Source organism: Ptychodera flava (genome assembly GCF_041260155.1).
Source record: "Ptychodera flava strain L36383 chromosome 23 unlocalized genomic scaffold, AS_Pfla_20210202 Scaffold_24__1_contigs__length_23054250_pilon, whole genome shotgun sequence".
Lineage (NCBI taxonomy): Eukaryota > Metazoa > Hemichordata > Enteropneusta > Ptychoderidae > Ptychodera > Ptychodera flava.
This window is the reverse complement of record NW_027248278.1, coordinates 18,052,288-18,124,376: the sequence shown is the minus strand read 5'-3', so window position 1 is coordinate 18,124,376 and position 72,089 is coordinate 18,052,288. Positions and strand designations below refer to the sequence as shown.

Here is a 72,089-nt window from a genome sequence, read left to right as displayed (position 1 = left end):
ATAGAAACTGGCATCGCAAATGCGCTCGACACCCAGCAACAACACCACCGTTCAACACCTATCTTGACGCCAGTCCGTCATGCATAGCCCACTACTACACCTGCTGGAGCTCTCTCACCCGCCTCAGTCATCGTAACGGGGTCAGCGACGCTCACCACATCGTCAAGCTAGCTACTCGACCAGGCCAACCCAAGCCATCATCTCATTAATTGCCAACAGCAACCCGGCATTACAGGTACCCCAACCGACCATACCACCACTGGTGACGCACAGTACTACCAGAAGCAACAACACAGACAATGTGCCCTGCCTTCCATTCACCCTGCCATCCGGTCACAATGCAACATCATGGTACCCACCGCCTAGGACCGGACCAACAGGCAACACTCCTGCGGTACCACCCCAGCTGACATACTGTTACCATAAGTTGATCAATCAACGCTCAATGCCCTGACTAATCTTGGTAAGTTCATCGACTTTGGTGACTTGCACTCTGATGCCTATCTCCTAACACATCCAAGGCTTCCAAGACACAAATAGCCTTCGATCCAGACAGCGTAGCCACATTCACCAACGAATTAAAACGCAAAACCGTCGACAAATTCGAGACCTTGTCACATTGCTTCTCCGTCTTTTTCGCATACCAGGCATTCTATTATCGACATCTGGCGATCCCCATAGCCAACTGCCTTTGCTTCATCGCCTCCAAAGCTGCCACTTACAAGCCAGAGGCCTGGCTCGGCTATGACAAATCCTTTTGTCTCAACGCTGCCAGTTACCTCAACATCGCCAACTGGGGCAAGCCAAACCCGGAGCTTAACTTCGATCACTTCCAGCAAAACCCACACCTCCGTCGTCCACCATGCTTCACCTGCAGTAAAAGTGGCAACATAAAGACTGTTGCCCAAAACGCCTGACAAGTGCAACAACCCTTTCTACTGGGAATACATTGCAAGCAAGAAGGCAGTTGAACCACCTAAGGTATGTCGATCTTTTAACCATGGTGATATTGTGCTCACGGACGTGATCGAAAATCAGGATAAAATCATCCAAGACTGACCCATACGCCCGAGGGCATACCATCAGTATTGCGCCGACTGGGACCTCTTTATGTGCGGTCTGTGCCTACAGGAAGTACACTGAGACCCACGTCTGCGTGCACCCAGGAGAACCAGCATTCAGGTACGCTGATGGGATGTGGCTCACACGCCAATGACTGAATCTCTGCCAGTGGGAACTGCTAACCTTGGGGGGGAACGCCGATGCTAGTCTATATGCTACACAGTTTCCGCGATGGTGCGGCCACAACTGCTGCCCGACTGGCTCATCAAGATGCTTGGAAGATCGAAGAGCGATGCACACCAGATCTAGATCAAAACCGTCGCCGCGCTCGACGCAGTGCCGAAGGCACTAGCAATGGAAAAAGTGATACCCTCGCAAACTGGTGCACGACCTGATTCATGATAAACATTGTCCAAGGTGTAACCTTGCAAAACAAACTGTAGAGACATAGGACACTAGAAACGATGTATGATGCCGGACTGTTATCATAGAGCAGTGCGTATTCACCTTGCTGGCAAGCTGGGGGGGACTGGGCCACTATACTGCAGCCACCTGTGCCTGCAGCCTGGCCATAATTTGGGGGTTACTTTCATGGGCCTGCAGCGGGTGCCCCTTAACACGTTGCCCGTACCTCTGTCTAGGCCACTGAGATGCCTCGAGATGGCTCGACACCCCTGCCGTGGCAGTATGTGCATCCTGGTAACAGGTTGCTCTCCCCAAGGTCACTTAAATCTGCGAGTGGCCTGGAGGGAAAGGGAGTGGAGACGCCTCGATGTAGGCCTACCATCCCCCCCTGGATTTTGGCCAAAACATGTCATCTTGTCATTTGCTTGCATTAATGGGTAATTATGGTAAAGCTATAATCATGGTTACTGTCGGGGATTGGCATGGATACAAGGAGCACTGGCCTGATAGGTCACCACACATTGTTTTGTCTTATGACTCACTTTGTGTACTCTAGACGTAACCTAATCCGCCACCTCCTTCCCCCAATCACTATCTTAACTACTTGCGTCATCTCAGCAGAGTCATTACCCACATATCAATCCGATTAACCCTGCACTTCGGTCATTTTAACGTTTGCCACACTCAAGTCCAACTCGCAAAACTCCCAACAACCCTCCACCGAAGGAAAACAAAAAAACATGCAGACGATCTTCACTTCAAAATAGCAGATCACAAGCAAAGCGAACTGTACTTATTTCTGCATTTCATCAGCTTTTAACGTAATAAAGTTCCATGGGGTTACAGTCATTGGCCTGCAGTGGGTGCCCGGCAACACATTGCCCGACGTGCAGTGGGATCCCGTGAGGGACTCCGTACCGCTGTCCTCACCAACGTCCCTGAATTGGCATTACGTGTATCCTGGTAACAGGCTGCCCTCCCCTGAGGTCACTGAAATCTGCGAATGGCCTATTGGGAAAGGTAGTGGCGACGCCTGGATGTACCATCGCCCCTGGATTTCGGCCAAAACATGTCTCCATGTAATTTTCCTGAGTTAACACGTTATGTTAAGGTAGAACGCACCTCGGGGACAGACATTAGGACTCTCAAATTTTTACAATTCTCTTTTGATATACTTCATGGGGGGTTCATTTTAAAGCTCTTGGTGAACAAAAACCTTTTCATCGGCTTATTTTTTGAAATTCGAAAATTTGTATTTCTCTCCATAGAGTTTACAACAGGGATGGCGGCCATTTTGAATTTCTAATATCGGTAAATCTTGTTTCTCTAGTACCAAAAATTGCACGGTGACCCCTATTTTCATTCTTGATTTTGAAAGAGAATGATTGAAAGATTCCTTGAGGAAAGTTAGAGCAAAAATCTAAGTCTTTCATTATCGAGGTCCATACTACCTTAAGTGAGCCTGAAAATTGACATGTTCCTGTTTGTTTTTATTGATATAAATACAACAGTAAGGATAATAATTAAACAAAAATAAAACTAATCACGTTTTGTTTCACTGTAATCTCCTAGCCTATGCAAAGACTAGGACGAATGTACATATGTTCCTGAATGCAGAACATCCTCTAAATACCATTATAACACGTCACATGCTCATTCTGTGTTGCGATTCTCCAGAATACGTCACATGACAAGAAAATAGATACGTCTAGTCTCCACAAAAGTGACGTCAGAGGGTATTTTTTGAAAAATTTGGAACAGTGCCCGGTCATGTGACCGTAGTCTTGTCTGCAGCTTTGAAACAATGACGAGTGACTAGAACGTGATGTGCGCCTGGGATGACAGACCAGCCTCTCTCTAAAAAAGATAGATTTTCCATTTCAACAGCTTAGGAACTTGAATCAATCAATCAATCAATCAATCAAATTTATTTCACCAGAAAGAAAAAATAATTACAACACAAAAACAAATGTCAAAGTATACCTCGTTACAATGTTTCTGGTGAGGACCATGGAAATAGTCCATAGAGACTAATCTAGTCCATGGCCCCAATCTCAAAGGAAAAAGTATAACAAAGCAATCATACGTACGTATATGAGACAAGACGGGTGTCAGCAAATGAGTGGTAATTGTAATAAAAAAAATAAAGTGTCAATCAGCAACAACAAATATATAAATATAACACTAAAATAAATATGACACTAGAGTTTGTAAAATTAATTTAATAAATGAGAATGCAATTCCGTTTTGAATAAACTTCTGGATTCTAGTTTCTTTAATGAAAGTGGTAAAGAGTTCCAATGTTTGGTAACTGCATACGTCATGTTATGTTGAATAATTCTAAGTCTTGTATGTGGGGCTCGAATATTATTGTCGGTAATTGAACGTGTTAGATAATCATGAGAGACAAGGTCAAAAAAACGATCAATTCTATGGGGTAAATTGTTATGCTTTAAGTCAAAAATAAACATACATGAGTAATATTTACTTAACTTGTAAATATTCAAAATACGTAAATTTCGGAACAAAGGCTCAGAATGAGCATGGAAATCAGAGAAGGTGATTAAGCGAACTAGCTTTTTCTGAAGAAGGAAAATTGGCTCAAGGTAAGTCTGATAGGTGTTTTCCCCAAATTTCAATACAGTAGGATAAGTGAGGTAAAATAAAAGCGTTGTAAATATGAAAAGAACAGATATGAAGAAGAACTTGAATAGCTCATCGACGTAAAAGATTCAAGTGCAACCAAGGATGTTGCTAGGTATGCTTTGAATATTTTTTGGAAGAGAGTGATACAATGTACTACTGTAACAACTGGTAAGATATCACCAAGTAAACTTGTCACAAAGGATTGTTGCGGTGCAAAACATTGAAACCCATTAAAACTATAACATAATCACAATATACAACATGAGCGTAAGGAGTTCACTACCGTAAATTTCAACCATTCTACAGAGTTCGTAAGAGTTCGATGTCAATTGGTTTATTAATCCAATATTGTCAATAATCTCAAAAGGTGCATAATGATTCATATATAATATCACAGAGTCGGGTTGTGTTGTTCAATTACAGAGTCATTGATGATGGTGTCAGTTTCATTATATTTCAAAACTTGGTTATATTCTCTTCCATCAGTTCACTTGCAAGCAGGTACTAACATAATACGGGCGATGCGATGGGTTGTTAAGTCGGCAAATTCTTGTATTGTCAATGCGATATCACATGTGTCGATTTTCTTCAATCTATTTCATTGTCAGTAAACACATCGTATTCCACACAGAGCTCATTATCATCCAGGTGTCTTGTCTGCTCGGTACAGAATTACAGGACTCCTCGAATTACCTCTCAGGCAACACCTCATCCTTGCCGGTTGCCGATAATTTGCATGGGTCGCTACCTCAGTCCTTGTCAAGGTACCTCTCCCTAGAACAAATCAGTATCAAACACATCACCTCGGCATTACAAATTACCTTCCGGCAAGTCCTCCTCTGGCTGGTTGCCAGTAATAAATTTCTACCGGAACATCAGTATGTCTTTTTCCACCGAAGAAAAGAATGTTGACTGATGATCGTCTCCGCGCTTGAGTCATCACCTTACTACTGCTACTGTTATTTACTGCTACACACGCCATAGTGGGCGTCGTCGGTGACAGTGTGAATTATATCGACAGTTCGTTTATAGGTTTACATTCACAAACCCCTTTGCAATATGCTCAAACTCATGTCCTTCAATGTCCGTATTTCGGCTGCCATGAAATCATATCTGTCATAAATTCCACCTCATCAACATATTTCATCAGAATATTCCATGATTCATGATAAAAATTCGATCTGATTTCTTACTTCATAATAGCACACACGAAACGACAATAACGGCAAAGACTTGTGGCTTGAGCCAATCCCACCACTGCCACCAATATTTAATGTGGCATGGTCGAGTGGTAGTTTGGTTCGTAATCGTCCCGGTACTATACGTATATTGTTTGTGGTAGTCGGTGATATTTCTGTTACTTGTATAAGGTTGCGGTAATACTGAACGTACAGGGGAGTTTTACACCATGATTAGGTTAGTTTAATAATGATACTGCTCCATGAATAAAACATCTAGAAAGGTCGGTTGTCAAGAAAAATGTGGTCCACAACAGTCAAGCACACTGGAAGTCTTACTAAAGTCAGTATGTCAAAGTTCCGGAGTGTCTACATCTATGTGTACTGGCAAACGTAAAGTTAAATGCATAGTTGAGTGACAGAGTGCTTACAAAGTGTACAACTTACAGCGTTTTCAAATCTAAATATTGTCATGACTTTTGTTTACATCAATTAATAACAAAAATTGAGTCAGCAGCATTTGACATAAGGTCATCGCTAAAGACCTAAGCAGTTGTTAAAATTTAACATTCACCACAGGAAGATAGCTTACATTGAGGTGCGGAACATAAACAAAGAGAGATGATTTTCACGATGGGCCACGTGGAAAGTTACTGTCGTCGGTCAAAGTTTTGTCAGTCATTAAAACTGAATTCAGAGCCTGAAAATCTAAACATTCGTCGGGCTATACCACATTACTTATACTAGATATCTCTTACCATTTATCAAAATTATGACGTTCATATGTACAACTGAAAAAGTTATAACAGAACTTTCATCAGTAAAAATTAGAACGAACTATTGGCAATTTTATTATTATTTGGTTTCACTGTTTTTCGATGCAGCACCTTATTTTTCTATTTGTAAATTAAACCATACTACAATTGGTGCGTAGGTGTAGTGAATGTACGTTAAAAATCTGCTGACAATCTATCCATCTATCTGTCTCCTTCCAAAAAAAACACTCTATACAAATTTTTGTAATTACAAACATTATTAGATGATACTTCAATTTTTACGTCTTGCAGTTGGTTATTTTTCGTCTTTTGTTTCATAGTGCTCAAGATGATACACCTACGACCATTGTATAATGATACGTTTCAATCATATTAAATAAATAAGAGGAATGTTTAGAAGTAATAACCAGCAGTTGGGCGATACCGCGTCCGTATCTGAGTGATATGTCCGTATTTTAACGTGTTGCCCAGCAACGAGTCAAAGTGCGGACACATCCGAGACTGACACGAGGCCGTCTTTTGGGCCATTCAACTTCAAAGGAGGGTTTATGCCACACTTTTTAAGCAAACAACTTAAACAATAAGATGTCCACACAAGTATTTTCATAATCTGAAGAAGATTTATTTTAAGGTAATAATGGCGTCGGACGCAAAACATAGGCTGGAGTGGGTAAAATTAGTGTGTTTTTGTGTTTTGAAACATAACTTCATCCCTTCGCAAAAGATATGAGGCCCGCCAAAATAGGGTCAAAATACTCATGCCGCGCCAGCGTTCGATTTCAAACTCGATCGAGTATGAACAGCTGAAAGCATAGAGTTAGAGCAAGCATTAAGCATCTCTGCGGCATCTACGAACGAACAGTGGATTTAATATCCATACCAGTCAGTTTATGTCCGCGAATTATACCCGTACATACCTTCACACGTCAAATATGCCGAATTTACCATGTTACAAATGAATTTGTGAGCGGATTAGGAAAAACCGTTTAGTGAGTACACTGTAAGCTGTAACGTCGTAACTCGTTTGTGATTGTGATACTACATGAATAAAACATTTGAAAGGTATTTCGATCGTCTGCTCGTATATTTTCGTTTCTAGCTTGCCTGAATGGAACTAAACTTCATTTAACAACTTATTCATTTAACAACTTATCTGTTCTCATACGAGGCAGAATTTATCCAGAACCTTATCAAGCAGAAAAAGGTCTCTGTAGCTCGTACTTTCAACCTAACATTTAGATACATAGACGATGTTATTTCATTGAATAACTCTGAATTCAGTAAATATCTCGCTATGATTTATCCTCCAGAATTGGAGATTAAAGAAACTACAGAAACGGCCTCTTCTGCTTCATATCTGGACATTTTGCTTGAATTTGACTCTCATGGTCACCTTTCTATTAGGCTATATACAAGAGAGATGATTTCAACTTTAGTATAATCAATTTTCCACACCTCATCAGTAATATTCCACTCTCACCTGCTTATTTCCCAGCTTATTCGATATGCAAGAGCATACAGTTCATATGGTGATTTTGTAGAGAGACATGATGCCATCTCTCTTACAAACTGTTAAATCAAGGTTACACCAGAGCAAGACTTGTCTCTACATTCAAACGCTTTTTTGGCAGGTATCGCAAGCTGGTAGATAAATACAATATCTCTCTTCGACAAATGATCACTGATGGCATCAGTGACATTGGGCCTTAGTTAGTGACCACTACCTATCTGACTTACAGATTGATATATGGCGGGTGCCACATGTGGGGCAGGATGCGCTTACTATTTTCGAAACACCTGACATCACTTCTTGGTCTTTTGGCCAGAGGTCCATATATCTTTCTTTCATGAATTTGACTTTGTTTGTACCGTCTATTTACTGTCTGTTCTGTGCTGTTTTGTGTCTATGTTTACAACTATTGTCTTACAATTTTGACCTAGTGTTATTGGATTATGGATTGGTATGATTGCGATTATTTTTATATGAATGTTTGACTCTCCCTAGTAATATGCCCTGAATCTCACTAACAGGTATAGATCGAAATATAATGTATGCACCTTGTCTGCTGCGAGTTTTTTTCAGAGCGGTTGGATTTCTTTTGCTCATGTATGGCTGTAAACGATGTAATTCACCATCGTTAACACGAAACTTGTCGTATAGCAGTTCTATCATGATGCACTTTCAACTGGGACCGTAATCTTCAGCAGTGTACACGACATGAAAACACTGCACCGTCACCACGCGTACGCGCAACTGTAAGTAGTCCTGTCACAGTGAAAACATAATTCGTATTTTAACAAGTTAAAATACGGGTTTCATATCAATACCGTCTGAACAATAGGAGAATGGCAATACAGGCATAGCATGTATAATAATAGATATTTATCTCACCGCTTCAAGAAGAATGAATGACAATAGGACTACATGGGCGTGTTTGGAATTCTTATTTTTATAGCTAACACGATTGGAAATATTTTGGGATAAATTGATATTGTAGTAATATTGGTTTATTCAGTAAATTTAAGCTGATCTACTCTTCTGTTTTTGCAATTCACATGTTTTTAAGGGTAATCTGTAATATTGTAACTTTCAGCTATAGGGTACCCGACACCTTTGATAAATTTGCACAATAAATAGATTTCTACCATTTCAAAATGACAGATTCTATTGTTTTCTTTGAAATTGTCATTATTGTTTGTCCATTCCCCAAATTTTGGTAATTTGAGAAAATAGAGGGTCATGTCCAAGGTGGACCTGAAAAATAGAGGGTCAAGTTCAAGGGGGCCTTGAAAAATAGAGGGTTATGTTTAAGGTGGCCTTGAAAAATAGAGGTCATGTCCAAGGTGGCCCTGAAAATAGAGGGTCATGTCCAAGGTGGCCTTGAAAAATAGAGGGTCATGTTCAAGGTGGCCTTGAAAAATAGAGGGTCATGTCCAAGGTGGCCCTAAAAAATAGAGGGTCATGTCCAATGTGGCCTTGAAAATAGAGGGTCATGTTCAAGGTGGCCTTGAAAATATAAGGTAGTGTTGTCATGTGCAATCTTTAGACATTTTCAACTTTTCAATTTCAAAATATCTTTTTAATACAAATATTTCACCAGCTACTTGAACTCCTTGTATTTTTTAAGTAGATAGAATAAAAAAATACAATTTTAACTATTTTACTTTGCCTAATTAAGGTACTAACTTCAAAAGTATGAAATACCTTAGTTTCCTGAACATCTACCACACAATGAAAATGACAGTTTAGCAAAATCGGAGAGTTTACAATGTACTATCAGCAGTCAAACAAAGTAGTGTTATAACTGTTCGAAAAATCGCAATTTGACAACCGTGATATATCAAAAACAGGTAAAGGATCAAAATTTGTAAGATTCAAAACATTCTGCAGAATTATATGATAAGTACAGTTTGCAAAATTTTTGTTTATTTCACTGTATTTACATTTGCAAAAAAAAGCAAATTTGACTAGATTTAGTAAAAAGCAGTTAACTTAACTTTGTTCCAAGTAGATTGAACAAAATTAAGAAATTAACCTTAGTCTGTAGCAACAAATTATGGTCTGGTGCCATATTTTTCAATAATTTTTGACAAACTTTTCAAAATCCTATAACCCAAAATATTTCCAATCGTGTTAGCTGTGCATTAATAGTTCATTGCATACGAATGAAATGCTCATTCACGATGATCCAGTATAGCAAAACTGGTAAGTATAGTGACTAGAGATAATACTGCATGGAAAATACCAACTTTTGACATTTATTTCTTCTTCAGCACATTAAAATAAGTAAATAACATTCGTAAATCTATTTGATTTGCTTCATTGGGAGGAAACTATAGTTATCGTATTTTCTTCCGGTTAAAAATACTGAATTACCAGAAAAAATCGATTTAAAGTTATCCAATTCTATGACGTCATATGTTTTACTAAATCCTTATGCATTTTAGAAAGATCAGTATCTAAGCATTCTAAAATTATAAGGTATAAGGCGTTTCAAGCCAGTTTACTTTTTCAGGGAGGAATGCTCTACCCCTACCCCAGCTTTTGCGCGCCCAATATTGATACCCGCAATTCAAAATTTACTCCAGAGAAGTAGTGTTTTGTTAAATATCTAATGTTAACACTTTTTTTCTTGTTTAATATGTGGAATAAATAATTTAAACACAAAAAGCTGTCAAAATTTTGCTTCATAAAAAGTAAATCACAATTATTACATGGTATTTTGGGTAAAAAATTTCAAAATTGTCAAAAAAATCATTTTAAAGTCGTCCTATTCTATGTACACAAATGTATTTTGCTAAAGTTGGTATTTCTCATAAAGAGCAGTATCTGAGCTTTCCAAAAATGTAAGGTTTGTGTTATATCATGCTAGTTTACTTAATGTAGGGGAGGATATAGTACCCCCTACCCCTACCCATTTTTCGCCATTTTTTGCGGTACATACAAATCAAAAACCAGTGCAGACAGGTAGTGCATCCAAAAATATGCAATGTTAACATATTTTTTCTTGTTCAGCACGTCCTAGAAAGCGAAAAATACCCATGTAGTAGAAATTTTTGGGGTGCACAGTGGGCCCTCCAGCCTACGGACTATAACGTACATAATAAAATATATGTTCTCTTATTCTCATGCACAGCTCATTGAGTAATCTGATGGTTTAAGTACTTTGTAACCAACAGCTTGGAACAAAATTAGATTATAGGTCAACCACAGTGAATTTTTCTAATATTTGCATATTTCCTGACGGCGATTGTGCATAATTTTATGGTCTGGAGAACCATCTTAGTCTCGCATTATGCATCTTGTTCAGTATAATACACTGGGCAAAATACTTGATATACAACATTATTATACATCTACCATCGAGAACAATAGAATTTTGCGTGCGCTAAAAAAGCCGTACGGAACGCCCGTTCCGTAACACGTACGATTTCAAGGCGCCCCATCCCCTGCGGCTGTATCTGCGCGTTCACTATTGAACGGTTTCAAGGGACTCATTGGATAAGTGCCAGAACATGTCTCTCGCGCGCTCACACAAACTATCCAGAACTTGCAGGAGCGCGTCATTCATTTATCAACAATAACAATGGTCATTTATGTTCACACTGGTATATTGCTAAATACAAAATTGGGTGTTCTATGTAGTGATAGAATAACAAACAAATGCTGATACACAGAGATGAATATTGAACAAATGCTAAAAATTACAGCAAATGTCTTTTTAAGGTTGGGTTTACCTTGTAGCTTGTAAAACAGTTGAAAGTTGCATGATAAAGAAGTGTCAATTTATGCACATGTATGCAAATCACCCGATTTCTTGGCTTCTTTTGCCTCCCAGTTTCAAAATTTCCAAAGAATATAACTTCACTTTGACTGGGTCAAATTTTCTGAAATTTCACATTATGTTTTTTAAATGCTATAGAACAAAACGACTATCAATTGGTTTTGTTTGGCAATAAAGCTCTTAGATTTTTAATGAGAGACATTTTGAATAAGAGGCATTTTAATTTTTCTGATCATGATTTTAATCAATTACTAGAGTGTCAGTCTTTAAACCCCTACAATTTCAAAATGAGGATGGATGATGCCAAATAAAATAGTCGTTTTTTTCTACATATACTCTCCTTTCAAGTAAATATTACATTTCAGAAAATACTGTCTAGTTTTTGACTTAAATTAATTTTTATCATTAATACCAAAATTGAGGTTTTTTACCCCAAATATACACCACTTCATCCTTTGAGTAAACTACTGCTACCATAGTAAACTTTAGAATCTCTGCTTTTTGAAAATATATAGTATGAGGGGGTTTCCTTGTCATCTTTGATGAGAAATATTGCTTTGAAAAAAACTGTGTTGGCAACATGCAGCTCCACCTTAATTAAAAACCAGATATGAACTGAATATGCTCACGTGTTTTACAACAGGTTCATCAATAGTAGTACACTTCACAGAACAATGAGATATATGTTATCACTATATGTAGCAGGTTTTTTCAACTTCGCACAGTACTCTCAGAGTTTAATCACTAATTACAAAACTTTATTTAATATGCAAATGAGCTGTTAATTAACTTGACACTGCTCAATGCTTATGGGACAATTAGATATCCACCAGATCAACATTTGTAGCACGTTTTGTTTAATTTAATGCTGTAATTTTAGAGTAATGTCACTAATTACAAAGTTCATTAAATATGCAAATAAACCCTAAATTAACTTGACACTGTTCAATGATTCATAGCACAATTAAATATTTATCAAATCAATATCTGTAGCACATTTCACAAAATTTTGGTGCCGAAATTTCAGAGTTATATACCTAATTACAAAGTTTATTAAATATGCAAATGAACCCTTAATTAACTTTACACTACTAAATGCTTTACAACACAGATATCTGTCGTATCAGTATGTGCAGCAGTTTTCATCACATTTGATGCAGTTATTTCGGAGTTATATGACTAATTATAAGACTTCATGAAATATGCAAATGAGCTAATTATTAACTTGACACTGCTCAATGCTTCTCAGTACAATTGGATATTTATCAGATCAACATCTGTAGCAAGTTTCATAAAATTTAACTCTGTAATTTTGGAGTAATATCACTAATTACAAAGTTCATTAAATATGCAAATGAACCCTTAATTAACTTCACAAAACTAAATGCTCTACACCACAATTAGATATCTGTCGGATCAGTCTCTGCAGCAGATTTCATCACATTTGGTGCAGTTATTTTGGAGTTATATCACTAATTACAAAACTTCATAAAATATGCAAATTACTGATTTGTTAACTTGACACTGCCAAATGCTTCTCAGTACAATTAGACATTTATCAAATCAATATATGTACCTAATTTCACTGACTTGGGTGCCGTAATTTCAAAGTTATATACATAATTACAAAGTTCATTAAATATGCAAATGAACCCTTAATTAATTTCACACTACTAAATGCTTTACACTACAGTTAGATATCAGTCGGATCAGTATCTGCAGCAGATTTCATCACATTTGGTGAAGTTATAACGGAGTTATATGACAAATTACAGACCTTCATAAAATATGCAAATGAGCTTTTTATCAACTTGACACTTCCTAATGCTCCTAAGTATAATTAGATATATATCAGATCGATATTTGTTGCAAGTATCATCAAGTTTGTGCAGGAAATTCAGAGTTATCTCACTAATAACAAAAGTTCATTAAATATGCAAATGAGAAGATAATTGACATGGCACTCACAGTATCATCATAATGTTCTTAGATTGTCATCTGTGAAAAGTTTCATAAATTTGTGCAGTATTTCTTGATATATGTCTACACTGTCATTACCGTCTCCATAGGGAAACCATTGTACGGAAAAAAAACGATATTGCATAACTTCATTAATATGCAAGCCACACTAACCAAAATCTAATCAGTTCTTGCAAGTAGCATATGGTACCTGTGTACCAAATCTGACTTGAATCCGTTCAGGCGTTTTTTGAGTTATCGTGTAAACAGACAGACAGACACACACACACACACACACGGACAGACAGACAGACATCGCTATGACATTAGCCCACGTGTTTACACACGTGAGCTAACAAAACGACTTGCTACTCTGCCTCTTCATATAATAAAGTAACATGGTCACGTTGGTTCTCTGGGATTTCGTCAGTTCAGTGTCTGTGTCACTATCATATTCAGAACCAACACCATCATCATCACTCTCAATGACTCAATTGACAGAGGTTTCCACTTCAGAGTCACTGCTATCTGGCTCTGACTCATCTGTGACATAATTTGTTACATCTTTCCCTGACAGTTTTCTTAGTTGTGCATGTATATGTGCGGTTATAATTTGAAATTTTTCAGCTTTAATTTTTTTTGTTTTGGTAATTTATGTTTATCAAGGTATTTATCTAATTCTTTTACGTTTAAATTTTGAAGGTTCCCACTCAAGAGTAACTTTAACCAGTCATAGTCATCGTATTTTTTATCCTCTCTTCTTTTCTGCTCCTTTTTTCTGCTTCATTCTCATCAATTTTACCCTTTCTAAATTTTTTAAATGTTCTACATAACTTTTTACAGTGCTTACATCTACTATAAACGTTTTTGAAAATAAAATTTATGGCCGTCTCATCTTCAAGCTGCTTTTCAGCGAATAGTTTTTTAATGTTGAAAATAAAAATATTATGTATTATTGTCAAAATATATGGTGAAAAATTTACAAAAGGGTTGATAAAAAACAATACGATTATCATAATCACGGGCTACAGGTAGTGATGTATGTCCTTTTAAGAACAAGTATATAACAAGTCATCGTTGATGATACAGTCCCAACTTGTTAATGGGGACTTTAATTACAAGTCCTCGGAGAGGATAGAGTCCTCTTTATTAATTATTTATGTGATTAAACTTACTGGAATGCAGATGGGACTTAATGGCCGAGAACGAGTTCCATAATCGTGAAAACATAAAACCAATGTAGGCCACCAGCCTAATTACAAAAGGTCATTAAATGAGTCACTTAGTAATTAATTGACAGAATGTTGCCAAACACTTTGCATCCTATCATAACACTGACAGATTATCACTTGTACCGTATTTTATAAAGTTTGATGCAGTGCTTCTGGACATTCACCCTAAAAACAACAAAAAATAATCATGTAAATTCAAACAAACCTTTAATTTAAACGGTAGTGTAAGTGTCATTGAAGTGTATAAATTTAAACTATGAGATCAACATCTGTACCAAGTTTCATCAAATTTGACGCCGTATTTGTGGAGATAACAATCTAATTAGGAAAGTTCATTACATATGCAATTGTAAATTAATTAACATGACACTGATTAATGTGTTCATTCGCTATTAGAGTAATTTAAGCTTGACATATGTACCAAATTTCATGAAATTCGATGCAGTATTTCTTGACATATCAGCCTAACTACGAACATTCAATAATTGCCTTTATACTGCTACATGTCGTGAAACAACTTGATGTGCATATGTAGGACATTGATCAATATCCTTGTAATTACTTTGAATAAAATCGCTCGATAAATGTCTAAGATTTGGCTCCGGAAATGAAAAAATGATAGCAGCAGGCAGCCATTTTGCATCGGCTTATGAAACCAATTGACATGCATATTTATTACACAAGTCAATGTCCCAACTTTGAATAAAATCAGTTGAGACGTGCCTGAGTTATGGCTTTGGACATAAGCAATTATAACAAAATGGCAGCCAGTGGCCAAATTGGATTATATCGTCAAACAGATTGACGTGCATATGTATTACATAGGTCGATGTCCTTGTACTAACTTGCAATAAAATAAGTTGAGAGGTGCCTAAGTAATGACTCTTGATATGAAAAAAAAACTGAACAAAAACGGCCGCCACGCTGCCATTTTATTCGTATCATGAAACAAACCATGTGCATATGTATGGCATATGTAAATGGCCTTGTGCTAACTTGGAATAAAATCAGTTGAGACTTGTGTGATTTATACGGCTATGTAAAAGAAAAAAAATGTGACAAAATGGCCCCCATCTGCCATATTGGATCATATCGTGAAAGAAATCGACGTACATAGGTCGATGTCCTTGTACTAACTTACAATTGAATCGGTTGAGATGTGCCTGAGGTATGGCGCTGTACATGAAAAAAATAGTTACAAAATGGCCGAATGGCGGCCATATCGGGTGGTATCACAAAACAAATCGACTTGCATATGTGTGACACAAGGAGTAATGATTGTACCATGTTTGCATAAATTATTCCAGGCATCTCTGAGATATCTGAGTGAAAGGACGGATGGACGGACGGGCAGACACACGCACGCTCGCAGGCACGCACGGATATAACACAACCTATATGTCCCCCTCCACGGACGGTGTTGGACTAATAAACAATGAAGGTTTAATTTTCACAGTAGGATACAGTATGATAATTTCGTTAGATATACCATTTAAAATATTCAACACACGTTGCATGTCGAGTTACATACACGTATTCATTATTTGCTTTTGTCTACGGTTCATCAGCATTCTGTATTTGAATCATGCGTACAGAGGGTTGCAAGCAATGGTTTCTAACTGTGTTGGCTATTACTGTTATTCATGTGAAGCTGAGTTCAGGCAATGATGGTGAATATATATATGGCCAGGCCAGAGCAGATGATCCACATGCTTGTTTTTGGTTCACAGGACCTACAGGATTACGGTAAGCCATTTATGAAAATCGGGGTTTTTTTTTCGTGACATTCAACTGCCAATGTATGAGTTGTCAACAAATTAAATGAAACGATATTACATTATGGCGTAAATTATATTTAACTGTTTGCCAGGCTGTTAGCTGATTTGAGAAGCCATTCTGGTTTCTTAAATAGTGCCCGTAGACGAATGAACCTCAATTTACTCGCCACATAATAACCACACCCGTGACTTTCGTAAAGGGTCAATTTCATAGCTTCGAATAATAGTATATTCTAGTTTTGCAATAGAATCAATATTTGCAGATAATTTAGTTGTCAGGAGGATAACAACGGAATAATTATGTTGATTTACATACACTTCATTTGATGGCGACTTCTCAAAGTAACCCATATTATTCTTGATTTTTAAACGATGAAAATATTACTGAATTCAATCAAATTTCTTCTCTACTCCAAAGAGGTTAGTCCATATTTCAACATTTTGGTAGCATTGAATAAAGAGAATAATTTGCACCTGTGTTCGCAAAGAAACTGTATTGGTCTCTTTGTTCTTTGAGTGTTCAACAAAAAAGGAAAATAGCATGTCTAATAAGAGAGTATTATGAGACCATTTCAGTGACTGATAACTTTACCTTGTGTATGAGTGCAAAAATCATCATCAAACACCATTCAAACATTTCATTCATATATCATTTAATTTATTCCCGGATTTGAAAAACGACACTTATTTTGTAATTGGTATGTAGTAAACAATCTTTTAATTATACTTTTAATTTTATATAATTAAGAAGTGCATACATTGGAATGGCGTTCAACAATCAATGTCTGATTGCAGAAATTAAGAACCATTGTTGGAAAACGTAATGTGCATCTGTCTGTGGATGCATTGATCGTGACAATTTTTCCCCACACAGATTTAGACGTGTTGGGTATTCACCCCAAGTCGGCCATACCCACCACGTCTATATGAGTTTACTTTTGTTGCTTATGACACAGTCCCTCTATATACATACTTATATCGATTGGGAATGTGAGGAATAGCTATTACATCAGCCAGTCGCTATTTGTAACAGCAAACATCGTATCAATTATTTTCAATAGAATATCGATGGAAATCTGCACGCATGCCGCTCGTCTGTTCAGTTCACGATTTCCACAACAACCCCTACACATTTAGTCCAGTCAATTTAGGGTTTAACCTAGGACTAATTGCAACAGAAATTATTTCTTCACCATGACCTCTGGAAAGGCCTCACTAATGACAAATTAAAAGTATAGGAAAATGTAAGGGTGCAAATTGGTTAAATTTGCATATATTCAAATTAGCTATAATATCGCCTTTAAAATGACTGCTATACTCACATTTTGGGCATGTAAACTTAATTCAAGTGACTTTTTTCATTGTAACACAATTTAGTAAGGTTCAACAAGTTATTTTCTAAATGTCTCGAACAATTAATATCATGCAAATTAACTCATTTGCATATATTGCAGTTTTTTTCATTATTTTAGACAAAATGAATGTTAAAGCTCATATATAAAAAAAATTTTCTCATGAAATTGTTAAGGTTTTGTAAGATTTATCAATTCCATACCAAAAAAATATGAGGTTCACCTAATTTGCATGCTAATCATTTAATACAGAAGGCCTAATTTGCATAATCGACACAAACTGTCTTCTGAATACAATACAACTACAATAGCTTCCATTGACATTTTCTGGTTATTCAGAAATGCAATGAATATAGAGAAGAGTTTCAGAGCATTACTGTTTAAATAGAGGGAATCAGAATACTTTCTTTGGATATTCTTCTTTCTTTAACGACGTTAAGGTTATTCATGAAAAATCATTGGATAGTTCAATTTTTTGACATCTATTGGCAAAAGTTCAGTCATTTTCTCCAACAACATGTTCGATCGCAGTAAAAATTTTTGAAGGAATTTTTTATGCTTTTGGTCACTATTTTCAATGGTGAGGGAAATATTCAGTTACTAATAAATGGTTCACCACACTTAAAAGCTGTGCCTGTGAATCATCTTTCTCATTATTGAGCAATCATTAGTATAAATACGAACATCATTTGAATCATCATGATGATGGTGGTGGTAATGGCAATTGTTATGATGGTCATTATCATATCATAATCTTCTTCTCTTCCTCCCTGTTCACATCTTCCTCTAGGTGGTTCATTTTTTACAACCAGAATCCTTTCGTTGACAACAGAAAGTCTAGATTTTGCTTTAGCCAGGGTTATTGAGGCTGCTGCAGTTCATTGTAAAACCCATAAGAATGGGGAAAGGTAACTCAATGAAAAGATGTGAAGCAAGGGATGATATAATTGTACTGCGTATCATATCAGATCTTAGATGTGCAAGTATCACTCATGGGGCTGTTTTTGTAATGGACTTTCCATTTGCAGATTATTAGACTTTGTATCGTTACCAATAAGATCGATCATTCTGAGGTGAGACTTCCATAAGGTTCAAAATACAGGATGACCAATTATATGATAATTTGATGTAAAAAATTTGATATCTTAATGAATTGATAAACTCGTTAGAGGCAGCCTCTGTGGTGCAAATCCTTCACATTTTGGTTTTCTTGTTTCACGGTTATAAAAATTAGAAAGAGCAGCTAGACCATGTAACATTATGAAAAGTGTCTAGATTTGCGTTTACCTGTGATTTAGATTGTCATGATTCAGTCAATAGATTTTTTTCAGTTTTTCCTTAAATGCTATGGCTGTATAATTTAAGATTAAATAGGAAATCTATCTCTTCAGTCCAATATATGGCTTTATATTAATTTCTAACTGTTGTCTTCAAGAAATTTCAAAATTTTGAGAAATGCAGAGTCCTTTGATTATCGTAATGTCTTTCAGCTGTTTAAGGTACAGCTTTGCTCATTACATACGTTATGATAATAGGCAGTATAATATAATAATTGTACCTCTATATCATGATGATCATCATATAATTGTATTTCTATATCATTATTATCATAAATTTCTGTACGTGGCATTAACAGGCAAGTTGAACACAGTCAAAAGTATATCTGATTTACAGTGACCACATAACCTGGTCTTTAATTACATTTTACCAACACTTAATCTATATTTAATAATACGGGTAAGGGTCAAAATAGAAGAAACCATTAGAGCTGAAACAAATTTTCTTCAGCTTCCCTTAGTACAAAGCGTTGGTTATTTTACCAAGCATTTTGGTGTGCATTAAGATAATCCGAATCCGCAGAAAGTTCCAAATATTATATGCAGCTATAGGGATTAAATTATCTTGACATTATGCAAATTCTCTAGATAATTGAAACAAACTATACGAATCAATCATTGTTTTGTTTCACAGGGCTTTCCATTCTGTACGCCCTATTAAAAAATAATCATTACAATAAGTTAAAGTACACAGAAAATAAATAATCATGTCAATTTCTTTTTACTGATCAAAATGTTCATTCAAGTTATAAAATGATCATTTTTCGATAGGAAGTACTTAAAGTAATTAATAACTTAAACAAGTAGTGTCTCTTAATGTAACTTCTCATTTTACTGATAATATAGTTAACTAAAATAAGTTGACGTCAATTTAAAAAATTAAAGAAAATTATTTTACTGATCATCATATAGGATTTATGAACATGAGGAATCGTTCAAAATAGGTAAATAGGTAGCAATGTTAGTAAAGACTTCCAATCTTTCTTTACGATATTGTATATCATTTCAAGTTTCAAGTATTACATTTAATACAGTGTAGGCATTTCCTATAAAATCTTTTACAATAAGCCCTGTTGCACAATGTAGATTGTATTAGACTTTGAATATACCTTTTCTTGGACCTTTTGAATATTTAAGGTGAAGAAATAATTCATGTTCCGATTAGGAAAAGGAAGTGATACGGTTGACTTTTGGACTAATACAAATAGAAACTTTTTTATTGCTGAAAGATATGTTTTAAAACATTGCCTAAACTAAAAACACAAAAATGATCTTACAAAGTCATTACAATGTCAGCTTATCTCTTAAATCACTTTCGTAAATAGATTATCAGCACCAGGTTTTTACAGCATCTATGACCCGTTTTAGCATTTGGGTAAATTAGCTGTCTTATGCACAAACTCATTAAACTTGCGGTATATAATTTCCATGACCCTACTAAAATTTACAATGAAGAAATAGTTTTAATGATCTCGGTTGTTTTTTTTAACATATACATAGTCATTTATAGGTCCAAGACAGGGAAAAGTAAAGTGGTAGAAGGGGCACATTGCAGTTATGTAAAATGAGGAATCTTAATGGATATGATGCATTGCCTACACACAAGAAAATACATTAAATAATCAAATTGCTTGAATAAAATGCCAATTTGCTCAATATTTTTTTAAGAAATTTATTAACAGCAAAGATTTTGTTCCAATTACTGACTTTTACATTTATTCAAATTATGCATTGTCTCACCTCTTCCTCTTAAAGTGTTTTAGTCATTTCGTTTGTCGTTCTGGGAGCCTCCCGAAATACAGAGTGGAAACATAAACTACTTTTTGTGTAGATTAAATATATTTTTTAAGTGAGATGCAGTGATAAGTGAAACACAGTGGCAGCCATACTTGATTTACGCAATTTGGAATATTTCTCGCGCGATAAAATAGATTCAAAAATATTGCAAGGACAAAATATAAGATAAATGCATACATTTCTTGAATATAATATCGCGTTTTTCTCAATTCAATATACATATTTCTTTTATCAATGATTGTATTGCACCCTTTATCCATTCATATCGATACAAATTAGGTAAATGTTATACCTCTTAGATTGTATTGGACTTTTAGTATGTCATTCTAGGACCTCTCTAAAATACACAAAGAAAAAATAATTCTATTGCTGTCAGAAGTAGCTTAAAATAGTTATTAATTAGGGATATACAAAGAAAAGCGAAGTGTTGTGGAGGCCATATTGGATTTATGCAAATGAGGAATATTTCTATGATGACAAAATATTTCCATCAACATTACCTAAACCAAAAACAAGGCAAATAAGCCCAAAACCTGCATATATCATGTTTAGCCAAAGACTTTTAGCAGAAACATTCTACCAGCACCTAGTTTGTTACCATGATCTTTTTACATTTATGCAAAGTAGGCATTGTTTACATTTCTGGATTGTACTAGGCTTTAGTATGTCATTGTAGGACTTCACTGAAATACACAGTGAATAAATTCTTCTATTGCTGTCAGAAGTAGCTTAAAAATAGTTATTAATTGGGAAAAATACAAAGAAAATGAAGGTTGTGGTGGCCATATTGGATTTATGCAAATGAGGAATATTTCTATGACGACAAAATATTTCCATCAACATTACCTAAACTAAAAACAAGGCATATAAGCCCTATCCTGCATAACATATCACGTTTAGCTAAATATTTTTAGCAGAAACACTCTATCAGCACCAAGTTTGTAACCATAATCTTTTTACATATATGCAAATTAGGCACTGTTTACAATTCTAGATTGTACTATACTTTTAGTATGTTATTCTAGGACTTCTCTAAAATACAAGTGAAAAAAATATTCTATTGCTGTCATTAGTAGCTTAACAAAAGTTATTAATTAGAGAAAAACAAAGAAAAGAGAAATGTTGTGGCGGCCATATTGGATTTATGCAAATGAGGAATATTTCTATAATGACAAAATATTTCCATAAACATTGCCTAGACCAAACATGAGGCAAATAAGTCAAAAAACCTGTATCAAAATCATGTTTAGCCACACAATTTTAAGTAGAAACCATCTATCAGCAACAATTTTATACCCATGAGCCCCCTTTACATTTATGCAAATTAGGCACTGTTGCACCCCTTAGATTTTATTATACTTTTAGTATGTCATTTCTAGGACCTTTCCAAAATGCATGGTGAAGAAATAATTTCTGTTGCAATTAGTCCTAGGTTGACCCCTTTTTGGCTTAGATTGACTGGACTAATTGACATTTATTTCATAACATAAACGTATTTGTCGGTTTCTTTTACTCAAATTGGATCGACGACGCCTTTTTCAGCTTTTGGTGATACTTTGATACCTTTTGGCGCACTTGGCCAAGTTTGGCGCTATTTTGAAGGGGAAGTACATGCGAGTGAGAAAGACAACAATTTATTGATTTCCGATAAAGAATATCGATCAATAACGTGCACTACAGGGTTAAAGTACAGTGGAGACTCTACGCCCGTTTGCATCCGTTCTGTGTTATTTTGTTGTCTAAGGTGGAGTTGCTCGTCGCCAACACAAATTTTTCAAAAGAATATTTCTCATCCAAGATTACTAACCAACCCCCTCATACTGTATATTTTCAAAACAGAGAATCTAAAGTTTATTAAGGTAGGAACTGTTTACTTAAAGTATGAAGCGGGTAAATATTTAGGGGGAAAAAACGTTATTTTGGTATAAGTGATAAAAGTTGATCTAAGTACAAAACTTTACACCATTTTCTTAAATATAATATTTCACTTGAAACAATAGTATATGTTGAAAAACGACCATTTTGTTTTGCATTATCTACTGTCATTCTAGCATGGCATGGTTGAAGGTTGACAATCAAAAAAGTGATTAAAAACATGATTAGCAAAATTAAAATGCCTCTTACTCAAATTGTAGGATTTTATTGTCAAATAAAACATTTTATTATACAGCATTCAAAGAGCATGATGTGTACATTTCAGAAAATTTGATCCAACCAGAGTAGAGTTAAATTGTACGAAAATCTTGAAATCTAAGGTGTTTTACATACATTTGTATTATATTATATTTAACTCTTCTTTATTATGCAACTTACTACTGCTTGACCAGCTAAAAGGGGACCAAACCAATATTTTAATATTCGGTAATCAAATTGATTACAATTGGATGACTATTTGTAGAAGACGTATTTTTGAGCAAAATACGCTGTGTTTGGTGCAGCGCCCCTTAACTGGAATTTCTCATTGATATTCTCCCAAATTTGTTGTACCCCCTCACGCGGATGGTGAATTGAATTTTTCTTCGTCAGACAGTAACGATTCTGAATAAAGTAAGACAAATTTGTTTGTTTCACAAATTTCCCTACAAATAAAACGCGAACGTACATCAAACAGGAAAAACTATGCAGACCAAGCAAAGCCCTTTGCAACGAAATTTAAAACCGTGAGCATGTAATGACCGACATTTCCCGTATAGCATGGAGGTACTGGATACATTGCTGGCTACATGATTGTTGCGAGCGACTACCAAAGTAGGTAGAAGAGAACTTTTACCTTTTAGACAAACGTACGCGTGGCCCCCGAAAATAAAACAGAAGTTAAAACCACGGAAGTTACTACAAGCATTTACTTATAAGTAATTTTCCGTCACGGTATCACGCGTGAGCGATGGTCAGCTATAATAGCCCTACTGTCGTTTTGAATCAAAAGTGCTCGACTACAGGAGCTCGGCTATGACTTCGCCTTAGCTGTATTATAGCCCTGCAACGCAGAGAGGACTAGCTATCGTGTAGACGCAAGAGTAGTAGCCGAGGCCCTTACTTAATCGTACATTCAGTCTTTCTAAGCCGCTGAAAATGTGTAATATGTCATGTTTTCCTGTGTTTCGCTAAACTGCTAATAAGACTTTTTATTAAAATGACGCTTTCCAAGTCACCGACCCAACCGTTTTAAAGGGGAGATCAAGATAGCCAGAGCAGCCAATATTGACTAGCCTGGTTCAAGAACATTTGAAAAGTGCGAACAGCGTGCAACGGGTAAATTGACAAGAAAAAATTGTGAACAGTGGGGTTAAGAGATGTGTGACCGGTCCAACCTGTTCAGTTTCTGTGTGGGGAAAAGTTGTAATGATGAAACTATAACATTTTCTATTCTCTCAGCATTTTCAGATGTTGCGATGGGTTCAGAAAAGCCGATGTGGCTAACCTGACTGAGAATTGTATCGGTAAGTGTATTGCCACTGAATCTAACGAAGTTATTATAGTGCATGTGTAACACCCCCCTTATCGTCTCGAGGCGTCCCTCACATGGTTAAGGCGTGTGAACAGTCCGTGTAATGTCCATATACAGGATAGTTGGGAAACTTGATTCCAAATGTCGTCACGAAAATAAATTTTACTTAATGAACAATTCCTGCGACCCCACCTAGAAAAATGGAACTGCCAACAACATACCATCACCTTTACCACCTTGGTGCCGACGAGCATTCTGTATGCCGGGAGCTAGGATTCTTCAGTTGTCTGATGACCGCATAGAGCACGAAACTCAGAGTCACAACTCAGTCACTTTGTCAATCCAGTCAACTCTGAGTACAAATAGCTCTGCGGAATGACCGCATCGAGCACTTTCTCAACCAGCGAGTACAACCTAACCTATCTGTGTATATATATATACACACACAGGTTTGTCTTTATTCTATTTTCATGCACAGTTTTGGAGGCCATTATCAGTGAACAATTAATCGACATCTAAAACAGAGCTTAATTCAGTCACTGGAACTTTACCTTTGCATGGTAATGCCGTATTGAATTTCGATTGTATTTCTCTCATATTTATTTACGCTCATTTCCTATGTTTTCTGTTTCCTTTCTGCAGAGTGTCCGAGTGGTACATTTGGATTTTTCTGCAACAAGAACTGCACCTGTAAAAATGGCGGGACGTGTAATAAAGTGGACGGTTCCTGCCATTGTTTGGCGGAATATTTCGGAAGTAGTTGTCAATATTCTTGCAATTGCCAAAATGGAGGTACTTGCATGCGTGGGGGCTCGCGTTCTTGTGCCGATCGGTTTTATGGGGCATTGTGTGAGAAGGAATGCTTGTGTCCTGAAAATAGTATGTGCGATAGTGAAAGAGGGGAATGTATCTGTAAAAAGGGTTTCTATGGTAGTTCATGTTTACCTTGTAACTGTTCGGAGAAGGAAGAGTGTGATCCATTTGATGGAGAGTGTTCTTGCAGTCCTGGTTACTATGGTGAAGGCTGTGATAAAATGTGTTCTTGTTTTAATGGAGCGAAATGTGGTAATGATAATCCTAACAGTTGTCAATGTCCGGCAGGTTGGACAGGTTCAGGATGCACAGACTGTGATACTGGATTGAATGGCCTTTCTTCTTGTAAGGAGATGTGTTTGCATTGTTACAATGGGCATGTATGTTCAGTTGAAGATGGTGATTGTGAGTGTTCACCTGGGTGGCAAGGTAACAGATGCGACCAGACCTGTAATGAAGGTTTCTATGGCAGAAATTGTTCCATGGAATGTAATTGTGAACATGGTACTTGTGATTACGTGACTGGCATATGCCAGTGTGACGGAGGATGGACTGGTCAGTTTTGTAACCAAACCTGTCCTGAAAATTGTGTATTATGCACGGGAAACGTCTGTTCGTCCTGCAAAGCTGGGTGGTCTGGTGAAAGGTGTACAAATAAGTGCGAGCCTGGCTTTTATGGTGATGGATGCAAGAAAAAGTGCCCTCAATGTAACTGCACCACATCTTGCCATCATATTGATGGAAACTGTCCTATTATTGTCAGGTACGTTTCGATGTAGTTTCTAACAAATCCATATGTAGTGTTCTCAAATTGTTTTTGATAGCATGAAAGTCGGACGATATTATCTCATTTCTGCAATTTGCTTATGCCTACAAAGTAATCTACAGATGCTGAAAATGTTATTCGAAGAGAAGAAAATTTGAAGAAAAAATAAATAAAGTGGTTCTGCTGCTATCTCATCAAATACATTATTTTACTTTATCGAACATCCAGCCAGGTTCGCCTATTTGAGGTAAAAACGCTCTATTGTTGCATTGCAAAAGAAATGTTATGCCATGAAAAATTATGAAGAGTGGTGCGATAATGTCTTTCTACACTATATGCAGATGCGAGGAACAGATATGCGAATACAAGAATTGGAGAGTGTGCATAGAAAACCCCTTCACACTAGAATGTAAAGATGGATGGACTGGGCTCTTTTGTACCATAAAAACTGAGGGTAAGGTAATATTTTTATAAATTCAATTGATCTTCATTTTTGGACACCGTGGTGCGAAGCACCAAAGGTGTCCTATGTCGCCACAATGTCTGTGTGTGTGTCCGTCTGTCCGTCCGTCCGTCTGTCCGTCCGTCCGTCCGTCCGTCCGTCGACAGATTTTGTTCCACTCATAACTTAAGAACCCTTAGGTCCAATGTCATGCAATTTGGTATTTGGTATTATCATGATGAGACTTAGATCTGATTGGATTTTGGTGGGTGTGGCTTATTAATTAATTGCTCATTTGCATATTTTATGACTTTTTTCGTTCACGCAGATATCTCAGAGATGCCTGGAGCGATTTCGTTTAAACTTAGTAAAAGGATAGCTCTTTACCTCATACAGATGCATGTCGATTTGTTTCACAATGCGATCAAATTTGGCTGTGTTAGAGGACTTTTTAGTTTTCACCTCCATAGACTCCCATGTATAAGGCAGTCCACGTCCATAGACTCCCATGTTTAAGGCAGTCCATAGACTCCCATGTATAAGGCAGTCCATAGACTCCCATGTATAAGGCAGTCCGTAGACTCCCATGTATAAGGCAGTCCATAGACTCCCATGTATAAGGCAGTCCATAGACTCCCATGTATAAGGCCAAGAAAAATAAAAATTTAGTTTCTCATCGTATTCATATTGCAAAAGGATGCAGTGACACAGTTTTTAGTCCCCACAGATAAAGTCCAGGGGGCTCATAGATTGGGTCATGTCAGTCAGTTAGTCCATCCATGTGAGTCCATCCGTTCACGCAGATATCTCAGACGCTTTGACAAAATTTCACGTGACTTTGACCTCAAATATACATATTTGTCCATAAGTCGGTAACCACAAGTGCTAAACCTTTCATATATGGTATGATTGGACACCCTATGATGCCACATATTGTACCTCATTAATTATGTGCATATCTAATTTTGAGCTAGCCAATAGAGCTAGAGGTCTGATTTTTGGTATATTTGGATAACTTAGCAATACAATTTTTTTGACAAAATGTCATGTGACCTTGGTGACCTTTGACCTCAAATATACATATTTGTCCATAACTCAGTAATCACTAATGCTACACCCTTCATATTTGGTATGATGGGACACCTTATGACGCCACATATTGTTCCTCATTAATTATGTGCATATCTAATTTTGAGCGACCCAATAGAGCCAGAGGTCTGATTTTTGGTATGTACTGATAACTTAGCAATGCTAATTTTTTGACAAAATGTCACGTGACCTCAATTACCTTTGACCTCAAATATACATATTTGTGCATAACTCAGTAACCACAAGTGCTACACTCTTCATATTTGGTATGATGGGACACCTTATGACGCCACATATTGTACCTCATTAATTATGCACATATCTAATATTGAGCGAGCCAATGGAGCTAGAGTCCTGATTTTTGGTATATAGGGATAACTTAGCAATACAATTATTTTTGACAAAATGTCACGTGACCTCGGTGACCTTTGACCTCAAATATACATATTTGTCCATAACTCAGGAACCACAAGTGCTACACCCTTCATATTTGGTATGATGGGACACCTTATGACGCCACATATTGTACCTCATTAATTATGTGCATATATAATTTTGAGCAAACCAATAGAGGTAAATGTATGATTTTTAGTATATAGGGACAGACTATAGGATAGAATCTTTTTTACAAAATGTCATGTGACCTCGATAACCTTTTACCTAAAATACACGATTATGTCAATAAATAAGTAACCACAAGTGCTATGTCCTTTATATTTAGTAGGATGGGAGACCTTATGACAACACATGCTTTACCTCGTTAATTATGCCCATATTAATTGTGGGCAAGCCAATAGAGCTAGAGGTCTGAATTTTGGCATATATGGATTAATTAGCAATACAATGGGGTTTTTTCAAAATTTCACGTGACCTTGACGACCTTTGACCTTGAATATGCATATATATGCATAACTCAGTAACCACAAGTTCTTTACGCTTCAATTTTGATAGGATAGTAGACCTTAAGATGTCACATCTTGTACCTCATTTATTATGCACATATGTATTTCTTGGCAGGCCAATACAGCTAGAGGTCTGATCTTTTTTTCCGATGTAGAACCATAACTTAGACATGCCTCTTGTTTCAAAATGGGAACAATGACATAGACCTATGTGTCCATAGATCTGGACATATACACTCCAGTGATACTTCTTAATGAACTCATTTCCCTGCCCCATCAAGACTAATACTCCTATTACAAGTGGGGACTATGTCATTGTCAATGACTTGTTACTTCTAGAATATACAGAATATTATCTCACATAGTGAGTGTCTGAATATTATTCTGAATTGTATTCCAAGCACATTCTGAAAGGACTCTTCTGGAATATACAGAATATTATCTCACATAGTGAGTGTCTGAATGTTATTCTGAATTGTATTCCTAAGCACATTCTGAAAGTAACTCTTCTGAAAATTTCACATTCTTTGCCACTGCACCATCTCCCTAATACATACTGATGACCCATGGTGTCCACTCAAGTCTCACTTTGATTATGTTTGCTTTTTATGCTTTAATATGTGTATGAACAGTACTTAATTTGACACAGTATGATTGCAAATGCTTATGCAACGAATATGATATTGTTGTATTGCTGTTAAAATTCACTACGCATTAGAGAGCAAGGGCCTTTATAGTAAATTATGAAGTACAAGACACTTTAGGTAACAGTAGAACCAAAATGTTTGTGATACGAAAAATCTATTCATATCAAAAGACAAGCAAAATGATTGACACAGAAACAAGTGTGTGAACATGTTTAAACATAGAACTTGTGAGGATGAAGCAGTTCTGCTAGAGTCATACCCACTTTTTAAGTTGCCAACTTTTGACAAGATGGGGAAGGTCACGCTTGCAAATTGGCCAAGCTGGTGGGTCACATTTAAGATAAGGCTTTAGGGGAGGTTACATCTTACATGGTGGAACACCCTGAATACGCCCGACACATCAATTTTTGTAAATACTGAAAAGCTTCCTTATCCGACCTCACAGCACGCTTCACTGCTCAGAGCACGAAGTGCGCCATACGCGGGCAAGTTGCAGCTGCAAAAACAACCACAGTTTGCAGTACCGCCACTGATGGCGCACATCATACGCCAAGCAAAGACAATAAAAATAGACTTTGACGCCTGCCTTCGCCAATTCTAACTTGTACATCCACATACCAGTAGTATATATAACTTGTTTTCTGTGACACTCATTTTGTTTCCCCCCCCTATTTTCCCCCATGGGAAAGCCCTCCATATAGCTAAAATGACACCTACCGGAACGTAGGCGTACGTGAGTTCATATACACCTGCCGGAACGGGGTCACCGAACTCAGTGGGAAATTCCCTGACATGTCTATACATGCAGCCGTCACACAGCTGTCTGACCTATTTATAAACACACAACATGTATAGACACGTTCCGAAGGTGTGAGGGAAATTCCGTGTGACACAATCAAAGGAGCTTTTACCCTGTGTTGTCAGTCAGTCGCACAGCTAGCAGAACCGGAGTCCAGCTGATGTGAGTATGTGAATTTTTTTTTTCCTACTGCATGACTGAGATCTGAATTTCTGGTAGGTTTTTTTTTTCTGAACGACTCTCGTTAACTAAAATAGTATATACTTTAATCTACTATATTCAACAGAGACCTGGGCATCGCTAATAACATAAACATGAGCAAATATATTATCATCTCGAACGTCGTCGCCAGCCCTAACTGAAGTATCTTTTTTCAGAATTTCAAGTTGTATTCATCCTTTGTGTTCATTACTCTAAGACCATTTCCATGAAATTCAATCTTTAAAACTACGCAGATCGATAAACAGACAGAATTTATTCTTCAAATAATCAACTTCATCTATATCAATTTCACACCAATCTTTATCTTCAGCAAAATACAGTCGTGTTTCTTTCCAAAATTGTCTTGGTAACATCTTCTGAGCATATATTTTATTTGCAATGCCTTTGATTGATACAGACACAGATTCAATGGATGGATTAAAGAAAAGTTCGCTATTAAGTTCTGACTGATTCTGATTTTTAGTGAAGAGTATCGCAATACCTCTCATGCTACGTCGTGGTACATTTATATTTTCATTGATAACCGTTGTTGATTCTTTGAATGGGATTGTTCTAAAATAATGTAAATGTTCGTAAAGGTAACTTTTACCGTTGTTGTAATAACCAGCAGTTTCTCTCGCGAGTGTTTGATCACTTAATGTCTCATATTCCATTTGAATGTTTTTTAATTTATAACCAGATGTAGCGTTGTGACAATTAACTGGGAAGCGGGTGCAAGCGTAATTTCCCATTCAATATGACTCCCTAACGCTGATGGATTTGCAACCCCATGACCTGTTATGAGGAATGAGTCAAACGAATAGCATATTTTGTTTTATACGTGTCGGAAAGTAAAAGATCGTCCCATTTTGAAAGCCTGTCGGAGTTTGCATCGGCCGCGCCACTTCTCAATTTTCTTAGATTCTCATTCTGAATTCCGTACAGTGTCATGTTCGTTCTCTCCTTTTTATGTTTGAAGAGATCACGATAACATTCAATAAGATTATATTTATTCAAATTGAAAAGTGCCTGCCCCTCAAATGTGAGAACCATACGCTCCACCAAATTTTTTGCAACATTTTGTACTACTCGGTTTTCTTCGTGACCCATTACTTCGAGATCAAAAACCAGGTCGAAAGTATCTGGAACTAGTACTACTCCGCTTTCAAACTTTGGACATCGTATGATAAGTGTCTGACCTGGATCTGCCTCACTTGGATTATGAGCAATCACATGATGAGTTCTTTCTGACTTCGTTCCCTGCGGTATTCGGTTGCTGAAAGTCGGTAATAATGATCTATCGTATCCCATTTTCGTGTAATGTATATAGTAACTAAGAAGAAAAAATTACAGTTAAAAAGAAAATTAATCACATCTTAAGTTTCACTTCGTGTATATAATAACTCAGAAGAAAAATTCAAAATAAATCACATCTTTACATAAATATTTCCGTCTGACTGAAAGATAAATCGATTACCTGTGTCGCGAATCAATCGAAGAACCCAATATTCTTGGAGGTGATGACTTCCATTTCATCATAGTCAACCTCTTTGAATACGTTTATGAATTCTAGTCGCTTAAAGAAGTTAGTCTTTTGACATTCCTTCACGAAAGCTAATATGTTATGATATAGATTATCATCTTTGAGTCGGACACCTGGATTTGCTCAAAGGATATGTCGATTTACTCGTCGGAGTTTACACCATTCCAATTCAACAGAGAAACCAAACAGGTCTTTATTTTTAGAAAGAAACTTTGCAATATTCTTTTCACCAAACATGTCGATTCCGTATGGGTCATATATTAATACATAATTTTATTTATTATGACTAATGTTAAACCAGTTAAAAATATCCATAGCTGTTCTCCAACAAATCCAACAACTGATCCTGCTGTTTTTAATAGAAAACTAACAAGTGAACCGATTAAACCTGGTATTGCAGCAGCACTTTTTGCGGCCAAGGTTTTTAACCATTCGCCAAATTGCTTTACAATTTCTTTCGCTTTTGTATATACTTTGGGCGGACCTGAACCACCTGTGTTTGCTCCAGTTCCTGCTGCTCCCCCTCCTTTAGTCACAGCTAGGGCAATTGTTGATATTGTCATTCCAAGGGCAGTCAGTATTGCAGCGATTGTAATACCATTTCGTTTAAATAACTCTGTCAGCTTCAGCCTGAGTGACAATTCTGGATCGGAAATTACATCATGAAGAGACCTAGTCGACGCCAGTCTTTCACGTGCCCCACTGATCATATCATGTTGTACTTCAATTCGATTATTAATTTTAGCTAGTCTTGTTCTGAGTTCGGGTGTAAGTTCTGTCTGCTCTGACATAATTTTATCTCTTTCACTGTAAAGCTCATCAAGACGCATATTTGCCATCTTTAATTCATCAACAAAAGCTCTATATTCAGGGTTTAGATTGTTCCATTCATCGATTTTATTTTCAAAAGCTTGTATTTTATGTGCATTACCGCTAGCATCTTGCCGTAAGAATGTAAGTTCATCTTTGTATATACCCATGTCTTCTGGTGTCATCTTCTCAGCCGGTATTTTATCGTTTTTCACATCTTCAGAATGCAATGTAGTACTCACAAGTTCAGGCTCTGCGCTAGAGCGATATTCGACTCCACTCCATTGGTATACTTTATTTACAAATTCATATCCTCCTTCTTCTCTTTTTACTGTCTCGAGCGATCTAAATCCACGTCCTGTAGTTTTTGATAGCCTAAGGTTTTTATAATACAGCTTTCCATTCCTAATCTCAGCATTATTAACCAATTCAATTCATGCTGTTTTATTAGTAATTTTATTCTCGTTTAAGAATTGTTCAGCCATTTGTTTTGTAATTTCTACTCTCTGTTTAGTTAAACGATCCACCATTGGGCTAAGCAATAAAGGGTCGGTGTTTGCAAAGGCATCATCATCGAAAAAAGATGTTTCAGCAGTAGCAGCATCATCATCATTCAAATTTGCATCATCGAAATCCTGGAGTGGTATATCTTCTCCTCCTTCTGCCATATTGTCTCTCTATATTACTACAATTATTTTTATCATCCCTTACATATACAGTAAAAAAATGCACTTCTCAGTTGTTGAAAGCGTTGAACAATTAGCTGACTATATTGAAAGAACTAGCGCTGCATATCGTCGCAGTTATAAATTAATGGGCCGAATTGATATGGCTCTTAATGTGACTAAGGGAATTCTTGTAAGTTCAGCTGTCATAGCAGCAATTCCGACAGTTCCAGTTCTTTTAGCTTTAACTCCTATACCAGGTGTTATTATTGATGTAATACAAGGAAAAACAGGAGTATCAAAAAGGCGAGAGAAATATAAACATTATTACGTTCAATATAAACAGCTGCTTACACAAATACAAGAAAAAGGCGCAACAACAGAAAATGCCTCAGAACTTATTCAAGACATATTTCATCAGGCGCTAGAAATTCAAAAACAAGAAGGATTTAGTCCCCCTTTAGAAAGATACATGCGACATTATGGATTAAATGGATATGAAAGTTAACTCCGTCCTATCGGCCATGTTTCTGCCAGCCATTCGCCCGTGTCTGGATTGTATAACTGCACACATTTGATATCATTTGGCGCCATCATGATTTTACTGCGCTTTTCACTACGGATTTCTCCAGGTTTTTTCTGTACAAACTGCACAAAATGTGCCTGCTCGGGCTCCTTCCCAGTTTCAAACAAATCCTTATAGTCTTCAAAGTTCAAATGTTTTCTAACACAAACATCTTTTATCCCTTTATTTTTTTTCGTCTCGGAAGTTGGAGTTCGAAAAGCATACACTTTCGAGCGTATGCCGACAAAATCAAGAATAGGTTCTCCATTCAACTCATCTTTAAATTTACCTATCACCTTTTTATTAATCTTTGGAACTCCCATCACATCTTTCATTCCACTAGTATCATATATAGACTTCTCACCATTCTGTTCTACATCTTCTCGGACTATATCATTGGTTGTATCTGCAGAAGGAAGAGGCACACTGTAAACAAAACTGTCAGTATCTATGTAGGCTAATCGTATTCCAGGGAACTGCTTTCGAAAGTAATTGTAATGCATCTCATACATAAGCAGCTTAGAAAATTCAAGCACTGCCGCGCCAATGAAAACTGGCTTTTTTATATTCATATTTATCCCTTTTCAGTTCCAGGAGAGCACTGTCACAGGAATCGCCATCCTCTGCAAGTTATGAGAGTTATATGTTTCATCTTTGGATTATACTTCTGAATCTTTTTATGACCACTAACGGTACCGTTCCGGCCCGAAACAAATTTAAAGTCTCTGTACTTTCGAACGTCTTCTATTGTCTTGCCGAACATCGCGTTATTCATCAGCTTATAGAAATTCTTTTCAAAATCTGTCTTTCCCTTTGTCCTCATTTTAGTGTTAAAGTCGATATATTTCGCGAGACACGGAGCCTCTTCAAATGCGAGTGCCCGATGAATCTTTTTCAGTCGCATTCCCATCCGAAGATAGAATTCAAGCAACTTATAATGTAAGACGTATCTCTCTCTGTCCATAAGACTTGTAATCAGTCGACTCCCTCCGGCGGTAGCTCCCTGCCTCGGAAATTCGTAGTGGTGTGGTGCGAGTGGTAGATCGGAATGTTCTTCATGTAATTCAGCCGGATATTCTAAGTCTACTTCTAGAAAACTTGGCGGAAATCTAGCGTCGGGTCCCAATCCGAGCCTGCTCTGTCTTCATATTCTAACAATTCTTCCATCGTCATCCAATGAAGTCCGCCCACTGGCATTGCCTGACTCATTGCCCAGCCATAAAGATTGTTAGCATCGAGATATTTTATTTCGGTTAACGGTTTCTCCAGATCGTAATCCCCGTAAGCCGGATGATTTGTCTGTAAATAATGAATATTACACTGGCTGATACCACCTCTAATTCCCCTCTGAATGAAATTCATCTGCTCAGCATCTTGAATGAGTTTAAATTTATTACCCGTGTAAAGTAACATAGCATCCCATGTCAAGCCAGGCGCTGACATATAGTGAGCTGGGTCTAACTTATATGCTTCTAAACATGTGTCACGGAAATTTTCGAATATATTCGCAAGAAGGAGAATGTCCGTCTCACAATAGAATTCCATATAATCACGAATCGTCTTACATCCAACTTCGTCCCATACTCGCAATGCATGTTCGTAATCAGACTCAGAAATCCCCTCTTCCGTTAATTCGCTATAAAATTTGTGTCGTGGTGGGAGCTGGTCCTCTTCCAATCGCTCTGGAGAATCTAAATATTCATACGGGAAGAAACCTTTCGCCCGCTGAATGTCCGGGTACGAAAGTGGTACTGCCGTCCATCCATTCTCTGGCACAGTCTTTGCCAACTTCGCGAGCGACCCAGACATCAACTGAGCACTGCCCCTTACAAAAATAGGAGTACATCAAAAATGCATCAACTGTGAATGATGTTACATAAGTCTGTTAAAAATTTACTGTTGATGTATGCATCATTAGTGCATTGTTGAACTTCTGATGTATGCATTATGCAGTACAGATTTGGAACAAAATGAATGCATAATGTATCCATCTTTGGTGTACATCAATAGTGCATCAACTGTGCATGATATATGCATCAGTCTGTTAAAAAATTACAGTTGATGCATGCATCATTAGTGCATTGTTGAATTCTGATGTATGCATTATGCAGTACAGATTTGGAAAAAAATGAATGCATAATGTATCCATCTTGACAGCTGTGATGCACACAAAATGTACAGATGTCCTCATAATGCTGTACACACCAAAAGCACAGGTTTAGCACAAAAAACATCATTACACATCTTGAACAGTTGAATTTGAAAACTTGATTTCACAGACAAATGATTTAAAGTCTTTTTTACCAGTATACTATTGTAGATCTAACTCTCAATCAACCGACTTTAGGTGGTTTTAATATGGTATATATACCACACACCCTGGCCAGGGTATGCTTAAAAATGTAAATTCTTGAAGAGCTAAACATACAGACATTACATTGACTAGTATCTAATGTGACATAACTAGCTAGTTGCTACCATGCAGGCGTACAGGAGACTGAGAAAGACAGATCACATTCCAGAGTTTACTTGTACAGGTGTTAACTTTGAGTGTTCAACTGTTTGACTTCCAGAATACAACAGAGCCTTGGTATTATAAAGCAGAAACTGTTTTCTTCTACCATTTTTGCATGAGTTCAATTATCAGATTCCATACCACTTCATTATTAAATGAAAAAAAGACATTCATAATATGATTCCTCAGCAATTTTTTTGATAGACAGCAAAAGTTTAATGAAAGGATGGATGGATGGATGGATGGGTAAAAGCTAAAATACCATGTGATACAACGTAATGGGAAGTGTTATTCAGACAAAATCCAATAATATGAAGTTTGTAAGGGAAACCTCACCTCACAAATGATATTTTAGGCCTTGAGACTTGCACACTGTTGCCTCAAATTTGCTGGAAACTTTGCAGTAAATAATAGCAGCAAACTATTTGCTGCAAATATGATGGTCGTTCATTTTTCAAATGTCAAATTTGGTTTCTTGTGAACTTTCTGCAAACATGCAGCAACCTCTTACAGCAAATTTGCAGCAAACGTTTAATTTGCATGTTGCTGCAAATTTGCCTGCAAACTACATGCATAAAATGTCCTTCAAAAGTTGGCATATTACTCTTCAGCAGTCTGCTCTGAAATAAACACTTCATCAGTTTACAAGGACAAATACATCAGTAACAGCATGAAAACTAAATATGCAGTTATTAACATAGAACAGAGATGCTGAAAACAGAAGAAAGAATACACTTAAGTGACAGCAAAGTTTGTGCATTGTACCACAAGATTCAACATTTTTATAATCTTTAACAATAACAAACTCAGGGTTCAAATATGTACACAGAAGTTTTAAAATCAGTTGTGCAGACATGGCCAATAATATGATTGAGCGTGAATAGCTGACAAATCTTAAGGCAGACTGTAGGAAGCACAAACATCGCAAATTTACCAATCAAGTTCTGAAATACTAGCTTCACAAGAATCAGAGGTGAACGCAAATAAAGTTATTGTTATAAAGACAACAGAGAAGCAAAATGTTAAATTCAATTTGTCAGTGGTAAGATTTATTTTATCATGCCATGTTGATTTCATGCAACACAAATGTCTTTAAGAGATGTCCATTTGACCCGAGAAGTTTCATATGACATTCACGTTATTGTCAAAGGCTGCGATTTGGCTTTCTGTTCCCTGAATTCCTTGTCCCTTTAGAGTACCAGCAAAGAGTTCTGAAAAATATGAATCGTTCAGGGAAGAGTGTAAGTTGACCTAAAGTTGTAAAATCACAATTTGATGAAAGAAATCAATAATTGTTCGAAATGAGAACTATTCAAGTAGAGAAACCAAATGCAATAATTAAAATCAAAAGGACAGGCACACCCGCGTACACCACAGCGACAAACAATTTGCAAAAGTCTCAGCAATTATTTCCCATACGTATCAGCACAGTGTGTAATGTAAGTGAATTAAGTATGAATCAGTACTAAGGAAAACTTATCCTGGCAAACATAGCGATACAAATGTTGCAGAACGAATTGACTTACATTTGTGAAGGTCAAGGACTTGCAGACGCTGGACGGTTCTGGTTCTGGTTGCCAGGTAGACCTCGATCTCTGTGCTGTTCGTTACTAGAAAATGTCATCATTGTTACTGCATATTTCACGTTCACAAATTTAGAACTATGTTTGTCCCCGGTACTTGAAACTCATTTTGCGGCACTGTGATATCATTTGGCTGGTAGTTCCATAGAAAAATCACAAATTATCCACCAGATAATTCTCCGATCACAAATACGCTGCCGGCCGACAGTACACTACAATAATATCTAACTTCGCGCCAATTGAGCCTTATGACCGTTCACGGAAGTGCAATCTATAAATCATTACGTGATTGATAAAGTAGTTCCATTTTTTAAACACTGAAATTGACTCTACGTCTGCGCCTACGCGCTATATTTCATACTAGATATGACACTTAATTTATTAGTTTTATGAAAATTGTTATTTTTATCATAGAAAGACTTAAGACAGAATAACAATCCTTTCATCACGAAGAATCAATATCAATGCGCGAACTGAACTTGATGAACTGTGACCTCAGAGTATACTGCTGCTAACAGCTTGGCCAGCTGCACGGCTGCAGACGTGTTGAATGTTGGCGAAGTAACATACTGGATTTTTGTACGGCGACTCAGAATGGAGTACAATCGTAAGCCTCAAATCAGCGGTCGGCAATATACGTCTGCCTCTGAAAGTATGAACAAAATCCTTCACCTTAATCCAAGTCAACATAAGGCGAGATTTTGTCAGCAACATCGATAGGACTTACGTCTGTACAGGTTTGCGGAAGTTCGCCTACAGCTGGAAGGACATAGCGGTGCATACGTATACATGAACATTTACCTATCTTTTTCTACAATCAGACGTTCTCGTCTGTCGACATTCCAAAGGTACGAATTGATCACAGTAACAAATGCCTGCGACCCGTTCTTGTTGCTTGTTTTCAATGGGTATACAGACGTCTTTCCTAACCTCCGTGGTCGGCAGACGTACATTAATTGCGTTTTAAAAATGCATGCACTTTGGCCGGCGTTCGCAGAAACTTGTAATCAAAAGACAGACAAATCCTTCTTTTTAAAATTTGTTTTCCTAAAAATTCAGCTGTCGATACAACCTTGATTTACTAAACCAGATCATCGAAGGCAATTGCTGTTGTATTGTCACAAGATGCACTCTCTGCATCCATACCAATGTTGCTGAGTTCTATCCCATATTCAGCAGCTGATATTGAAGCTGCCCATGCCATATTGTCGAAAGCATGGCAATGTGGTGCCAATGGTAAAATACCTTGTGTAAAAAACCTAATGAACGTATGGAATAGATGTGTGAATAAAACCATTCCTTTCATGTAAAGAGATCTAACATGTTGTGTTTTCATTATTATGTGCATTTGGTTCAAAAGTGTGCCCATGTGTGCATTCTTTTGATTGTAACATTTGTTAAGTGATGCACTTTTGATGTATTTACATCATATATGCACCTCTGTATGACAGCAATGGTCCTGTGATGTACTTTTGGTGAATGCATTGTTTGTTCATCTTTTTAACTTTACCATTTTGGCAAGAAAAGGAGTCAATCTGTGCTTTGACCAATACATCATATATGCATTTTTAAAATGAAACTGAAAGTCAGGATAATGGTTCTGTGATGCACTGTCGATGTGTACATCATATGTGCATTCATGTAGAAGTCATATGGTTGATAAATATTTTTAGCTTCCTGAAAAAAGATTTACTTTTAATGTATACATCATATGTGCATCTTTTGATGAATGCATACATCACCACCCTTTGATGAATACATAATGTACTCATTTGTACCTCTAATTTTGGTAAGGGTGTCCATAAACTTTATAGAAAAGAAATGTTTCTTTGTCTCCCTCCCCCCATCGACAACAATTGAGGCATGAAAAATAAATGTTTTCATAAGACACATAATTCCACCATTGCCCGTCTTAGCTATGATATTTGGCTCTGGTTCCCCTACCGGAACGGAAGTACCCCCTCCGGCGTCAACATCCCTGATTTCATGTATTTTTTGTAAAATAAAAGAACCATCGTATCCCTTGAGGTTGTGAAAGTATATAGGAATGGTTCTCGACGGGCGGCACTTTTCACAATAAAAGTCGTAGGATCCTTCACTATTCGGTATCCAGCTTGATCTCCACATGCAATACAGTCTGGATCATTGTAATTAGAAGTATCTTTCATCGGTTTTATTTTCCAATAATATGATTTCGAATAATTCTCAGCCCTTTTCTTCATATCCTTTAGAAATTCTGTAACACAATCTGTACCCGTGAATGTTCTTTTACTAAAAACTTTCGGTCCAGAACCATTCCGGCCTGGCCATCGTTCAAGCATAACATACGCAATACAAATTGGAATGTGGCAGCCGGTGTCCTTCTCAATAATTGCCTCAGTATCTGCATACACGACGTAGGGACAGGGAACCTTCTTCTTATGTCCTTCGAATTGACACACTTCCTTAGGAAAAACTGGCTGAGCAGTGTCTGTTCCACAGTATACCTGATGTATTTCTAATTCTTCTGTTGACGCAAAACCCCGCTTACAAACCATACAAATACACTTCCGTCTGTGCACATTCTTACGATCATTTTGAGAATTAAGAAGGCGATTTAACGCAGTAATTGGTACATAGTGACCCGCGTCTTCACCAACTATTAGTAAGATATTCGCTATTTGATCCGCTCCGCCTTCGCCTTCGGAACGGGCTCCGCTACAGCTACTATATAACACAGTTATGTCGGACGGGGCGGGATCATTCTCGTAGATCTGAAATACTTGGAGTTTGATGCCTGGATTTTGCTGCTCGAAGCGCTTGAATACAGTCTCATCGGCGGGCGTAGGAAATGGTATTCCATCAAAACAGTAATCGGCCATAAATGGAGTGTACGTATTCCATTTTTTTCTAGTCTGTCCACATTTCTTTTCACGAAACGTGATATCACCTAACTTTATACTTGCTACAACTGCGTATTGAAAACAATTCTCGCTGCCGAAAGGAAGAATAAGATCGCTCACACAATGCTTATTTTTTAACCATCCGGGAAGTTGAATCAGGCCGGGGCGGCCGGCCCCGAGTAAAACTTCTACTGGAGTTACTTCAAATTTAGGATCTCCTCGAGAACGAGACCAGAACCCTCAACATTTTCAATTGTATCAAGCATATGTGGGTCGTAGCGATCTATTAATTGTTGTTTCACATCCGATCTCGCTGTGCCTCTTACATCTTTTGTGTATGTATCTTTTAATTTAACAGGCAATGTACGATTTTGTGTATTACCGTTTTTCTGGTCCACTAATTTGACTTCCATTTCTGTATAAACAGAGTACATCTTCCTTATTTTGGTCATACCTTCGATATCCACCAACGTTTCAATATCCTCGACTCGCTTGACTTCAGGAAATTCTTTTCGTAAAACTGCCCCGTCGAATACTTCGGTTACGGCTTTTCGTAAGCGGCACCTAACGTCAATATTCTCATCTATAATAATCTTTATAATATATACTATCCTAAAATATTTTAAAAAGAAAAAATAATTATTCTATGATAGGTCATCAAAATCTACTATAATATTTTTAGCAGCATTTATTTGTTTATATATCTCGCCTAATCTTTCTAAGTCGACTAGTTCTTCCACGTCTTGAATTTCTGGTTTATTAGCCGCGGCACAAAATAACCTCTCTACAGTGAAAGAAAGGGTACGCTTATTTAAGCGCGGTTTAAATGCTAAGAATTCTATCTTACTACCTTTTTGGATATTACGAGGTACAATAGCAGGATTTTCTCGGGCTGGCAATGGGCTCACTGCTTTAAAACCACAGTCAATTTCTTGAACTATATCAATACATGTAGTGAAATCGTGAATCCCTCTTTTAAACCGAAATTTAAAATACTTTGTCTGTGTGTCGCTCCCTTGCTTCTGATACACTTTAGATGGATTGTAAAATCCGATAGGATTCTGGGAGTGAGCGGCCAGGCTTGCAGCATAGCTTTTAGCAGTGCTTGCATCGAAACTTTCACCTAAGGTACATGATACTATCAGATCGGTAAACTTTTGAAGACTCGGTAGCCAACGGACACACATTTCATCACATGTAGCAGGATCTTTGAACCATATTTAGGCCCGATGGGGAAAACCACTTCTAGCTCACTGTCTACATATATAATAGGATCTACATATTCACCAAATATGAGTTTGCCGTCACTGATTTGAATATTGTTTTCTCCACTTTCAAGTATTTTTATTGCATCTGAAATAGAAAGGATTGCCATTGTCTTATCGTAATATATCTTTACGAAAAATAATTTAAAAAAAAATTCTATGATATAGATAGAACAAAAATGTCATACATATTTATAAATGGACCAACTGGAAGTGGTAAGAGTTACGATGCAGTAAATTTGGCGGGCGCCACCAACCACATTATTTGTGACTCTTCCATAATTCAACATCTGACTTTTTCTCGAATCCGTTCCCACGTTTCCGTGGCAGCGGAAGAAAAAAGATTGTTTCTAGAGCATTTGACCATTTACATAGTTTCATTATCATATTCAAAGATATGCCTTTTGATTATTCTGACTCGAGCCAGACAATATGAAATAGCCACCTTAAAAGAACTAGAAGAGATTCATAACAAGTTCAAACAGACTTTCTTAGAAATTTGCAATGACTACAGACTTCCATGTTTGATAATTAGTCAACCTCTTACGCCTGAAGTTCTCAAGAATATACTTAATCCAACAATTGATACCGAGACAGTCGGACCAGTAGAATCTCCACGAGCTTTTGACTTTGGAATTGCAATGGGCGGCCCTTCGGCACGCGGCTCACATGATAGCGGCAGCAGCCAGGGATTTTTAATAGACGGTTTCGGCAAGGAGGAACTTGAAAAACTTACTATCCACCTAATCAAGAACAACTAGAACAACCTCGAGTCTCACTCAAGAACCTACACAAACTTCTAAAGCTTGTGAATCTGTGCACGCTTATAATGCTTCTTTTGACTTACAGGCACTTGACATGATGCCGAAGGAACATACGGTTACCCCAACGGAATGGTTCCGAAAGGGGACAAGAATGGTTCCAAAAGGGGACAAGACTTTGAAGTTACTTGTCTATGGCTCATTGCCCCTTCGGAACCCTACGTTTACGGCTCCGGATCCTCCCACTCCCCTGTACCACCTCATCCACATACAGCCAAAAAAGATGCAATAAGTGAACATTACTTACGACAATACATGATAAATACTTGGCCAGGTGGTTGGAAGCGGCGTGCGTTCCGAAGGCGTAAACTGACACTTTTGGCTTTCAAGAAATTAAGGCTTGCTCCATGGTTCTTATTGAATAACTTTCGTAATTACTTTTGTAATTACTTGCGTTAGTACCAGCACAGGAACTACAGAGCCCAACGGAACCCCTACGGTTACAGTTCCGATAGGGATTCCGAAGGCTACTTACGAAGTTCTAAAAACATTTTCCTCTGGCTCCCAACTATTGAAACGTTCTGGATAGCCACGCCATTTTATCAGATAATATTTCTTTCCTCTAATTTTTTTCGTCTTCAAAATTCGTTCTACTCTGTACAGCTCGTCGGCGCCAGCAGCGCTCTGAAGTTCATCAGAATAGAAAGTGCCAAGTATTTCCTCTCCATTCAGATCTTTTATTTTGTAAACTGGCGGAGTACCCAGTCCAGCTGCGTACACCACTTTTGAAACTATGAAAATCTCCTCTGTCCAATTTGGTAAATATCCTTTCCTGAAAGTGGTCTTGTATTTTGTAATTCGACCCGTTCTCCCAGCTTGAATTCAGGGGTGGTGCTCGCGGCCGCCGTGTAATAAAGGGAAAGTGGCTTCACACATCAGCCATCTCGTTTTGTATGTGCTTTGGTGTGTTTAGTGTCTGAGTTGTGTTTAGGCTGTTAGTGTGGAAATTAACAAGCGAGTCGTTAATTTTAAAATAAGCCATGGTGAGACGTGGGCGTAGTCAGATGTGTCCTTGACAGCGGTGACTCTTTTTTTATCCCAACGTTTCGAAACCAGAGCGGTCTCTTCCTCAGTCGCCTAAGATATGTGCATATCTTTTTTGTTTTATGTCATGTCGATATTGTTGATCTCCTGTGCTTCTAGCAGTGAAGCCAGAATGCTTATGTTTGGATCGTAATGTGTTCGTTCGTTCATTGGCTTGTTTCTGGTGCAATGGACTTTAGCCTTAATCAGTGTGTCGCTGATGTTCGTATTTCTTTTGTAAGCGATGATCGGTTGTTTAGGAAATAAATTCCTTAATGTTTCGTCCTTTTCTATGTGATCCCAGTTTTCACACAGAGCTAGTTTGATAGCTTGTGTCTTTATGTATGGGCTATATCTTGTTGTGAACACAAGTGTATTTTTCGTGTTTTGTTCGCTGGTGTTGTAATTGCGTAATTCTGGTGGCGAACTTTGTTTGTGATGTAATTCTAGAGATTTCATCCTGTTTGTAGCCACGTTCAACTAATCTTGCATTGAATGACTTGACTTTAGCACTAAAATCATTCTCATTGTTGCAAGTTCTGATGTACCTTAGTGTTTCGCCTTTGATCAGGCCTTTAAAGGTAGATTTTGGATGGCATGATGTTCTATGTAGGAATTGAAACGTATCTGTGGTTTTCGTGTGCGTTCTTATGTCCAGTATTTTCTCACTGTTATGTCATTGACCTTTGTTTACCACAAGATCGAGGTATGTTATCTCATGTGTCGAGCTTTCAAACGAAATTTGAAAGTAGGGTGCATTTTGTCGATGCTGATGTGAATTCGTTCAGTTCGTGTTCTGTTCCTATAAAGATCATGAAAACATCGTCTCTGAATCTAAGCCAGAGTAATATTTTCGATTTGTATTCACATATTATTTTCATTTCTGTTTGATGAAATGTGATATCAGCGACATTCGGTGAAGACGGAGAATCCATTGATACACCCAGGGTCTGTTTATAGAATTCGTTATCGAATTCGAATGTGTTGTTTTTGAGAATAAGTGTTAGCATGGCTAACATATATTCTGTTGGTGGCATTTTCATTGTTGTTCCCTGGTTGCTGTTTTGGGATCGTTCTGCGTCTAATGCTTCGCCTATAAGTTGAGTGGCTTCATCGTGTTGTGTGTTGGTGTACATAGACACCACATCTAATGTGACTAATATTGCATCATCCGGAATTTACAGCACATACAAAACGAGATGGCTGAGATGTGAAGCCACTTTCCCTTTATTACACACGGAATTCTCGAGAAGTTGTGGTAAAATGGGGAGCCAGGAACGTGTCTGTCTGTATGTGAAGTATTTCCACATCATCGTTTTAAGAGTACGATTAAAACGTTCAACGACGCTAGCTTTTTTGTCACTGTAGGTGTGAAACCAGTGATATCCCGCCTCCTGGAGCCATTTCTGCATTTTTTGGTTCGTAAATTCCCGCCCCTCATCTGTCTGAAGTTTGTCGGGTTGCCTCCCGGATTTCTTAATTATGTCTTGTAGTGCCTGTAACGTATCATCAGCCGTTTTTGACTGTATCGGCCTGGCCCATGCATATTTGCTTAGCACATCGATTACTGTTAGCATGTATCGAATGTTTTTATTCTCTTTTGCGAATGGTGAAGGGAATTCCACGAGATCAGCTGCCAAAACTCGTCTATCGATGTTACGAAAACGCGCCTCCCGCCCGTAGCACGAGTACGAGGTACCGGTTTATGTAGATTATAAGTTAGCTGAGTTTTTAACCACTCCTGCACCTCTTTCTTAGTAACGTTTAGTCCGCTGGCACGTGCTGCGTCATATAATTTTTGTACACCTCCAAACCCAGTTTTTGGGTTGTAATATAATTCTCTAAGAGTACCTTCGGTGAAACGTTCGGTCGAAGCCATGATTAGCTATATTATACGAAAAATTGAATGTCGTACGGATGCCGTAAATGAAATACTAGTTTACTGAATGGTGTATTTTTCAATTGCCTGATTAGGGAACCCACCTCCCGTTCTGACACCTCCATTCCATATTCTTTTATAATAGTCTTGTTATCTGTCTTGCTGGGTGTGTAAAATAGTACTAACATCTGTATATTTTCCCTAAATGGTTTACTAATACTAGTATATTGTTGAGTCAGAACCCAGACAGATAATCCGTCGTGTCTTGCGCTGAAACCAAGTTTGACTAAAAAGTCACTGCGCTTCTTCATATCTTTGGACGAGGCGCAGTCGTCGAGGATTATTAAAGTGTTCGTGCCAGCCCATTCTTTATGTACGAAGGCTAGTGTATCATCCACAGCATCGAGTCCGACTGGAAACACAAACACATTATCATCGGTGAAAATGAATCTTTTATTATACGTTTTATTGTTCATGAATGTCGGACAAATGAAAACTATATATTCAAATTTCCTTAAGTACGGACCGGTGAGGAGATCCATCACATATTCTGTTTCGCCAGAATTTGTCGGTCCAGTTACAATCATGTTGAATGGCGGGGTCGCGTACATCTGATCTATATACTGTACATAAATGAACTGCTTATCTTTCAGAATATTCCACCTACAATAGTAATGAATATGGCTAAAGATAACAAACCAATTTTGCCGTATTCGTGAATAGGATCCGCGCCGGCGGCGAGTGGCACGGCTGCTGCCTTGTTCCGAAGGGGCGATAAGGGAATCTGACTTGTGTCAACAGCGTCTGCCGTATTAGGTGGCCCTCCAGGATGCACAGCATCCTGCCATTTCACAGCATCCTCTTCCCCTTCCATCTCATGTTTAGCACTTTCTTTAATTTCTGTGTTTATATCTCCATTTACCCCGAAGACCATAGATTCTGTTGCATATTGCAATTCATTATTATAACCTGTGATTGCCGGGCCCGAAAGAATGACCATTTTAGACGGTAAGAGAAGTAAATTGGGCGAAACTGCCATATCAAGTTTGACACCAGTATTCATTATTGTGTCTTGATATCGCCTATAACTGATTACCTTATCAGTATTACGAATTTCATCTTCGAGGAGAACGCCGAATTCTTTTCGGACTTGCTCTGCACTGCCAGTATCGCCCACAATGGTACTGCGAATATTAGCTTGTGTGCCAAGTATGCAAAGCTTCAAGGCTTTCATTGAGGCGGGCGAGACCGGCCTTTGTTAGGCCGGAGTCTCCCTTCAGAGGAATGAAACTATTAAATTGCCCCTCCGATCTATCATTTCGGAAGAAATAATAATGTGGTCGGTCTTTGTCGGGCAGTACATGTTTTTCTTTCCAAAAATGGTATGTGTATAGAAAACGCCTCCGTCGGCGGAGAGGAAAAAGTCATGACCATTGTATATTGCTTTTGGCTGTCGAATGGGGCCACGATTAGTGTAATATTCATGACCATAACCAAGACCTGAGTTTTGGCCTTTGTGATATCCAAAGTCGGACTTCGTGGGCTTATATTTCCAAATTCTGTACATAGAAGTTCATTTTGGACGAGATTTTATGGATTGTCACCGGCTTTGAAGATCGTATCGTCTGGAAGTGCAATGTCCATTTCATGAAGTATCCGACGTATTGTAAAGTATACATGAAAACGGCAGAATGATCGTATTTGTGGCGGATATTTCTTATCGAAGAGATGGGCGAATGATATACCACAACCAGTAGTGCTGCACCATACGGCGAAATTTAATTGCTGGTCCCAGTATTTCATGTGTGGGCCGCCCAGCCATATATTACTTTCTTTAGCTGTTCGATGAGTGATTACGTTATCTTTGAACACATCCCACAGATGAAAAGTAAATTTATCTGTCGTTACATATATTTCTAAGTCAATGAGAATAGGTTTTACTCCCCCGTTTGGTTTGGAAGGAATATCGGCATGCTCTACTGTTGGCATGCTCGACTTATTCAATTGAAAAGCAACTGGGGATGCGTCTGTACTCATTATTCGTGTTTCTATATATGGATAGATTTAATGGAGGAGAATTTTCCATACTTTGGAATCGGAATGCCTATCGGTACAGTTCTGTTAGGGGTACTGACATTCCAGACTATGTTAATACTATATTTCAGATTCAGGTTTAAACGTGTATTTATTTTTTTACTAAGAGTTATTTTTTACTAAGAATAGATAACATACTGCAAACAATGGAGAATTTAATAAAGTCATCGGCAGCAGCAAATACGACAGCGCCACTACCAACCGCAGCGTCGGACGATCAATCCATTACAGAGACGAAACGTGAAAAATACTCTGTGTCATCGCAAGTGGTCAAAGTAAGATATTTTTGGCAAGGAGATTTCAGTTGTGGACGTAGAAACGTGGAAATATGAGACTGTAATTAAAGCCTTCAATATGTACGAAGCAAAATACAGTTCTCTTATAAGTGATACCATCACTCAAAGTTTCATAGATCTAGGAGCCCGCGCAATAAGTCAGGTAGTTCCAATCGATGATCGAACAAACTATGCCACTGATCTTAAAAAGGATTTTATTCTAAACAGTGAAATAAAACGATCACCAGGACGGATAGCCTGCATGTGGGGGCCCATACTTGCTCTAGTTTCCACCGGTTTAATTACGGGTAAACATGTAGATTTTAAAAAAAATCGGGTTAAATATAATACCCGAAATAAATGGATTCAACTTCGCAAGCACCCCAAACGGTTCCAACACCGACTCAGCAAACGGAAACGCGTTCCGAAGGGGCTCCGCCGACTCCGACACCTCCGACGACTACCATTCGGAACCCTACGGAACGGAGCGCAATATAGAGAAAATTACATTACCGACAAAACATCCAGGGAGAGTGGCTGCAGGGAAGCGACTAGCAGAATGGAACAGGCAAAACAAGGAGAAGAAGCGTCAATCAATAGCAATGACTGAGGTAGACTGTGACAGCTTACCTAGCCCCTCCGGAACGCGCCACAACAGTGTGATAGCTGGTATAATAAATGTTATCTTGTTTTAGGAATTATAGGAGTTTCATTGACTGCATTAGGACTATATTGGGGGCGTGCTCGACATACACAGTGTCCCCTCCGGAAAGATAGAAAAATGACATGTTTGCATGTATCAACGTAGGACAGTAACACTTTCTGATCGACACATGACTTAGGCAATGGCCTTAGGGACTGGTCAGTTTCTTCGGCCTGGGGGGGGCGGTGGATTATTTTTTGCCGACGTCAAAAAGTGGCTGACCCCCCCTATTCCAAATTTTGAAAACAGGGTGACCCCCCCTATTCCAAATTTCTAAAACAGGGTGACCCCCCCCCCCCCGGGCGCGACAAAGGTAAAACAAAAGATGGACATAAATTATATATATATATATATATATATATATATATATATATATATATATATATATATATATATATATATATATATATATATATTACATTTTACATATATTTATATTTTAAATAGTCATTCTATGTTTTAGTGAAATTGTTGACATGTCAGTTGTAAGATAGGAATTTCAAAGTGTCAATCTTAAAGTTTAAATAGAGTACATTTTGAATGAGCTGTATTTTGAATGAGCTGTGAATGTATTTCACACTTTCTCTGCTTAACCAGATGTCCTGAACTGTTGTACAGAAATGGATGTCAATCATTATTATCAAAGAGGAAAAAGCAGTGAATCAAAAACTTTGATGGGTGTTAAGACTTGCCAACCATCCAATTAAATCTACTGAGGAGCCATAGAGAGCTTTTTTAGCCAAATCTGATGTGTACAGTGTCTGAGAGGACCTTTTCTTGTGTGACATTGAAACCATAAAAGCACAGCTAATAATGACAAAAACTGCCTTTTTTAACTGTTATTTTGTTCATAAAAAAGCGTCTTTCTACAGAAAACCTATGAAACAAAGGAAAATAATTGCATCAATGAGAAGGAAAGATATCTTGTCATTTTTCTATCTCTAAAATAAGTCACTGTATCAAATATATATTGTGAAATATTTGTGCATGTTGCTTTCTCATACTGAATTCTCACAGAGAGAACAGAAAAGTATCAGGAATTTGTCATCCTTTTCATATGAAATGCAGATTTCATAATGGTACACTTTCACTTAGCAAACATCAAGATATCTCTGAAAGTATGGCGCCCGAAGGGCGCGCCAAAAAATATGAAACATCCTGATATCTCTGATATATATGCCTTGTATATTAAAGTCATGCACCTGAAGGGCATGCTGAAAGATGTATGATATATTAAAGTAATGAGCTTGAAGAGCACGCTGAAAAATATTGAACATACAGATATCTCTGATGTATGTATGCTTGATATGTTAAAGTTGGGCGTGCTGAAAATATGACTGATTATTAAAGTTACGCGCCCGAACGGCGCGAAAAAATACAACTGAATGATGAATTTTGTGGCTGACACTAGCATTTTAGGCAATGATGAGCCTGTGTCAAATTCAAAAACACACTGACCCCCCTATTGGGCATTTCAAAAACATGGTGACCCCCCCCCCCTATCACCAAAGTCAAAAACAGGGTGACCCCCCCATGAATCCACCGCCCCCCCCAGGCTGAAGAAACTGACCAGTCCCTTAGTAATATATACATACAGTAAGTATGATCATTTGGATTGTAAGCAAAACAGGCGAACCGGTTACTGTTAATTTTAACCCTTGCATTGACATATCACAGTTTACTCAAATAAGACTGCTAGAGTGTGGACTATATAATTCATGGCATAACATAACGGGGACGAATAATGTACTAAAATACCAAGAAGGTGACCAACCGAAGAAGACTAAATCAATACGTCCAGGTAACTACAATATCGATACGTTAAACAAAGCAATCGGGTTGAAGCAAAAAATTAATTTTGAAAAATATCTGCCGACAAACCGCGTTCTTCTAACTTTGGCTAATGATATTAAAGTTTTTTGTAATGCTACAGGTAACTTCGCTAACCTCGTCGGTTTTTCAGATAAACCTGAGGACAACCCCGTTATAAAAAGTACTATGAGTCCAGGTCAAGCAGATTTCTTAACAGTCACTGAATACATAGTTCATTCGGATGTCGTTGATGTTACTGGAAATTATGTTTCATTTGGCTCTGGCGAATACATACAGGGGAAAGTAACTGACTGTTTACAAATACTTACTGTCCAGGATAAAAGAAATAAGTGAAAAGGTCACCTTTGACTTAAAAAACGGGGCTCAATGTCCATGCCATTGAGAAAGGGTTCAGACTATATGAGTTCAATGCGTATTTGGATAACAGATCAGGATGGAAACATGGTCAATTTCAATAACTGGCCAACTAGCTTTTGTATTGAATTATTGTAGCTAACGCAGCCCTACCGGTGTAACCCTATCCGAACGTAAACCATCCCATGACCAATCCTCCAGCAATATAAATCATTTCATATTTCTTTTGCTCAGGACTGGGCTGATAATAATCTGAGAATTGAACTGCTTGCGCTGCTTCGCCTTCGGAACGGGCTGACGCAGAGTTGGCTTGTGCCGCTGCTTCTTCCAGGATTTCTGCATCTGTATCTCTTAACTCAGCTGCAGCATGCGCGTCCTTTGCTTGATTTTCTCTTTCCCAATCAGCTTGGAGTAATCTTTTTTCTGACCAGACGGCACGATCATGTTCAAATTTTTCTAATGCTTTATCATGTCTAATTTTCTCTTCAATAAGAGCCTCACCATTCCCGGAAAGCTTTTGTCCAATAACATTTTCTCCTGTGAATGCTGTTGCATTTAATACAGCACCGAGAACTGTCATTCCTATAGCTGAAGCCATGATTGTATATTTATATTGTACGTAATAATGTTTATATTTCTCCTGTTTTTCCTTGTTATTACAAGGTATTATTTATTTTTCACTGTATATAGTATAATTATGTCGGTCCAAGTAACTTCAGTCTAGGTACAATTCACGTACAAAATCTCGAGCTAGAAGATCTGAGTGATGTTAAAGTTAACAATAATACTAAGATAGCAGGTAATGATAATAAGGATTATGTCCTTTGTTACAAAGACCGTGAGAAACTTTCGTGTTAGCCTCTGCTGCGGTGCAAAGTCACGAACATGCTGTAGAATTTTCCGAACTGGAAGACATTGATGAGTCCATAATAGACGCTACAAAGGCTTCAAATTATCCTACTCCTTTTGCTCTGACATGAGATAAGGCTAGTCAGAAATTCATGCCTTATAATGTGCCGCGTAACATCTTAGATATAGTGATAGTGAAATTGCAGGAGGTGTTACTGAACTGCCGGGAACTCCAAATGTGATTTATTTTGATAGTAATGTTAACAAATATAAATTGTCCGATTTTCACCTTTATCTTAAGCCTAATAACCCATACATTACACTACTCGGTATACCGGTTCACCTTAAAATTAGTCATCTTAATACAATAATGAAGACAGATAATACACTGCGAAGGTGGATAAATGCTGGTGAGAATTATTGTATGCAGCTAGAGTAGTTCCAGTAAGATTATTTTGGGACACAACTTTAAAGAAACTTGGTCTAAAAAGTGTGGGGAGGGGACAGCTGAATTAAATTTACAGACGGCCAGTCAACAGATGACTGATAATATGAAAATAATTGAGCATGGTACAGTTATTATCAAATGTATAAAGTTAGGTACAGGAGATGAGTTTGATGATTTAGTTGGAAATATTGCTATAAAAACAGACTCAAGAACACCTTGCACTATTTTCCTAACTATTGATAAAGATAAAAAAGATTTAGATATTTTTACTCGTACTCGGGAAGAAAGTAGTTCCGGCAACATTTCATTTGTTAAAAAAGATTCAACTACTTACACTTTAGATATCAGTACCATTTATCTAAAACGTTTCATATTATTTGAAGTAATGGTCTTCCGACATATTTTAAGTTCAGAGGAAATTTCTAAAATTTTATCTATCGCGTGAGAAAGTTTTTCCTAGTTCAGAAAAAACCTACCGGAAATTCAGACCTCAGTCATGCAGTAGGAAAAAAAAGTCACTTACTCACATCAGCTGGACTCCAGTTCTGCTACCGTCGACTGACTGTCAACACAGGGTAAAAGCTCCTTTATATAGGCTAGTTTGATTGTGTCACATAGAATTTCCCACGGAATTCCCCTCACGTACACCTTCGAAACGTGTCTATACATGTTGTGTGTTTATAAATAGGTCAGACAGCTGTGTGTGACGGCTGCGTGTATAGACATGTCAGGGGAATTCCCCACTGAGTTCGGTGACCCCATTCCGGCAGGTGTATATGAACTCACGTACGCACAAACGTTCCGGTAGGTGTCATTTTAGCTATATGGAGGGAGTTCTCATGGGGGGAAAATGGGGGGGGGAAACAAAATGAGTGTCACAGAAACAAGTTATATATACTACTCGTACCTTATAGACACTTTCAGATTTTTTTTTCTCACGTATACAAATCCCAACCCCAAATAAAGTTATATGCTTTCAGAGTGTCCTGATAGTGGAAAATCCGATCGTACACGGTACATAGTCATTATTTGCGAAATAGTCACGTGACAAGCGTTTCGTTGAAGCGTCGGTTTTTCCTCCCTTTTAGTAAACACTCTGTACGATTTCCGGTTGAAATTGACAAGCCTTGGTAATACCCTTAAAATCCGTGTCTGGGATTTCCTTTATATGCCTTTTTTTTGTTATGCACTATTAAATGTGTTAGACTAAGGTGCTTTTCAAGGAATTTTAATTGTCGCGCCATATAATTTGAATAGGGACTCGGAGAAAAAATCGCAGACATGGATTTGAAGGGTATTGCTAAGGCTTTACAATGCAAAACTTTCAACCGGAAATTGTGCACCGTGTTCGCTAAAGGGAGGAAAAACCGACTTTAGCAAGGTTCAGCAACGCAGTTGTAACGTGGCTATATGCAAACAATGACCGTGTAGTGTGCACGGTCGGGTTTCCCAATATCAAAACGTTCAGAAAATATATACTTTATTGGGATTTGGGACTTCTATAACTGAGAAAAAAATAAAAATCTGAAAGTGTCTATAGATATGTCGCTAATTTAACGCCTATTAATCAGTTGCAAAAAGTGCCACGTGTATGTACTTTGCAGCAAAATGTAAATGAAGTTAGTTTGCTCACAGTACTAGGTAATGAGGGGATTATTGATGATGAATTTTCTGGCCAGCATTATGGCAATGCGGACCATGATATGAGGGACACCGCAACATTGCACTTTTTTATGGTATCCGATATTTACGGCTACTAGACTCTACAATATCGAAATTAATTGAACCGTGAGGTGGTGAAATCTCCGATATATTTTGGATATTTACTTGCCATTTGACGTAATCTAGTATCATATACTATCAATGCTAATGTCAGTCCTTGGAAGTTGTGCTTCGCCAGAATTCTGAGGTGGTTGAATCTCAGATATATGTCAGGTATTTACTTGCGATTTGACAGAATCTAGTATCGTCTAGTATCGATGCTAGAGTCAATCCTTGGAAGTCGGGCTTGGCCAGAACTGTGAGGTGGTGAAATCTCCGATATATATCGGATATTTACTTGCAATTTGACAGAATCTAGTATCGTCTAGTATCGAAGCTAGAGTCAGCCCTTGGAAGTGGGGTTTGGCCAGAACTGTTATGTGGTGAAATCTCCTATGCATATCGGATATTTACTTGCGATGTGACTGAATCTAGTATCGTCTAGTATCGATGCTAAAAATCAGTCCTTTGTGGTCCGGTTTGACCAGAACTGTGAGTTGGTGAAATCTCCGATATATATAGATATTTACTTGCGATTTGACGGAACCAAGTATCGTCTAGTATCAATGCTAGAGTCATTCCTTGGAAGTGCGGTTTGGCCAGAACCGTGAGGTGGTGTAATCTCCGATATATATAGGATATTTACTTGCAATTTGACAGACTCTAGTATCGTCTAGTATCGATGCTTGAGTCAGTCCTTGGAAGTCGGGTTTGGCCAGAACTGTTAGGTGGTGTAATCTCCGATATATATCGGATATTTACTTGCGATTTGACGGAATCTAGTATCGTCTAGTATCGATGAAAGAGTCAGTCCTTGGAAGTCGGGTTTGGCCAGAACTCTGAGGTGCTGAAATCTCCGATTTATATAGGATATTTACTTGCGATTTGACAGAGTCTAGTATCGTCTACACTAGTATCGACGCTAGAGTCAGTCCTTGTAAGTCGGACTTGACCAGAACTCTGAGATGGTGAAGTCTCCGATATATATCGGATATTTACTTGCGATTTGACAGAATCTTGTATCGTCTAGTATCCAAGCTAGAGACAGTCCTTGGAAGTCTGGTTTGACCAGAACTGTGAGGTGGTGAAATCTCTGATATATATCGGATATTTACTTGCGATTTGACAGAAACTAATATCGTCTAGTATCGACGCTAGAGTCAGTCCTTCGAAGTGGGGTTTGGCCACAACTCTGAGGTGGTGATATCTCCGATATATATCGGATATTTACTTGCAATTTGACAGAATCTAGTATCGTCTAGTATCCAAGCTAGAGACAGTCCTTGGAAGAGGCGGTAAAATCTCCGATATATATCGGATATTTACTTGCGATTTGACAGAATCTAATATCGTCTAGTATCGATGCCAGAGTCAGTCCTTCGAAGTGGGGGTTTGGCCAGAACTCTGAGGTGGTGAAATCTCCAATATATATTAGGCCGTGGGCTAGAGGGGGTCTACGTGCACACCCCCCCCCACAGGATAACAAACTGTATTTTTCAGAACCCTTGGGATCCCTAGAATACGAAATGGAATTTTAACAAAAAAAATATAGGGATGGAATAGCTGTTATGGTCATGTTTTGAAGGGTACACTACGGCCCAAAGGCGCCCCATTTTGTACGGTATTAGTGTCCCGAATTTTTGCCACACATACGTGGAGTGCGCGTTCACAGAGTAAATTTCACTTCCCGCGTCATGTTGAAAATTTCGCCGTATTTCCTTGCTGCACAGCTAAATATTAGTGAAAGAGTAACAGGTCCTATTTCCCGTATATGCTGCCCTTACAATTATAATATTTTGGGAAGAATTTCACATAGGAATTCCAAAATACGTAAGCGATAACAGCCATATGCAAAATTACGTAAAAACACAGTCAACAGCAAAACGATCTTCAACTCGTCATTTCATATAAATAAGAGGGAAACTCAAAAAAATAAAACCATAGAGTTTTAGTTACCCTTCATGATATCTGTCATACCAAATATTATAAAAAATAACAGCGAAATGAAAAAGTTAAACCAACGGTTTTTTTCAGATGTATTTTTCTTTTTACGATGTGTCTAATCAGCTCGATTTCTCATAGAAAACAATGGCGTTTAATGTACTGAACAGCCGTACAACTCTCGCTCGTTCAAATTTCTCAATTCTGAACCAATGATAGTGAAAAATGGCACAGTGTTTGTTTGATTTATATACAAAATTCCTGTCGTTTTAGTTTTTTGAATTTCTCGACGAAACATGTTATAGTTGCATTTTATTTTTTTTGATCGCTGAATTTTTGCTCCTGCCCTCAATAAAATGGCAATTTCATGGCGTTTACATATACAGAATCAGTGTCTTATATTGACGCATTTTAATCAGTTAGCGTCTCTTAAATTGTACAGACCAAATACCTGTCAGGTTGTTGTAATTTACACCAAATTTTGGCGAATATCAACCATGAAAATTCCAGTAAACTGCAAAAATAACACAGAACAGAGGCGAACGGGCGTAGAGTCTCCACTGTAATCGTGCAGTGAACGTTATCGATCGATATTCTTTTGTCCGAAATTGTTACATTGTTGTCTCACTCACTCGCGTGTAGTTCCCCGTTCACAGTGGCGCCAAACTACGCTGAAGTGCGCCAAAATGTGCTGAAACGTACGTAAAACTATCACCAAAACTGAAAAAAGTGTCGTCGATATACTTTCAGTACAGGAAACCAACGGATACCTTGATGTTAAAGTGTATAAGTCAATATACGGGTAATTGTGGAAATGTTTATGACGTGACCTCAACACACGAGCGCCCGGCACGAGCGGCACCCAAACAGATTTCCGATCGATAATCTATTGAAAATAAATTGATACAATGTTCGCCGTTGTCAATAGCGACCGGCTGAAAGCGCTGTTCCATAGAAATAATGCTTCGCGGAATACCGTACACTGAGGCATACTTTTGGGCCGTAGTGGTACCGCAAAATCACGATTTTTCAAGCCATTGCATTTTCGTCAAATCTGTCTTCTTGTAAGTCATGTGTTGAGCTCATTTTTTAACATAACCTCACTTGTTTGGTATCATTAGAAAGGGAATTTATTCCTCTTTAAGATGAAATATTGCACTATGCAATATCTTCTACAGGTTTTGTCAATATAACCAAAACTTACCCCTTACCCCAAAATTTAACATTGCAAATTACAGTAAATCTCAAATTCTAACCAATTTTTTAGCTAGGCATCATAAACAATGCAATGTTTTGTCTGAAGTCTGTTTTATTTGATACAGGGACATGTCAGAAATATTAAATAGACTTTTAACAGAAAAAATATTGGAAATCTACAGCTGTAACAGTCATATTTTTAAGGGTACCGCAAAATAACAGTGTTGCAGATTTGCATGCATTTTTGTTAAAACTGTCTTCCTATAAGTTATCTGCTGAGCTTGTTTTTGAATATAACCTAGTTTGTTAGGTATCATTAGAAAGATAATTTACTAATCTTTAGAATGACATATTGTAACATGCAATATCTTCTATAGTTTTCATGATATATAACCAAAACTTACCCCTTACCCCAAAGTTTACATTGAAAATTTCAGTCATAGCTAAAACCAAATTCTACAATCTTTTTAGCTTGACACAAAAACTCTGGCCGTTTTTGCTATTAAATCTATTTTATTTGGTACAGGGACATGTCAGAAATATCAAATAGACTTTTAACAGAAAAAATATTGGGAATCTACAGCTGTAACAGTCATATTTTGAAGGGTACCGCAAAATAACAGTGTTGCAGATTTGCATGCATTTTTGTTAAATTTGTCTTCTTATAAGTTATCTGCTGAGCTTGTTTTTGAATATAACCTGGTTTGTTAGGTATCATTAGAAAGATAATGTACTAGTCTTTAGAATGATATATTGTAACATGCAATATCTTCTATAGTTTTCATGATATATAACCAAAACCTACCCCTTACCCCAAAGTTTACATTGAAAATTTCAGTCATAGCTAAAACCAAATTCTACAATGTTTTTAGCTAGAAACAAAAACTCTGGCCGTTTTTGCTATTAAATCTGTTTTATTTGGTACAGGGACATGTGAGAAATATGAAATAGACTTTTAACAGAAAAAATATTAGGACTCTGTAGCGGTCATATTTTTAAGGGTACCGCAAAATAACAGTGTTGCAGATTTGCATGCATTTTTGTTAAATTTGTCTTCTTATAAGTTATCTGCTGAGCTTGTTTTTGAATATAACCTGGCTTGTTAGGTATCATTAGAAAGATAATTAACTAATCTTAAGAACGACATATTGTAACATGCAATATCCTGTACAGTTTTCACGAAATATGACCAAAACTTACCCCATACCCCAAAATTACATTGAAAATTGCAGTCATAGCTAAAATCAAATTCTACCATTTTCTTTACCTAGACATACAAAATCAGGCATTTATTTGTATGAAATCTATTTCATTCGGTAATGGGTCATATCAAAAGTATCAAATAGACTTTTAACAGAAAAAAGATTGGAATTCTGTAGTTGTAACAGTCAGATTTTGAAGGGTACAGCAAAATCTCAGTATTCCTGACTTGCGTGCATTTTTGTTGAATCTATCGACTTGTAAGTCATCTGCTGAGCTTCTAATAGAATATAATGTAAGTTGTTAGGTATCATTAGTAAGATTATTTACTAGTCTTTCAAATGACATATTGTAACATGCAATATCTTGTACAGATTTTCATGAAATATGACCAAAACTTACCCCATACCCCAAAATTTACATCGAAAACTACTGTCATAGTTAATGTCAAATTCAAGCAATTTTTTTACGCAGACATAAAAAATTAGGCAATTTGTTGTATGAAATCTGTTTTATTTTGTACTTGGCCATATCAGAATTATGAAATGAACTTTTAACAGAAAAAATATTGGGATTCTATAGCTGTGACAGCTGTATTTTTAAGGGTAAAGCAAAATCTAAGTATTCCTGATTCGCATGCGTTTTTGTTAAATCTGTCATCTTATAAGTCATCTAATGAGCTTGTTATTGATTATATCCGGGTTTGTTTAGTATCATCGTAAAGGTAATTAACTGGTATTTACAATGAAATATTGTAACAGGCAATATATTGTATAGTTTTTATGGAATATGACCAAAACGTACCCCATACCCCAAGGTTTATATTGAAAGTACTGTCATAGATAACGTGATCTATTTCCGTGAATTTTTAGCTAGACATGATAAAAATAGCTCTGTTTCCGTATTAAATCTGTTGTATATGGTACTGTGCCATGTAAAAAATGTGAAATAGACTTTTAACAGAAAAAATATTTGGACTGTATAGTTGTAACAACCATATTTTGAAGGGAAAATGCAAAATCGCAGTACCGCAAACTGGCACCTTTTTGTTAAATTCTTCTTCTTGTAAGTCATCTGCTGAACTTATTTTGTGACACAATCTGGCTTGTGAGGTATCATTAGTAGGGCAATTTATTCTTCTTTAAGATCATGACATATTGTAATATACTATGTCATTCATAGTTTTCCTGGAATATGGTCAAACTTTACCCCATACCCAAAAAGTTCAAATCGCAAATTACGGCTCATCTTAAATTCTACCATTTTTTGCTGCACATAATACAAAAGGCAATTCTTATAAAATCTGATTTATTTGTCACAAAAGTATGTCACAAGTATAAAATTAACTTTTAACGGGAAGATAATACTATTTAGTAGCCACTTGGATCATTTTTGGAGGGGGAACCCATACATTGCAATGTATGTGTTTCGGCAAATTTGCCCTGATACCTGGGTACCCTTCCAAATATGATCCAAAAGGCTACAAAATAATATTATGTTCCTGTAAAAGTTAATTTCATATTTGTAACATACTCTTTTAACAAAAACACAGATTTCATAGATTGCATACAAGCATTGCCTTTGGTATGTAAAGTTAATAAATTGTAAAAAAAGGTAGAGTTTCAGATTTGCAGTAATTTGCTGTGTAAACCTTGGGTATGGGGTAAGCTTTGATCCTATTTCATGAAACCTAAACAAAACATTCCATATTACAATATGTCATTTTAAAGACTAGTTAATTACCTTTCTATTGATACCTAACAAGCCAGGTTATGTCGAAAATCAAGCTCAGCAGATGACTTATAAGAAGACAGATTTAACAAAAAAGCAAGCGAGTTTTCAATACTGTGATTTTGCGAGACCCTTCAAAATATGACTGTTACAGCTGTAGAGTCCCAATATATTTTCTGTTAAAAGTCTATTTCATATTTTTGACATTCCCCAGTACCAAATAAAAGATTTTATATAAAGCATTGGCTTATTGTTATGTCTAGCTAGAAAATTGGTGGAATTTGACGATAGCTACGAAAGTAATTTTCGATATAAACTTTGTCGTATGGGGTAAGTTTTCGTCATATTCCATGAAAACTATATAAGATATGGCATATAACAATATGTCATTTTAAAAAGTAGTAAATAAGCTTTACAATGGTACCAAATAAACATGGTTATGTTATAAAATAAGCGCAGCAGATGACCTACAATGGGACAAAGTTAACAAAAACACATATGAGTCTGCACTGCTGTGATTTTGCAGTACTCCACAGAATATGCCTGTTACAGCCATAGAATCCCAATATTCTTTCTGTTAAAAGTCTATTTCATATTTCTCACATGTTCCTGTACCAAATAAAACAGATTTAATAGCAAAAACGGGCAGATTTTATATGTCTACGTAAAAAAATGGTAGAATTTGGTTTTAGCTATGACTGAAATTTTCAATGTAAACTTTGGATATGGGGTAAGTTTTGGTTATATATCATGAAAACTATACAAGATATTGCATGTTACAATACGTCATTCTCAAGATTAGTGTATCATCCTTCTAATGATACCTAACAAACCAGGTTATATTCAATGACAAACTCAGCAGATAACTTATAAGAAGACAAATTTAACAAAAATGCATGCAAATCTGCAACACTGTTATTTTGCGGTACCCTTCAAAATATGACTGTTACAGCTGTAGATTCCCAATATTTTTTCTGTTAAAAGTCTATTTGATATTTCTGACATGTCCCTGTACCAAATAAAATAGATTTAATAGCAAAAACGGCCAGATTTGTTTGTGTCAAGTTAAAAAAATTGTAGAATTTGGTTTTAGCTTTGACTGCAATTTTCAATGTAAACTTTGGGGTATGGGGTAAGTTTTGGTTATATATCATGAAAACTATAGAAGATATTGCATGTTACAATATGTCATTCTAAAGACTAGTACATTATCTTTCTAATGATACCTAACAAACCAGGTTATATTCAAAAACAAGCTCAGCAGATAACTTATAAGAAGACAAATTTAACAAAAATGCATGCAAATCTGCAACACTGTTATTTTGCGGTACCCTTAAAAATATGACTGTTACAGCTGTAGATTCCCAATATTTTTTCTGTTAAAAGTCTATTTCATATTTCTGACATGTCCCTGTATCAAATAAAACAGATTTCAGACAAAACATTGCATTTTTTATTATGCCTAGCTAAAAAATTGGTAGAATTTGAGATTTACTGTAATTTGCAATGTTAAATTTTGGGGTAGGGGTAAGTTTTGGTTATATTTGACAAAACCTGTAGAAGATATTGCATAGTGCAATATGTCATCTTAAAGAGGAATAAATTCCCTTTCTAATGATACCAAACAAGTGAGGTTATGTTAAAAATGAGCTCAGCACATGACTTACAAGAAGACAGATTTGACGAAAATGCATTTGGCTTGAAAAATCGTGATTTTGCGGTACCCTTCAAAACATGACCATAACAACTATTCAATCCCTATATTTTTTCTGTTAAAATTCCATTTCGCATTCTAGGGATCCCAAGGGTTCTGAAAAATACAAGTTTGTTATCCTGTGGGGGGGGGGTGCACGTAGACCCCCTCTAGCCCACGGACTATATCGGATATTTACGCGCGATTCGACGGAATCTAGTATCGTCTAGTATCGATATTAGAGTCCCCAAATCGCCGAAAAATATCGGGTAAATATCGGAGATTTCACAGATTCGGCGTGCCGAGGCACAGGGCAAGTCTTTGTAGTATCGTCTAGTATCGATATTAGAGTCCCGAAATTGCCGAAAATATCGGGTAAATATCGAAGATTTCACAGATCCGGCGTGCTGAGACACAAGGCAAGTAGTTCTAGTATCGTCTAGTATCGATATTAGAGTCACTTACATTCTGTGATCTGTAACATGTAACGAAAGGCCGGTGGCCTAGTGTATTGAAATAAATACTTAAGATTTTAGAGTCACCAAAATCGCCGATAAATATCGGGTAAATATCGGAGATTTCACAGATCCGGCTTCCCATGGGACAACGGCAGTTCATTCTAGTATCGTCTAGTATCGATACTAGTCCCGAAATCGTCGATATGTCAAACTTCGATACTAGATTGTAAATATCCGATATTTAAAATTGTGCAAAGTCGCGCCTTCATGATGATGTGCTCACCCTCAATCCCTCAACACGATACGGACTATGGCTGACCCTTACCTCCATTGGTTGACCACAGTCTTTTACTGCGACTTTATTCTTGACTGAGTGCACAAGTGATCAAACAGTACTACGTACAGGAGAAAATTTACAAGGCATATTTCAATAGACTATTTACAAGTTTTCTCGTAATCACATTATACATGCACCTGTGGGCTCATCGGAAAATACTAGTAAAAGCCAGCTTTTAATCTTGGTGATGTCTGCAGGTGCGCAATTTCACTGCTGTTGCTAAAGGGTGTCGGTCGACCTTGTTCTGCTGTGAATGCTAAAACACTTCCATATGAATAGCATCAATAACTTGCAATGTAGTGAAGTAACATCCCCTGAATATTTTATTTTTTGATGTTCGGATGCTGCATACCCTTTGCTTTCCAATGCTTAAACACCGTCTCGAAAAGGCCCGGGATTAAGTGAGGTGTTGAGAAGATTATGAGGCGTTTCTGTCTCTTGTCTGCGTTTTAAATTGCAATCATTATATACATATGTTGCTATATTTATTGATTGAGTCAGCACGGGTGTTTAAACATTAGTCTGCTATTCATGGTCGATTGGCACTGTATTTGAACGTTTTGACTTCAGCTTCAGTTTCGCTATGGCGGATTATTTGCAACACGCGTGGAGTTTTGGCAAGAGATGCAGCAAACGCCTCGTGCTGTTAAAAATGTATCCCTGAACCCAAAGCGACTATAAGGCTCATTATCTATTTCAACTCATCAAATTTCTTTGAGAGTACGAGAAAGTGGATGCAACCAATATTTTTATGATAACTTTCTGGAACTACCAGGCTCTGATCACATGGTCCAATCATTAATCGTTCAGCTTCCTTTTCGGTTTCCGTTCTTTTTGAATCCCTGAATGCCCATCAATGTTTTTGTAACAAATTTCGCGATGTTTTGATCGCATTGTATGGGCATACATTAATCTAACCTTTCATCAAGGCTGACAACGTGTTCCACTGTCGTCCGTGGGATTCAAAAATATGATGGAGTGACTGTTGTATAATGACCAGTTTATACCGCAGTCGTTACCGTTCGTCTTACACAATATAAAACTTAGGTGCAGAAAAATCTGAGTCCGAATCACTACAAATTCAAGTAAATCAAAGTCCCAATCAAAAATCTTTATCTATGAAGGAAGCTGAACATTATATCCATTCGAGGCCCTGGGCCCCCTCATCATCATCAGCATAAAAGACCGGCGTCACCCAGAGTCTTCCAATTTGTACTTTTATTAATTCGGAAATAAGCTTAACTTTATACCTACACTTGAAGTATTTAAAATTGAATTCCTTCTTTACTGTTTGATATGTTTTCCTGGAATTGTTTGAAGACAGTTGGACACAATCACAAACATCGCCTGTGTTGACTGAATCAGCAACCTCAAGAATGGTACAAATTTTCATGAAGATTTTCTTCCGACGAAAATCCGTATCTTATTCAAATAGTTTTATTATGTTATTGTGATTAGCGAGGCTACATCTGGATGCGATGCAGTCAAGTCGAATACGGCGAAGCCAGTCAGCTAGCTGATAATGTCAATTTTCCGTCTTTCTCGTGAGGTGAGGTGAGATGCGGTAAGGTGAAGTATAAAGTATACAGCTACAGCTATGAGTATGGGCCGAAAGTAGGAGTATACTTGTGAAATATGAATTTTAGTAGCAGTCAATACAGCAATTGCCAAGTGCAGTCAGACTTTGAAAATACCCTCGTGGAGGGACTGTGTCGAAACAAATATCATGGAGCTAAAAAGGAAGACTACCTCCATGCATTCTATCTTATGCTAATTTTCAATAAAACTTCACAGAGGACATAGTCGCTGCTTCCACATACTGCCTTGCACGCAAATGCTGTTCGAGTAGTTTGATTTTGGTATTATCGATGTTTACGTGATTCACACCTTCCGACCGGCTTAGCATATTAACGAACCGAAATTATCGGATCTGCATACGGCGAGTTTGCCTAGACCTTACACGTCGCTTACGGCCTCTATGCCTCCGACACCACTCCGTCTAGCTTCGAAGTCCACTTTTAGCGCCGTAGCATAAAAAACAGCTCATTTGAGAGTGAATGGTCTCCAAGAGAGACGATTATGTCACTGGCGTCCCTTTGAAAGTCATTCTGCTCAAATGTTATTCACATGATTGGCCAATGATTAAATGGGTGTTGGTAATAAACTAGCTCATAAACTGAACGTTCTCTCTATAGTTTATGAGCAACAGCCATTTAATTATTGGCTAATCATGAGAGGAACATTTGGGCTGATTTACTTTCGAATGCCACCAGTGACATCATCGTTTCTCGTGGAGACCATTCACTTTAAAACGAGCTGTCTTTATGCTACGGCAAAAGTGGACCTCGAGGCTAGACGGAGTGAGATCGGAGGCACGGAGGCCGTAAGCGACGTATAGGATCTAGGCAAACGTACGGAGAGTTAGCATCGGCGAAGTTGTAATGCTACGAAACTAATGTCATGGAAGTCTCTTCATATAATAATTAAAGCCGCTGTCTCATCATTTGTTTGGCTGAATACTTTAAGACTTTACTTTCGTTTTTCATCATGGTAAAATAGGCACACACGGATGGAACAGCAAAATCCAACTACCTTTATCTTTAATAAACTGTATATTTTCGAAATCTGCAACTATACATTTCGTTCTGCTGTTTTATTACTGATTGCTTGTTCACAATAAACATTCGTATTATGAACCTTTATGTCACATTTTATTATCGGAATGGCAAGATAATGGTATATATTTAAGGAATATTCAACAATATATTTTCTACATTTATCACAGGTGAAAATGTAATTTATTCCAACAACACTACCAAGAGTTCCATGGGAGATGATGCTGCTGCCAATAAGAACAGAATGCCGACCTGGATTGTAATAGTCGTTGTTGTCACTGTTGTTGTTTTGGTACTAATAATGGTGATGGTTCGTATAGTCAGACAATATAAAGTGTTCAAAATATCCGAAGACAAGGACGGTAAGGGTTGCCATGCTTCACAGTTACCCATATTTGTAAGTGTGTGTGTGAGAGAGAGAGAGAGAGAGAGAGAGAGAGGAGAGAGAGAGAGAGAGAGAGAGAGAGAGAGAGAGAGAGAGAGAGAGAGAGAGAGAGAGAGAGAGAGATGTAATGTTGATGTTTTAAATCTTAAAAAGAATACATTGAACAATCATAATGATACATGGGCGCGTTATCATGTAATGTTTATGAAAATTGTACTCGGGAACCATAACAGCATCACGTCATAAAATGATTTTTTGTTACGATACATAATTTTGAAAACTTATGTTGGTGCCAAAATACGACCATTTTGTAAAACCACGATGTTATACGGCTCAATATTCGAAATACTTAAGAACAATTTTTGAAGTGACTTATTGTTGGTTTTGCAGGAAGCCCCCTTGTTCTGATAGAGAAAGGGAAATTCCGACCACGACTTCAAACTCCGTTATTGACCAGAGAATGCCGTCTACGTCAACTCAGTTTGTAGCCATACCCGCAACTATTATTGACGAAAAGGACGATAACTTAGTGTCTAACGACACCCAGCGAAACGAAGGAATTCCCGTTTATGCCTCGGTAATGGACAACCCAAAAGGGAGAAAACAGAGTCACGCCATCAGGAAGAAACAACAGTGATACAGAAGCCGATTATTCATTGATTCAAACACCAATGACAGAATCAATATTCCGACAAGATATCCGGACGCCGTCTTGTGAAGGTCCATACGAAATTGTTCGCATAGACAAAGTCATTTCAAACTCTAATTCAAACGACGATGAAACAAGCTATGACGTGTTGGATGGACTTAGATATGCACAACAATACAAAAATACCAATGCCAGCAACGATGAATATGAATTATTAAATCACCCTCTTCAACAAATCAAGACACCATAGGTGTCGTAATCTCCCATTTTAGCTGACACAGAGTGCAAGCTTTTCAAATCTGGGCGCTTTTGATTTAGTGTACACCATAAAGAATACATACAATCGCATCGTTTGCATTGCTCATAGAACAAGTGACTCAATCCTTATATAATTCTGATATACCTGTGCACGTTATCGAACAATTAAACAATATAGATTGGCTGTCAGCAAGCTTAATCTCCCTTTAAATTCAACATTTATCAGCAGGCCTTATTAGGTTTCTCGGGAAACGAGGTGACGACAACCGTACGGTAGATTACATCACATACGTCTGGATTTTGTAAGTAAGTAATACAGGCATTTCTCTGTAACAGCGCTAGTCTGACAGCAACAATTACCAGTAATTATGCACAGAATTGCAAGCACCCAAGTTCGTCAAAGATATTTCTACGGATATCATGGAACTGAAACGACGAATGATGACCAGTGTAATACATTTTCTGATCGTATGTATGTAACTTTCGTTGGGTTATTATTTCTTCGAAATGAATCATGTTATTTCTTTCTTGGTATCACCGACTGGTCAGCTCCAATTTGTTGTAGGTATACGTAGTGCTGTTAGAAACAAAGCAAAACAACAATTCTTTGTTATGAATATCAAATTTCTTCGTGATTTACACCAAGATTATTCGCTCACAAATCAAGGATTGAAATTATTCTCGGATACTAGTACTAGTAACGATCAAAACACACGTTTGCAATTTTAAATACATGTGGTTATTGCAGACATGCCTTGTTTGAAATGAGTTTGCGATTGCATTTTGTAATTTTAAAACTCACCAGATTATTCAATGTTTTTTTTTTTTTTTTTTTGCTTAACCATTGGTAGAAGATTACTGAGAGCTTGAACAAATAAATAAAAATTATGTGTCACAATATCTTGTTACCGTTTTTAAAGATGATTTTTTATTCATTTATAGGTATTCAAAGTTCTAATTTCGTTTTTTCGGGGGGGGGGGGGGTTATTTTATGTAACACTTGTTGTATATGGGCTTGTGATTTCCGAGTTTTGACAACTGTTTTTTTCTCATTACGCTTTAAAGAATATTTAACAATTAAGTATTAAATCTGACCTATTTTTGCATTGTACTCTTCTGATTTATTTTCTTCCTAGTGTTTTATTTCTATCGAGAAAGACGGTTGCACATCATCTTTTTCTGTACAGAAAGATTTCATTATTCAATGACACACATTTTACTTTGGTGCTTTCTATGTAATCCGAACACCGAACTTGCTAATTACCCAGCAAGTTCACTGATGATATTCAGATTTTGATCGGTAATTACCAATTTGAAAGCACTTGTGCAATTCACCTCAAACTTGATACTTGGTCTGGCTGCACGAGCGCTCCATGGTGTATACAATGTGTATACAAAGTCAAAAATAAGTATCATACTAGTGTTATAAACTAATTTGTGACAGGTGTTGGTCCACTGGATGGCATTGCTCAGTAGAACCAACAGATATACATTCACGTATGCTCTGCATCCGTCTGTAAGCTCCTACCCTAGCTAAACACTAATACGGAGAGGTTAAGAGAGTATATTGGGTAGTTTGAGTTTGTAAAGTTACTCTTCAGAAAAAAAAAAACTGTTAAAAGCTGCTAAAACAATGGGACATTGAAGCTCCCGTGAGAGCATTCTGAGAAAAATGGCACGTTTTCCATTTCATTTATGATCATATGACCCTCTATCCCCATTACCTAAATAGAAAAGTCCCACTCCGCACATCCGCTATTGCTTCCTTTTCATTGAAGACCACGATGGCTCTGGTTTTCATCCTCTAAAACCCGCAATTCCATTTGTTTGAGGCAATAATCCTTTCATTGCTGTGTTGTTGTTCACACAAGATGCAAACCATTTAATATTGGAATGTTGAGTTGATTTTACATGCAGTCAGTGCATATACCAGTTCATAGTTTTATACTATGATGTTGATCAGCAGCATACACGATGCCTTTGTTTCATCTTTTTTATTTTAAGATATGGTTGATGCGGAAATTCGACCACAATGGGATTATGTAATTAGTTTGATTTGATGCAGCGATATAAAATACTGTGTCACCACAGCTCGGAATCGTCGCTGAATTTTGCTGCCTTGTGGCTATGATTTTCTATCAGAATGTGATTAATGAATACGAGTTCACAGAGATATAGACAATGTAAATCCTTTCTGTAGTTTTCCTTCTGTTTCAAGTGCTTTGGATGTAAGTCAATTTAGGAAAGTTGGAGTGGTGTTCAGTAATTGCGTTTAAATAATCATTAATTTAGTATTAATGGAAAAAGAATTAAGTGGGACTGTTCTATCACATACAATTTCAACTGAGTCAGCAGAAAGCTTTTTGGTGCAGTCGGTAAGTTTTCTACGTTGCAAACTTTGTCCTGTGTCTCACTTTTACATCACTTTGTGCAACAGTTTTTGTAGTGGTACAATGTTGAATACTTTGAGTGCATTATTGCACAAGTGATTTAGCAATTACTGATCAAAGTCGCGACATCATCAGTTACTCTATTGCCCTACACACTCCTCGGCCACCCAACAAAGAATGGTATAGTCTGCGTGAGCTCCTCTGCATGACACTTGACAGGATCAGACTGCAAAATACGTGCTTCAGGTGTCAATATCCTATGTTCTTTGATGTCATAGATAAATGCAAAATAAAATGCTAGTGATTGTCAGTCAACGATCTGATTGCTCCCTAAAAATAGGAAACGGTATTTTGGCATTTTGGCAGAACTTTCTAGAAACAGAAAACAAAAACAGACGTTTCTTTTCGAAATTTTGCGTAAGATTATAAGGTGCCAAGATTAGCCACAGTGAAATAATTAACTCCTTGCTCGATCCCAGTATGCATAAAGACGTAGCATTGCTTGTCAATTAAAAAAATTATATCTTAAAGAGAAATAAACGTTTGTTTGTAGTTCTTTTGATATACATAGTTTTGAATCGTGCTAAAATGTGATGTAATTCAGCTACATTAAATCATATTCAATATAAACAACACAGATAACACCCAACCAATGCACGCAATGTGGTACACACAAAAACCGTGCCCACTATTTAAGAACGCCAAAGGGTGCGATTAGTGTGCATGTGAGCAGGGCTATATCACACTGGTTCTCGCAATAGGGCTACAGCACTTGTTGTATGACTTTATCATATATCCACAGTGAATTGTCAGGAATATGAATCAACGTCATCATCAAGTTGCCTCAAAATGTCAACATTCAAATTTGACGTCACATATACAGGTTTGCGAATTAGTTATTCATGCTGATTTTTATGTTCAATGTGTGTCCGCAAATCGATGTCTCGTCAAATATTTAGATCACATATTATATTTATGCACGCATTTAAAATGTATTTCTATTTCCATTCTGACTTAGGATATTCGCTCAATGCTGCATACGTTGAAGTCATGTACACATCTGTTAAAACAAATACCATTATAAATGGGAAACGACGCAAGACTTGTTGTTATTAATCAATGTAACTACGATTCCTCAGTATCAAAAGTGATTATTTTGGCAGTATATATTATAGCAGACCGTACATATCAGGTTTGCAAAACATTTTCTCCTCTTTTACAGTGCACAGAATTCAGATGAACCCGCAATTTGCCAAACTGTTGAATATGTTTGAAAGGCTGGTAAAGAATCAATTATTAGTTGATAAGATGCATACTTGAATTACAGTTTGAGTTTAATTTGACAACGTTTTGAAGTTACTTAAAGCATAGTATAATTTGAAGCTATCATGAACTATTTCAATGGACATTTAGATCTGCCAAAACCAACTTTTACAAGAAAAAAATATTTCAGCAGATCATGGGCCAGTTGCTTGAGCAGTGGACTCACGATCAAAGGATGGTGAGTTCGAGCCCCGGCATGGCTGTGGTGTTGTGTCCTTGAGCAAGGCACTCTATTCCTCATCGCTTCTGCCCACCTAGGAGTGATATATCTGGTAGAGCAATTGATGAGAAACGGCAATATCATTTCGAACGTTTCCTACAAAATGAAATGATCAATTTCAAGTGAAAGGCAAAAAAAGATTTTTTGAGAGACATTCAAAAGATGATTTTTCAAAATAATAACAGAATACATTTCTAAACTTTGTTCAGACTAAACGTCATGGAATATGAGTGAAACATATATGTTTCAAATATACCTAACTACATGTATAATAAAATTACCAATACATTTTGTATGTGTTTTTCTACAAGATTTCATAATTACCTTGCTTTCTTAGCTTTTGAACAGTCTTCTTCTATGGCCTGATGACAGGAGTTTTTGCAACCCTCACTATTGTATCTCAAGATTCCATTCTTTGCATTTCAATGTTTTTGTGGAGAGGGGGCAGTGACATTGCTGTGAACAATGCGTTCACATGTCTTTCTCCAATGCCAGCATTGCTCATTCCCATAAGAAGTAATGCAGTAAAAAGTTATTTACCTTCAAGAAAACACACAAGATGACTCAAATCTTGTTGGCACAATTATTTGTAAATGAATGCATACAACATGAACAAGGAGAAAAAAAAAACATTTCTTGAGTTGCCAATATTATTTCTAAAAAGCCAGAAGAAATCGACATATTTAGGGATGAGAAGTGAAACAAGTGTCACGACTGTTGGTAAAATCATGGAGGTAATAGTCGAATATACTTCCATAGTATAATACTTCCGTATGTAAGAAAAAGTGACAACTTCCGGGGGGACAATAAAATCCAGTTCAAAGGTCTAACAAAGTCCAAAGTCCCATATTTCACTCACAGTGCGGACGCAGATACCCGAGACGCGCAAAATCGATTTTCCTTCGTGGGTGGTATGGAACGCGAAAATTTCAAAAAAAATCACTAAATCTAGCGCTACACATTGTAAAGATATTTCGCCGATAGTTCATCGAGAATTCAACTTATGTTACTTATAACTAGGCGAATTGAAAGATAGATAGTAAGATTTACCAAATCATACATTATTTAGTGTCTTATTAGCTTATATCGCAGAAAAATCGTGAAGTCAAAATGTTGTCTCCTGCGTTTTGACAGAAAATACAACTCATTCACTCCTGAATTTTCCGGTCATGCTCATTACATGTTTCTTCTCCAAGTTTGATTTTGTCACTGTCCTTTTACACAGACATCCAACTTGAATGCTGTGCCCTCAGTTTTGGCGATAAGGCCGTGAGACGGAAATGATAACTTAAAATAGCGCTGGCGGGTACAGTTAGTCCTTGCAAATCCCTAAAACAACAGCTAAAGCGCATGCGTGAAGGTTGCCCTCTAGCGACGATACTTATTGTAGCGTTTCTCCAGGCGTTCTCAAAGAATCTCATCCTGAACTTTTGCGCTGTAGAAAGTATCTCCCCTATTATACTGCAGAAAATTAAGCATAAAAAATGAGGCGATTCACTGAAGCCTTGTATCTCTGAAGGGGCCAATATAAATTTACTAAAAAATGAACTATAACTTATTGTCACTGATTTTTCTGAAATGCACACCTTGTATTGTTATAAGATACTTATTGCATCAAACTATAAAAAAATTATAAAATATAATTTTACTTTAGGTAAATCGCATAACCTCATCATTAATTAAACCTGTACTTTTTGAACAATAATTGTTAAAATACTGAACTAAGGTATATAGTCCGTGGGCTGGAGGGGCCCACCGTGTACCCCCATAAACTTTGTAATTTTTGTAATTTTATTACTTCAAGTTAATGCATCCATAAATGGATTTTCATGCATTGAATAAAATACATGGACATATACAGAATAAAAATAAATAAATAAATAACTCAATAAAAAACCAGTAGTTAAAAG

General features: G+C 37.2%; 1 protein-coding gene and 1 long non-coding RNA gene across 2 annotated transcripts; one reads left to right on the top strand and one right to left on the bottom strand.

The window, feature by feature from the left end:
* The first annotated feature begins 24,901 nt into the window (after positions 1–24,901).
* On the top strand, positions 24,902–67,251 carry LOC139124868 (multiple epidermal growth factor-like domains protein 11). The gene is made up of 4 exons (XM_070690966.1): positions 24,902–25,831; positions 26,176–26,288; positions 65,125–65,316; positions 65,730–67,251. The coding sequence occupies exons 1-4, from the start codon at positions 25,056–25,058 to the stop codon at positions 65,825–65,827; spliced, it is 1,179 nt and encodes a 392-aa protein (XP_070547067.1). The 5' UTR covers positions 24,902–25,055; the 3' UTR covers positions 65,828–67,251.
* Positions 37,040–37,823, bottom strand: LOC139124929 (uncharacterized). The gene is made up of 2 exons (XR_011550094.1): positions 37,539–37,823; positions 37,040–37,223 (listed from the first exon to the last, which is right to left on the bottom strand). It is a non-coding gene; the product is annotated as an uncharacterized lncRNA (long non-coding RNA).
* Positions 67,252–72,089: the final 4,838 nt, after the last annotated feature.

Excerpts from the sequence above, each read along its gene's own strand:
- LOC139124868 (XM_070690966.1), top strand. The coding sequence starts at position 25,056 with ATGCGTGGGGGCTCGCGTTCTTGTGCCGATCGGTTTTATGGGGCATTG. Across the intron at positions 25,832-26,175 it reads AACTGTCCTATTATTGTCAG|ATGCGAGGAACAGATATGCG; the intron begins GTACGTTTCGAT and ends CACTATATGCAG. Across the intron at positions 26,289-65,124 it reads TTGTACCATAAAAACTGAGG|GTGAAAATGTAATTTATTCC; the intron begins GTAAGGTAATAT and ends CATTTATCACAG.